At 48.7% G+C, this 71,507-nt stretch overlaps 4 protein-coding genes and 2 long non-coding RNA genes across 9 annotated transcripts in view; all 6 read right to left on the bottom strand.

The window, feature by feature from the left end:
* LOC132451490 (uncharacterized) overlaps positions 1 to 2,499 on the bottom strand; it is a 3,755-nt gene extending 1,256 nt beyond the window's left edge. The window contains exons 1-2 of the long non-coding RNA XR_009524102.1: positions 1,701 to 2,499; positions 1 to 1,547 (exon numbers count right to left, since the gene is read on the bottom strand). The exon at positions 1 to 1,547 is cut by the window's left edge and continues 4 nt beyond it. This is a non-coding gene — a long non-coding RNA (uncharacterized LOC132451490). The remainder of the gene's footprint in view (positions 1,548 to 1,700) is intronic.
* A 7,013-nt stretch (positions 2,500 to 9,512) lies between these two features.
* LOC132451388 (uncharacterized) lies at positions 9,513 to 11,681 on the bottom strand. The gene is made up of 2 exons (XM_060043847.1): positions 11,592 to 11,681; positions 9,513 to 11,501 (listed from the first exon to the last, which is right to left on the bottom strand). The coding sequence occupies exon 2, from the start codon at positions 11,492 to 11,494 to the stop codon at positions 9,638 to 9,640; it is 1,857 nt and encodes a 618-aa protein (XP_059899830.1). The 5' UTR covers positions 11,495 to 11,501; positions 11,592 to 11,681; the 3' UTR covers positions 9,513 to 9,637.
* Positions 11,682 to 27,540: 15,859 nt separating this feature from the next.
* On the bottom strand, positions 27,541 to 46,941 carry LOC132451369 (zinc fingers and homeoboxes protein 1-like). Of its 2 annotated transcripts, none has more exons than XM_060043816.1 (7): positions 46,108 to 46,941; positions 45,307 to 45,638; positions 43,835 to 44,455; positions 43,340 to 43,466; positions 40,074 to 41,192; positions 35,407 to 35,541; positions 27,541 to 28,861 (listed from the first exon to the last, which is right to left on the bottom strand). In XM_060043816.1, exons 2-7 carry the CDS (start codon positions 45,624 to 45,626, stop codon positions 28,025 to 28,027), a joined length of 3,159 nt encoding a protein of 1,052 aa, XP_059899799.1. In that variant the 5' UTR covers positions 45,627 to 45,638; positions 46,108 to 46,941; the 3' UTR covers positions 27,541 to 28,024. The 2 variants fall into 2 exon arrangements, with proteins under 2 accessions (XP_059899799.1, XP_059899800.1); XM_060043817.1 differs by having other exon boundaries at positions 27,541 to 28,858.
* Positions 37,013 to 38,514, bottom strand: LOC132451500 (uncharacterized). Its single transcript, XR_009524113.1, has 2 exons — positions 38,396 to 38,514; positions 37,013 to 38,343 (listed from the first exon to the last, which is right to left on the bottom strand). It is a non-coding gene; the product is annotated as an uncharacterized LOC132451500 (long non-coding RNA).
* A 137-nt stretch (positions 46,942 to 47,078) lies between the features above and the next one.
* LOC132451397 (BOLA class I histocompatibility antigen, alpha chain BL3-6-like) lies at positions 47,079 to 53,227 on the bottom strand. Of its 3 annotated transcripts, XM_060043866.1 has the most exons (9): positions 53,025 to 53,227; positions 50,939 to 51,211; positions 50,324 to 50,608; positions 49,653 to 49,931; positions 49,033 to 49,164; positions 48,812 to 48,859; positions 48,064 to 48,120; positions 47,701 to 47,779; positions 47,079 to 47,664 (listed from the first exon to the last, which is right to left on the bottom strand). In XM_060043866.1, the coding sequence occupies exons 1-9, from the start codon at positions 53,077 to 53,079 to the stop codon at positions 47,589 to 47,591; spliced, it is 1,284 nt and encodes a 427-aa protein (XP_059899849.1). In that variant the 5' UTR covers positions 53,080 to 53,227; the 3' UTR covers positions 47,079 to 47,588. The 3 variants fall into 3 exon arrangements, with proteins under 3 accessions (XP_059899849.1, XP_059899848.1, XP_059899851.1); XM_060043865.1 differs by having other exon boundaries at positions 47,079 to 47,779; positions 53,025 to 53,226; XM_060043868.1 differs by lacking the exon at positions 48,812 to 48,859 and having other exon boundaries at positions 47,079 to 47,779; positions 53,025 to 53,226.
* Positions 53,228 to 66,389: 13,162 nt separating this feature from the next.
* Positions 66,390 to 71,507, bottom strand: part of LOC132451354 (LIM/homeobox protein Lhx9-like) — an 8,129-nt gene continuing 3,011 nt past the window's right edge. Inside the window, exons 5-6 of the mRNA XM_060043734.1 lie at positions 69,357 to 69,574; positions 66,390 to 68,050 (exon numbers count right to left, since the gene is read on the bottom strand). Of these exons, the coding sequence (XP_059899717.1) occupies positions 67,703 to 68,050; positions 69,357 to 69,574 (566 nt within the window). The 3' untranslated portion in view covers positions 66,390 to 67,702. The remainder of the gene's footprint in view (positions 68,051 to 69,356; positions 69,575 to 71,507) is intronic.

The following is a 71,507-nucleotide window of genomic DNA, read 5'->3' as shown; positions in this document are numbered from 1 at the left end:
CCATCAGCTAGCTATCAGCTACCTAGCCATCAGCTAGCTGGGTCTTCCTGGGTCCACATTCAGCGGGTCACCCTGAACACGGGGCTCCACCGGCGGTGGGCGGCCCTTCAGTATTTCATTCATTCATTTGTCGGTCACTCATTCACGGCGTCGGGGTCCAGCGGCGTCTACACCAGCGTGACGAGCTGAGGGTCAACGGGCCAGGGGGCACACCTAGAGCCAGTCTAGATCGAGTCTAACTCAGGTCTAGGTCGGGTCAGAGTGCCGTCTAGATAGGGTCTAACCCAGGTCCAGGTCTGAGAGGGGGTCCAGCGAGAGGCCAGCCTATCAGAAGCGTTGTACAGTATTGATACATGAGCGGCCATGCGCGGCTACAGAGCGGACTACAGCGGTCGGACGCTGCGTCGCGCGGAGCTCCTTTGAGCCGACTGGAGGGAAGCTGTGCTGCTAACCCTCTACAGACGTGGATGGGCCGACACACAACAAAACACACTGAACAGTTACACAGAGGGAGAGCGAGGGGAGAGAGACTACTAGACAGGTTAACAACAGTTCAGGCAGCAGGAATTTGAGATGCATTGAGCTCTGTTTGTCGGAGTGTGTGTGTTTGTTTGTGTGCCATATGTGTGCGTGTGTACCATGCATGCGTGTGTACCATATATGCGTGTGTGTGCATGTGTTGAAGAAGTCCTGTTTTGTTCTGATTCACACAGTGCGTCCTCAAAGGACTGCTGGTCCAAGACGTCTCGACCAGGACTAAGACCAGGTCTAGACCTGGACTAAGACCAGGTCTCGACCAGGACTAAGACCAGGTCTCGACCAGGACTAAGACCAGGTCTCGACCAGGACTAAGACCAGGTCTAGACCTGGACTAAGACCAGGTCTAGACCTGGACTAAGACCAGGTCTAGACCTGAACTAAGACCAGGTCTCGACCAGGACTAAGACCAGGTCTCGACCTGGACTAAGACCAGGTCTCGACCAGGACTAAGACCAGGTCTCGACCAGGACTAAGACCAGGTCTCGACCAGGACTAGGGGCGCTCTTAGACCTTCGTCTTCCTCCTCCACTTCATCTGAAGCTCCTCCTCTTCCTGTGAGGAGGGTCCGGTGCAGACCGGGTCAGAACCCGGTCTGGGAGTCTAGTGGTTCCACAAGGCTGGGGGAGTACAAAATAAACGTGCACGCCCACGCTGTGCACGTGAACACACACTGCTGGCACCGTAGTTTTAGAGACCAAATACTTAGAAGACGCAGACTGGAGAGAGATCTGCTGTGTGTGTGTGTGTGTGTGTGTGTGTGTGTGTGTGTGTGTGTGTGTGTGTGTGTGTGTGTGTGTGTGTGTGTGTGTGTGTGTGTGTGTGTGTGTGTAGTTTACTCCTGTTTACAAAATGTAACAAATTTCTTCATGTAAAATTGTACAAATCTATAACAGATGTTCAACAAAACCAACCGACATCCGTATGTACAGGGGGGCCGGGGGGGGAAGGGGGGGGTCCTGGGGACTGGGGGGTCCTGGGGACTCGCGGGTCCTGGGGACTGGGGGGTCCTGGGGACTGGGGGGTCCTGGGGAATGGGGGGTCCTGGGGACTGGGGGGTCCTGGGGACTAGGGGGTCCTGGGGACTGGGGGGTCCTGGGGACTAGGGGGTCCTGGGGACTGGGGGGTCCTGGGGACTGGGGGGACCTGGGGACTAGGGGGACCTGGTCCGCTGGAGTCCGGACCTTCCACTTCCAGCTTTGGCACTCGGATAAACCGTCCGGCATTCCTTAGCCTGTTTCCACGGCAACCCAGGTCATGCGTGACACCCTTTCCGCCCCTCACCCCCTCACCCCCCCGTCGCCTCACCCCCCAGCTCTGGTGTCTGTGCTGAGGGGGGTCTTAAAGGGGCGGTGATACAGGCATATTAAATGGACGGTGGCTGGGGGGTCTTAAAGTGGTGGAATACGGGGGTCCTTAAAGGGGAGGTTCAGGGGGGTCTTAAAGGGGAGGTGGGAGGGGGGTCTTAAAGGGGAGGTGGGAGGGGGGTCTTAAAGGGGAGGTTCAGGGGGGTCTTAAAGGGGAGGTTCAGGGGGTCTTATAGGGGAGGTGCCTGGGGGGTCTTAAAGGGGAGGTTCAGGGGGGTCTTAAAGGGGAGGTTCAGGGGGGTCTTAAAGGGGAGGTTCAGGGGGTCTTATAGGGGAGGTGCCTGGGGGGTCTTAAAGGGGAGGTTCAGGGGGGTCTTAAAGGGGAGGTTCAGGGGTTTAAGGTGCAGGCATCGTGCTCAGTGGGGGGGGGATAATCCAGGAGGTTGAGGGTTCGAATCCCCGACCGACGCGCTCCGAAAGCGTCCGGCGTCGTCCCGGACAAGCTGATAGGTCTGTTGCTATGGGAACCTCCCCATGCACGGCATTATGGGATGTGACCCACAAGTGGTTTCCTTCGTTATAAAAAAAAAAACCTCATCCTCTTCATCTTCCTCGTCTTCATCTGGTGGGCCTGGCGTTGTCATGGAGACAGCAGTGACCCTGGGAGGGAACACACCAGATATGATCATTAAAACACTGAACACAGACCCGCAGATATACAGAACATAGAACAGACCCGCAGATATACAGAACATAGAACAGACCCGCAGATATACAGAACATAGAACAGACCCGCAGATATACAGAACATAGAACAGACCCGCAGATATACAGAACATAGAACAGACACGCAGATATACAGAACATAGAACAGACACGCAGATATACAGAACATAGAACAGACCCGCAGATATACAGAACATAGAACAGACCCGCAGATATACAGAACATAGAACAGACAAGCAGATATACAGAACATAGAACAGACACGCAGATATACAGAACATAGAACAGACCCGCAGATATACAGAACATAGAACAGACCCGCAGATATACAGAACATAGAACAGACACACGCAGATATACAGAACATAGAACAGACACGCAGATATACAGAACAGACCCGCAGATATACAGAACATAGAACAGACACACAGATATACAGAACATAGAACAGACCCGCAGATATACAGAACATAGAACAGACACACGCAGATATACAGAACATAGAACAGACACGCAGATATACAGAACATAGAACAGACCCGCAGATATACAGAACATAGAACAGACACACGCAGATATACAGAACATAGAACAGACACACACAGATATACAGAACATACATCTGTTTGTTCTACATATATACAGAACATACACCTATGTTTGTAATGCATTACTTTTCCGACCAGACTCTATGTTGATGTAAGGCAGGATTGTCACTCCTTGTCTTTATTGAATCGTTCTGCACACAGAGAGCAGCCTCTCCAGGTAGCATGAGGGGGGAGGGGTTCATCAGACGAGATCCACTACAGGCTGTCTGGAGACGAGAGACGAGCCGTCTGAATGATAACAGCGGCCGGTCTATCGGCAGGACTGCAGACACCGAGTCTGGAGTCTACGGCTGAGTCCTTCAGAGGGGTCTCAATACTAATCACCACTCTGTGTTTATGAGGACACTACTGACTTCCCACTATGTTTACTAGGACATGTTACTGACTTCACCACACTGTTTATAAGGACACTACTGACCTCATCACACTGTGTTTATGAGGACACTGACCTCATCACACTGTGTTTATGAGGACACTGACCTCATCACACCGTGTTTATGAGGACACTGACCTCATCACACTGTGTTTATGAGGACACTGACCTCATCACACCGTGTTTATGAGGACACTGACCTCATCACACCGTGTTTATGAGGACACTGACCTCATCACACCGTGTTTATGAGGACACTGACCTCATCACACTACCTTTATGAGAAATCGACTGACCTAATCACACTGCATTTATAAGGACACTACTGACTTCACTCAGTGTTTATGAGGACACTACTGACTTCACCACTCTGTGTTTATGAGGTCACTACTGACTTCACCACTCTGTGTTTATGAGGACACTACTGACTCCACCACTCTGTGTTTATGAGGTCACTACTGACTTCACCACTCTGTGTTTATGAGGACACTACTGACTCCACCACTCTGTGTTTATGAGGACACTACTGACTTCACCACTCTGTGTTTATGAGGACACTACTGACTTCACCACTCTGTGTTTATGAGGACACTACTGACTCCACCACTCTGTGTTTATGAGGACACTACTGACTCCACCACTCTGTGTTTATGAGGACACTACTGACTCCACCACTCTGTGTTTATGAGGACACTACTGACTCCACCACTCTGTGTTTATGAGGACACTACTGACTTCACCACTCTGTGTTTATGAGGACACTACTGACTCCACCACTCTGTGTTTATGAGGACACTACTGACTTCACCACTCTGTGTTTATGAGGACACTACTGACTCCACCACTCTGTGTTTATGAGGACATCTCCCTTGTTATTTTGTTGGTCGCAGGGAGGAGGGGCGTTGGGCGCTATTTAGAGGCGGATGAAGAGGATGAGGAGACGTCCCTGTCAGAGCACTTCACTAACGAGGAGCTTTGATCTGCCACGCCTCATCACTGTGGGGGGTCCGCACATTATTTAAAGACTTCAGCTTGTTTCTCCTCCACTACTGTTGCTGACAAGACAATCGCACACACGCCACACGCCACACACACACACACACACACACACACACACACACACACACACACACACACACACACACACACGTTTGTGTTTATTTTATCTTTAAAAAGCACTCTCTGGAACTTAATTTAGAGACAGAGACACACCCTAATGGGTCAAGAATGTGGCGGAGGCGTTCTCTTATCAAAATGTTCACCTACAGATTCAGGAGCAGTCAAAAAGCATCAGTTTCATTTTGTCAGAAACGGCGAGTCAATTTCCAACAAATGTTTGTCAGCTTTACCCCACTCCCTCGCTAATACATAGAGATAACAGCTCTTAAAGCGTACCTACAACACCTTTAGTAACACTAGTATATATTCACTCCACCTTAAATAACTGTGGTATGTATACACTACACCTTTAATAACGCTAGTATACAGACTGCACCTTTAATAACACCTCTATTAGGGTTGCCGCGGTATACGGTATCACCGGTGTTACCGGGGTTGAGGCCAACACCGTTTACTCGGTGTTGCTCACCGGGAACACCGTTTTTTTTTTTTTTTTTTTCAGTAATAAAAAACAAATTCAGTAAAAATGAATAATATAATTATAATTAAGAAAATTTAAATGTGTAGAATAGGCCACAGTTCTGCTCTGTGCCGGAGAATTGTCGCGCAGAGAATTGACGCGCTTCCTTACAAGACCGGTAACCATAGCAACACCGGTAAACAAACCCTGCAAAGCCCAATCCCTACGTGAGCTCCCCGCGCTACGGCCATCCGGAGGCGCACAGAGCTTTTGGCCGTGATATTATGATATATAAAATTATATTATACTATAATATATATATAGAACGTTATAAGACGCCGAGAATTGGCGCGCTGCCAGCCGCTGTGAGAGGAGAGTTGAGGGAGAAGATGGCGGTTGACCTATAGTTTCAAAGTTAATACCGTTTATACCGGTAATACCGGTGTTGACACGAGCGTATTACTCGGTGTGAAAATGTCCATACCGTGGCAACGATAGCCTCTATACACAACAGCTCTTACCTACTACACCTTTAATACCACTAGTATATATACTACACCTTTAATAACACCTCTATACACAACAGCTCTTACCTACTACACCTTTAATACCACTAGTATACAGACTGCACCTTTAATAACACTAGTATATATACACTGCAGCTTTAACACCACTAGTATACAGACTGCACCTTTAACACCACTAGTATACAGACTAGGGCTGTCAAAATTGCTCAAAAATGACATTCGAATGTTCGTTTGGAAAAAAATAACGAATTCGAACTATTCGAATATCTGGTTGCCTATTTTACGCAGTTGCCGTCAATATGTCAATAATGCGACAAAACCATGGTTCAAATTAGTGGGATATATATATACGTCTCGTTGAGAGTGCTGGTGGGCGGCGGCTTCCTGCTGGGCATTTCCTTACTTTAAAACGAGGGACATCGCGAACAGACAGAGGCTCATTCACAAAGCAGTTAGGCGCTTGTACCGCGGGATTGTTTTTTCACATTCGAATATTATGAGGGACATCGCGAACAGACAGAGGCTCACTCACAAAGCAGATAGGCGCTTGTGTAACCGAGCGTTGGCACTTAGATATTTATATGACAAGAATGACACAAGCGTGGAATGGAAAATAGTCTCGTTTACTTAGTACATATCAGAAGTCACCCAGTCACAGCGTGAGAGCTGGAATACCTATATCCAAGTACGGAAACCCAGAGGGGATAAAATACATTCGCTCTTCACAATACTAGTCTGTTACACTTGTACCGCGGGAGTGTTTTCGAATTCGAATATTATGAGGGACATCGCAAACAGACAGGCTCATTCACAAAGCAGATAGAGGCGCTTGTACCGCGGGAGTGTTTTTTCACATTCGAATATAAATTTTCACGTTCAAATTCGCGTTTTTGGATACATTTCGAACGAATATTCGAACTTCGAATATTCGTTGACAGCCCTAATACAGACTGCACCTTTAATAACACTAGTATACAGACTGCACCTTTAATAACACTAGTATACAGACTGCACCTTTAATAACACTAGTATATATACACTGCAGCTTTAACACCACTAGTATACAGACTGCACCTTTAACACCACTAGTATACAGACTGCACTAGGGCCCGACCGATTTATCGGCCTGCCGATTTAATCGGCCGATTATAGCCTTTTTGAAAATAATCGGCATCGGCCAAAAAGACGCAGATTACAACCGATTTGTATATATATATTTTTTTTTATAAATGTTATTGCGATTAGTATCCTGCAGATGGCGCTCCTACTCGCCTTGCTAACTAACAACTTTAGCTGGAGTAAAAAAGAGGAGATTGAATTTTACCGTACAACATGAAAGCACGCTCGCTCAGGCAGCTGCGCGCTCACCTCACCAATGTACACAAGACGCGTTGTTTGAGCATGTTGTGCCTGTTTTTCTTTAGGTCCCAGGCCATGTTAATTTGTTATACTGTAGACTCTAACGGTGAGACCATACTGCTCAGCACGCACGTGTTAGTCACTGCTCACGAGCGCAGCACATTGGGAGTTAGTTATTTATTTTACATTTTACATTACACTCATTTTTGACTGTAAATGTATTCTAAAACACTCAAAGGTTCTGCATTCAATTCACATATTCGTCAAAAGTGTTTAAAGTATATTTAAGGTATCAAAAACTACGTTTTATATGTTGTTGTTTTTTTTTTTTTTTAATCGGCCGATTAAATCGTAATCGTAATTTTTCTCTGAAAATAATCGGCATCGGCACTCAAAAATCAATATCGGTCGGGCCCTAGACTGCACCTTTAATAACACTAGTATATATACACTGCAGCTTTAACACCACTAGTATACAGACTGCACCTTTAATACCACTAGTATACAGACTGCACCTTTAATAACACTCGTATACAGACTGCACCTTTAATACCACTAGTATACAGACTGCACCTTTAATACCACTAGTATACAGACTGCACCTTTAATAACACTAGTATACAGACTGCACCTTTAATAACACTAGTATACAGACTGCACCTTTAATAACACTAGTATACAGACTGCACCTTTAATAACACTAGTATACAGACTGCACCTTTAATACCACTAGTATACAGACTGCACCTTTAATAACACTAGTATACAGACTGCACCTTTAATAACACTAGTATACAGACTGCACCTTTAATACCACTAGTATACAGACTGCACCTTTAACACCACTAGTATACAGACTACACCTTTAATACCACTAGTATACAGACTGCACCTTTAACACCACTAGTATACAGACTGCACCTTTAATAACACCAGTATACAGACTGCACCTTTAATAACACTAGTATACAGACTGCATCTTTAATAACACTAGTATATATACACCGCAGCTTTAACACCACTAGTATAGACTGCACCTTTAATACCACTAGTATACAGACTGCACCTTTAACACCACTAGTATACAGACTGCACCTTTAATACTAGTATATATACACTGCAGCTTTAACACCACTAGTATACAGACTGCACCTTTAATACCACTAGTATACAGACTGCACCTTTAATACCACTAGTATACAGACTACACCTTTAATACCACTAGTATACAGACTGCACCTTTAATACCACTAGTATACAGACTACACCTTTAACACCACTAGTATACAGACTGCACCTTTAATACCACTAGTATACAGACTACACCTTTAACACCACTAGTATACAGACTGCACCTTTAATACCACTAGTATACAGACTACACCTTTAATACCACCAGTATACATACTAGTATACAGACTGCACCTTTAATACCACTAGTATACAGACTACACCTTTAATACCACCAGTATACATACTGCACCTTTAATACCACTAGTATACAGACTGCACCTTTAATACCACTAGTATACAGACTACACCTTTAATACCACTAGTATACAGACTGCACCTTTAATACCACTAGTATACAGACTGTACCTTTAATACCACTAGTATACAGACTACACCTTTAATACCACTAGTATACAGACTGCACCTTTAATACCACTAGTATACAGACTACACCTTTAATACCACTAGTATACAGACTACACCTTTAATACCACTAGTATACAGACTGCACCTTTAACACCACCAGTATACATACTGCACCTTTAATACCACCAGTATAGAGACTATATTTATGATCTTACCCAGGGGAGCTTTAACCCTCCAGCTGCTGTTGGTGCTCCAGTCCCCGCGTCAGGCAGCCGTTCTCCACCCAGCTCCCCAGCACCTCCCCTGCTCCTCCACCTCCGGCTCCACCCTTCATCTCCAGAGGACTCTGCTGCATCAATCTGGAGGGTTAGGAGGTCAAAGGTCATCGATCCACCCTCCTGACCCCGACACAGCAACTAGTAACACTAGGTTAGTCTAACCAACGGTTGAAGACTAGTAACACTAGGTTAGTCTAACCTGCTGTTGAAGACTAGTAACACTAGGTTAGTCGAACTGTTAAAGACTAGTAACACTAGCTTAGTCTAACTAACTGTTGAAGACTAATAACACTAGGTAAGTGTAACTGTTAAAGACTAGTAACACTAGGTTAGTCTAACTAACTGTTGAAGACTAATAACACTAGGTAAGTGTAACTGTTAAAGACTAGTAACACTAGGTTAGTCTCAAGACTAAAGACTAGTAACACTAGGTTAGTCTAACTGTTAACTAACGGTTAACTAACTCACCGGCTGCTGAACCAGTCCTGTAGCTCCAGGTGCTGCTGGCTGCTAGAGTAGCTCTCGGCTAACCTGCTAGCGTTAGCCTCCGGCGCGTCGAGGCCGTTGACCGTGGGCCCGCCCTCCCTGTGGTTCTCCAGCAGAAGGCCCCGCCCCCCCTGGTGGCCCCGCCCCCCCGGCGGCCCGGCCCCGCCCCCCCTGTGGAGGGCGGGCCGGCTGTCGCTGAACCAGCGCAGCAGGTCGGCGCGCGGCAGGCCGGTCCGGGCCTCCAGCTGGACCAGGTCCTCAGGGGACGGCCAGCGGCCCGGGGCCCCACCCTCCCTCAGGGGGGTGGGCGGCGGGGGGGCGGGGGTGGGAGGGGCCACGATGGGGGGAGGGGGGGGAGGAGGAGGACTCCTGAGGTGGCCCCCTCCCCCGCCCCTGCCCTTGTGGGTCCCGTTGAGCGGCGGCGGCGGGGCGGCCGTCGGGTGCCTCCGGTCGGGCCCCGGGGGGGGGGGGCGCCCGCCGGGCCCCCATGGAGTTGAGCAGCGCCTGCTCCAGCGTGTCGCGCAGCGCGCGGCGCTCCAGGAACCAGCCGCGCACCTCGTGGCGGGAGAGGCGGGCGGCGGCGGCCAGGGCGTCCACCTCGCCGTGCGACGGCAGCCCCGTGCCGCGCAGGAAGCCCTCCTCCAGCGCCGCCAGCTGCGCCGCCGTCTTCCCCTTCATGCGCTCCAGCAGGGGGAACTGCCCCGGCGGGGGCGGGGGCGGGGCCTTCCCCGGGGGGGGGGCGCCACCCCCGCCGTGGTGCTGGGGGTCCCCCCCCCGGGGCACGCCGTTGGCCTCGCACAGGGGGGTCAGCACCTTGTCGGGCCGGGGGGAGGGGCCCCTGGGCTCGCGGCCCTGCTGCTCCTTGGGCCCCCGGTGGGGGGGGCGGGGGGGCTGGATGATGCTGGGCCGCCGGGCCGCCGGGGGGGGGGGCCGGGGGTCCGGGGCCAGCAGGGCGTGGGTGAGGGGGTGCTTCTCCTGGGGGGAGAGGGGGGGGAGGGGCAGGCGGTAGTTCTTGTAGGGCGGGGCTACGATGGGCGGGGGCGGGGCGGCGAAGCGGCGGGCCAGCGCCGGGGGGAGGAGCACGGGGGGGCGGGCCCCCTGGGGCGGGGCCGGGGGGAGGCCCCCCCCCGGGTGCTTCCTCTTGGGGTCGGAGGCGACGAGGGGCGTCGCCGCGGGCCGCTTCATCTCCGCGGCGACGGGGGGGCGGTCCTTCAGGGGTGGCGGCGGCGGGGGCGGGGCCATCAGCCCCTTGTCCCTGGGGTCCCCGGCGTTGGGGGCCACGGCCATGACGGGGCGCTCCGCCTGCTCCGGGGCCCGGGGCCGCACCAGGGCGTAGCTGGAGCACACGGCCGCGCGGTGGGGGGGGGAGCGGGGGCGGGGCCCGGCGGCGGCGGCGGCGGGGGGCGGGGCCGTGAAGGTGTGGTGGGCGGGCGGCATGGAGCCGTTGAACATCTTCTTGCGGGCCTCCTCCACCTCCTCGGGGGCCCAGGTGATGCCCTGCTTCAGCCGCTGCGTGGTGAACCACGCGCGGATGGCGCCCTCGGGGTGGCGCGAGGCCGCCGTCAGCCAGCTCAGCTCCGCCTGCGTGGGGTACGGGAAGCGGCCGAACGACGCCATCAGGGCGGGGCTGACGTCCAGCGCCGGGTCGTACCGGCTGCTGCTCAGCGGCACCGCCACCTTGGGGACCGCCGCGAAGTTGGGCGGCCTCTGGAGGAGGGGGGCCACGTGGGGCCCCTGGTGGAGGGGGGGCCCCTGGAGGAGGGGGGCCACGTGGGGCCCCTGGTGGAGGGGGGGCCCCTGGAGGAGGGGGGCCACGTGGGGCCCCTGGTGGAGGGGGGGCCCCTGGAGGAGGGGGGCCACGTGGGGCCCCTGGTGGAGGGGGGGCCCCTGGAGGAGGGGGGCCACGTGGGCCCCCTGGTGGAGGGGGGGCCCCTGGAGGAGGGGGGGCCCCTGGTGGAGGGGGGGGCCCCTGGAGGAGGGGGGCCACATGGGGCCCCTGGTGGAGGGGGGGCCCCTGGAGGAGGGGGGCCACGTGGGCCCCCTGGTGGAGGGGGGGCCCCTGGAGGAGGGGGGGCCCCTGGTGGAGGGGGGGCCCCTGGAGGAGGGGGGCCACATGGGGCCCCTGGTGGAGGGGGGGCCCCTGGAGGAGGGGGGACCCCTGGTGGAGGGGGGACCCCTGGTGGAGGGGGGGCCCGTGGGGCTCAGGGTCCACGGCGGGCCCGTTCTCTGCGGGGGCCCGGCCCCTCTGGAGGAGCCCGTTGGGTGGGGGGTGCTGGCGGGCCGGGCCCCCCCCGGGGGGGTGTGCGGCGTGGTAGCGGCCCAGCGGGGTCGGGGTCACCGCGGGATGCTGCGCGGCCACGTGCGCCTCGAACGCCCCCAGGCCGGCCGAGGAGAACGAGCAGTACTTACACACGAAGCCCCGGGCCCGCGGCTCCTGGGGGGGCCTCTTGGGCTCCCCTTCCTCCCCCTCCTCCTCCTCCTCCTCCTCGTCTTCCTCATCATCGTCGTCGTCGTCCATCTCAGCGGCCTCTGGCCCCGCCCCCTCCGGTTCCCGCGGCGACGGCCCGCCCTCCGGACTCTGGTCCGGTGAGCTCAGGGGCCCGCCCACTGGCCCCGCCTCTGCCTGCTCCTCCTCCCTAGGCTCCTCCTCCTCCTCCTCCCCAGGTCCCTCCCCCCCGGGGCGGGACGGGTCCGTCTCCGCGCGGACCATGCAGGGGGTGGACGACTTCCTGCGGCTGGACATGGCGACGAGTCGGGCGGGAGACTGTTGTTGTCGTGGCGACGGCGGCTGAGCAGGGCGCTGGGGTTCAGGGGTCAGGAGGGGTCCGCTGGGGGTCGGAGGTCAGGAGGGGGTCCGCTGGGGGGGGGGGGGGGGGAGGTGGAGACGGACTCTGCTCCGTCAGCTCCCAGCCTCGTCGTCATGGGAACGCATCACATCAGCGGTCCTGAAGCTGGGGAGACAGAGATGAGGTGAGGCTGGAGGTCATAAGGTCACTGGCCTCTGTCCGTCTCTCCGTCTCTCCCCCTCTCCCTCCCTCTCTCTCTCCCTCCCCCCCTCTCTCTCTCCCTCTCTCTCTCTCTCTCTCCCTCCCTCTCTCTCTCTCTCTCTCTCTCTCTCCCCCTCTCTCTCTCTCTCTCTCTCTACTCATCTCTCCCCCCCCTCTCCCCCCCTCTCTCCCTCTCTCTCCCTCTCCCTCTCTCTCTCTCTCTCTCTCTCTCCCTCAACTCATCTCTCTCTCTCTCACCCTCAACTCATCTCTCCCTCCCTGATGTTGAAGACTGCAATGAGTCACTCCCCCTGGTAGGAATACATCTCATTATGGGCGCGCAGCCATCTTTGTTGGTCCAGCGGTGAACCTCGCTGAACTCGGTGGACTCCCAGGATCCCGAGGGGGGCCGCCCATAAGGGGGCGTTCCTCCGTGAAGCGCTGCAGGACAGCGGGGAGGTTTCCCAGCATGCAACACTGCAGGTGGTGCACGAGGCCTCCGGAGCACACCAGCAGCTTAACACTTTGCCAAGAGTATGCTAGGTGTTAGCCAACACTGTGCTAACTCTTAGCAACGGCTACGGCCAGGCTACAGGATGTGGCGGCGTGGACAGCAGCTTAGCAACGGCTACGGCCAGGCTACAGGATGTGGCGGCGTGGACAGCAGCTTAGCAACGGCTACGGCCAGGCTACAGGATGTGGCGGCGTGGACAGCAGCTTAGCAACGGCTACGGCCAGGCTACAGGATGTGGCGGCGTGGACAGCAGCTTAGCAACGGCTACGGCCAAGCTACAGGATGTGACGGCGTGGACAGCAGCTTAGCAACGGCTACGGCCAAGCTACAGGATGTGGCGGCGTGGACAGCAGCTTAGCAACGGCTACGGCCAGGCTACAGGATGTGACGCCGTGGACAGCAGCTTGGCTTCCAGGCGACGTGCAGGGCGGGGCCATTTGGCCCACAAAGAAAATCTCCCGATTTTTTCAAACCAAACCTGAATATCAATTTGAACAGATTTATTTTCTATAAATTACAAATATATATATACCTTTTAAGCATGGATTTCATTTGAAGATTAATAATGATTAACAAAAGCAAAATTTGGTTGCGACAGACTTTAGCCAAACTCTAAACACTGACTTTTTCGAGCGCATGATGCCATGTTGACATTTTAATCTTTAAAAATAATATATATATATATATTTATTTTTTCAATAATCGAATATCTTTCGAATGCAACATTTTTTTCGAATACAAAAAATTGTTCACCATGAATTCGAATTACGAATAAAAATCGACCAATCGCCCAAACGGGGTGAGGAGTTAAGAGCTCAGAGCCACACACACACCTCCCTCCCAGACCTCCACCCAACATAAAAGTGGCTCAGGGAGGAGGAGGAGGTGGAGGAGGAGGAGCAGGAGGAAGAGGAGGAGGAGGAGCAGGAGGAAGAGGAGGAGGTGGAGGAAGAGCAGGAGGTGGAGGAGGAGGAGGATGAAGAAGAGGTGAAGCAGAAGGAGCAGGAGGGTGCGGGTTTCCCTGCGGTTGTCATGGTAACAGAGGAGAGGAGATGACGCGTGCCCTTGTGTTGCCACGCTGCGGCTTAGTAACCACGGCAACCAGGGAGGAGGAAGGAATGACTGGTTCTAAAGGCTGTGGTTCTAGAGGGTTCGGTTCTATAGTTGTGGTTCTGTAGGTTCTATAGGGTCTGGCTCTATATGTTCTATAGGGTGTGGTTCTATATGTTCTATAGGGTGCGGTTCTATATGTTCTATAGTTGCGGTTCTGTAGGTTCTATAGGAAGTGGTTCTATATGTTCTATAGGGTGTGGTTCTATATGTTCTATAGAATAGAATAGAATAGAAAGCTTTATTGTCATTGTACAAGTACAACGAAATGCAATGAGCAGCTCCATACATGCATACATGTAATCGAATATAAATATATAATAATAATAATTACAAAAGCAATGTATAATATAAATAAATAAATAAATAAATACAAATTTAAAATACAGTAAAAAAAAACAACTTAAATACACAGTAAAGACTACCAACAGACTACTCTGCAGTAGACTACCAACAGACTACTCTGCAGTAGACTACCAACAGACTACTCTGCAGTAGACTACCAACAGACTACTCTGCAGTAGACTACCAACAGACTACTCTGCAGTAGACTACCAACAGACTACTCTGCAGTAGACTACCAACAGACTACTCTGCAGTAGACTACCAACAGACTCCTCACTCGACCAATCATCGTGTTTCCGTCCCCAGCTCACATACCCTATAGCTCAGCTATAGGGTGTGGTTCTATATGTTCCATAGTGTGTGGTTCTATATGTTCTATAGGGTGTGGTTCTATATGTTCTATAGGGTGTGGTTCTATATGTTCTATAGGGTGTGCTTCTATATGTTCAATAGGGTGTGGTTCTATATGTTCTATAGGGCGTGGTTCTATATGTTCTATAGGGTGTGGTTCTGTAGGTTCTATAGGGTTAGGTTCTATAGGTTCTATAGGTGTGGTTCTATAGGGTGTGGTTCTATACGTTCCATAGTGTGTGGTTCTATATGTTCTATAGGGTGTGGTTCTATATGTTCTATACGGTGTGGTTCTATATGTTCTATAGGTGTGGTTCTATAGGGTGTGGTTCTGTAGGTTCTATAGGTGTGGTTCTATAGGGTGTGGTTCTATAGGTTCTATAGTTGCGGTTCTGTAGGTTCTATAACGTTTGGTTTTATAGGGTGTGGTTGTGTAGGTTCTATAGGGTGTGGTTCTATAGGTTATACAGGTGGGGTTCTATGGGGTAGCTACGTCTACGTCTTCTACGTCCCATCCAGGTGAATCTGTCTGTTACCATGGCAATATTAAGGAATGTTCCACATGAAATATTATTCAGAGAGAGAATCGAGGAGGAATTGCGACACTCTTAATTGTCTCTCCCCACACGCACGCACACACACACACACACACACACACACACACACACACACACACACACACACACACACACACACACACACACACACACACACACACACACACACACACACACACACACACACACACACACACACACACACAATTAAAATTTGACTGAATATTATTGGAGGTAAGGAGAGAGGAAGAGGAAAGGAGGAGGGGAAGAGAGGAGAATTAATTTGAATCTCATCTCGAACACCCGATAAAACCTCATCAGTTCTGCTCAGACACACACACACACACACACACACACACACACACTTACATGACTAATCATTTAACTGTCTGTCTCCCGGCCAGCCTGTCTGTCTGTCAGCCTGCCCGTCTGTCTGTCTGTCAGCCTGCCTGTCTGTCTGGTTCTAATATAAATCATGTTTTCCTGGTTTACTAATTTCTGGGAAAAGAAGAGAAGTCGCTTTCAAGGAAACACTCCTGGGCTGCCAGCCATGTTTCCACTCTGCTCTCCTCCTCCTCCTCCTCTCCTCCCTTCTCTCCTCTCCTCACTTCTCTCTTCTCTCCCTGTCCTCTCCTCTATCCTCACTCCTCCTCTCCTCCTCTCTCCTCTCTCCTCTCTCCTCTCCCTCTCCTCCTCCTCCTCCTCCTCTCTCCTCCCTTCTCTCCTCTCCTCTCCTCACTTCAGTCCCTATCCTCTCCTCTATCCTCACTCCTCCTCCTCCTCTCGCTCCACAGACGTATAGAGGGGTCAGAGGAGGGGTCACCCACAACACCATCAACATCCTGTGGTCAACCGTTACCATAACAACAGGACCCCGGGGCCGGACCATCAGGTGTGTGTGCCGCTCTGCACTCAGACCAAGATGGCCGCCGGGTGGAGGACCCAGGGGTCCAGAGGGGAGGGACTTCCTGCTTCTACAGGACTGCAAGGCCCTCTATGATTGGAGACAACACAGGACTGGAGAGACAACTGGATCCCAGCTCTTGGCCACGCCCCACTCTTCAACACACACACAATCCTTCCATCTCTCCCCGTCTCTTTCGCAGTGGTGGGTTTTGGTTTCCATGGCAACTGTCCAAGGCCCATGGTGTCTGGACCGTCATTGAACACTCACATGCCGAGAGAGAGAGAGAGAGAGAGAGAGAGAGAGAGAGAGAGAGAGAGAGAGAGAGAGAGAGAGAGAGAGAGAAGAGAGAGAGAGAGAGAGAGAGAGAGAGAGGAGAGAGAGAGAGAGAGAGAGAGAGAGAGAGAGAGAGAGAGAGGAGAGAGAGAGAGAGAGAGAGGTGTGTGACCTACTACCCCTCTGACCTAAACCCCCCCGCCCCCCCCCCCCCCCCCCCCCCCCCCCCCCCCCTCCAAGGTCTTCAAGATGAGAGAGAGGAGAGGAGGACAGAGCAGCAGGCTCAGCGACAGCTTGTCCCAGAGAGAGAGAGAGAGAGATGTTCCAAACAGGAGAATAAAGGACACACCACAACAGCCATTCATACACAAACAAACCCTCACAAGAACAATAACCGAGAAGTAAACAAATAAATAAGACCGGCGGCAACCAGTGACACGCAGAACGGACACTTCTCATTGGCTGTTACCATGGTGACTGTTGTGAACACACACACACACACACACACACACACACCCCTTTCTCTGCCGTGACATCATTGGCGGGTGGCTCTCTTTCACATCATCCAATCACACAGGGGCTACCCTTGCCTTATCGCCATGACAACCACGAGTGTTCATCATGCCAACTCATATTTAATCATAATAATAATAACAGCATATTAATAGGCACTAAAAGGTCTGATTCTTACTGAACCGTGATTTTAATTTCTCCTGGAATCTCTGAACAGTTTGTACAAAGACATAAGCCCTGGTCACATGACAGGAACAGGGCCCACTTGTGATGTCACTAGGGGCCAGATTAACACCCGGCCTCCTGGTTTCTGTTGCCCTGTCTGTCATCTCCTCCTCCTCTTCCTCTTCCTCCACCTCCTCTTCCTCCTGCTCCTCTTCCTCCTCCTCCCCCTCTTCTTCCTCCTCCTCCTCTTCCTCCTGCGGGGTTGAGGGCTCCACTGAGGAGGACGAAGGTGAGGAAGGGTTCCCTTCGCTATGACAGGAAGCTATGGGCTCTGAGGCCAGGGGGTCAGAGGTCACGGGAGGTCACGCCACTTACTGTACGTCCCTGGAGGGGCTCCACTGACGCCTGCTCCACCAATCACAGCCCTCTCCTGTGAGGAACTCGCCCCAATGCACTCTGGGTAACGGACTGGACCTGAAAGCAGGAAGGAAAGGAAGTGATGTCATCAGATCTCTGTCCAACCACGACCTCATCACTGAGCAGACAGACGGCCCCTCAGAGCAGACAGACAGACGGCCCTACAGACAGACAGACTGCCCTCCAGACAGACAGACGGCCCCTCAGAGCAGACAGACAGATGGCCCTACAGACAGACAGATGGCCCTCCAGAGCAGACAGACAGACGGCCCCTCAGAGCAGACAGACAGATGGCCCTACAGACAGACAGATGGCCCTACAGACAGACAGACGGCCCTACAGACAGACAGACGGCCCCTCAGAGCAGACAGACAGACGGCCCTCCAGCCAGACAGACGGCCCTACAGAGCAGACAGACAGACGGCCCTCCAGAGCAGACAGACAGACGGCCCTACAGACAGACAGACGGCCCTCCAGAGCAGACAGACAGACGGCCCCTCAGAGCACACAGACAGACGGCCCCCAAGAGCAGACAGACAGACGGCCCTACAGACAGACAGACGGCCCTCCAGAGCAGACAGACAGACGGCCCCTAAGAGCAGACAGACAGACGGCCCTCCAGAGCAGACAGACAGACATGTCCTCCAGAGCAGACAGACAGACAGCCCCCCAGAGCAGACAGACAGACATGTCCCCCCCCCCTGACGGTTCTTTAACCGCTCCACTGCTCAGCTCTGGGAGGACTGCTGCTCTGCCATCCTCAGGTTGCCAGGATAACATACAGGGGGTGAGGGGTTACCACGGTAACTTACACACCTCCTCCTGCAGGTGATGATTGGGTGAAACGTTGGCTGTTTTGCATATAATAATAATAATAATAATAATGATAATAATTAAATGGATTTTATACGCCTTTCAGGATACTCAAGGTGGCTTCAGAAGAGTGTGAGGCGAGGGCGTGAGTTAGAGGAGAAGAGGCGTGCTTTCTGCCTCCCTCCTCCCTGTGTGTCTGTCTGCCTCCTCACTGTCTGTCTGTCTCCCACCTCACTGTCTGTCTGTCTCCCTCCTCACTGTCTGTCTGTCTCCCTCCTCCCTGTCTGTCTGTCTCCCTCCTCACTGTCTCCCTCCTCACTGTCTGTCTGTCTCCCTCCTCACTGTCTGCCTCCTCACTGTGTGTCTGTCTCCCTCCTCACTGTCTGTCTGTCTCCCACCTCACTGTCTGTCTGTCTGTCTCCCTCCTCACTGTGTGTCTGTCTCCCTCCTCACTGTCTGTCTGTCTCCCTCCTCACTGTCTGTCTGTCTCCCACCTCACTGTCTGTCTGTCTCCCTCCTCACTGTCTCCCTCCTCACTCGTCTCCCTCCTCACTGTCTGTCTCCCTCCTCACTCGTCTCCCTCCTCACTGTCTGTCTCCCTCCTCACTGCGTCTCCCTCCTCACTGTCTGTCTCCCTCCTCACTGTCTGTCTCCCTCCTCACTGTCTGTCTGTCAGTACCACCAGTCTGCTACTGGTTCTACCGGGGCTGCCCAGTACAACCAGTCTTCTGCAGGGAGTATCCCAGTACAGCCTGCTCCCGGTTCTCCTGGGAGATGGGGGTCAGAGTACAGCTGTATCCTCTAATTACTAAACAAAATTCTAACGAGAATCCGGAAGCTTCAAACCCATTGGCTAGTGAGGTTGATCTCGTAAGGCCTGGCCCAATCACATCTCAGTACGAGGCACTAATACAGTAACACTGCTGTGTATCTGTGCACACTTGCACGTGTTCCAGTTTGTGTTGGTATGCGTGTGTGTGTGTGTTGTACTGGTTTCTCCACATGACTTGCACATTGTGCTGGTTCCTGGTTGGCAGAGCGGAGCTCCCCTGGGCTCAGCTGGCAAGGAGCCCCGCACGGCCTGCCAAGCACTGCAGCTACACGGCGCTAGCCTAGCTAGCCGCATGGCCTGCCAGACTCACAGCACTGCAGCTACACAGCTCTAGGCTAGCTAGCCGCAGGGCCTGCCAGACTCACAGCACTGCAGCTACACAACGCTAGGCTAGCTGCAGCTACACGGCCTGCCAGACTAATAGCACTGCAGCTACACAGTGCTAGGCTAGCTGCAGATACACGGCCTGCCAAGCACTGCAGCTACACGGCGCTAGGCTAGCTAGCCACACGGCCTGCCAAGCACTGCAGCTACACAGCACTAGGCTAGCTAACCGCACAGCCTTCTAGGCTCTAGGTACTGCAGCTACACAGCGCTAGACTAGCTGCAGCTACACGGCCTGCCAGACTAATAGCACTGCAGCTACATGGCGCTAGGCTAGCTAGCCGCACGGCCTGCCAGACTCACAGCACTGCAGCTACACAGCGCTAGGCTAGCTAGCTGAAGCTACACGGCCTGCCAGACTAATAGTACTGCAGCTACATGGCGCTAGGCTAGCTAGCCGCACGGCCTGCCGGACTCACAGCATTGCAGCTACATGGCGCTAGGCTAGCTAGCAGAACTGCAGCCCTAGGCTTATTTTTGCCTCTTTTGATAGCATTCCGTAAGTATCTCCTGCTAGCCTCTCCTGCTAGCCTTATGTTAGCCTCTCCGGCTAGCCTTATGTTAGCCTCTCCGGCTAGCATTCCGTTAGCCTCTCCTGCTAGCCTTATGTTAGCCTCTCCGGCTAGCCTTATGTTAGCCTCTCCGGCTAGCCTTATGTTAGCCTCTCCGGCTAGCCTTATGTTAGCCTCTCTGGCTAGCATTCCGTTAGCATCGCCGGCTAGCCTCATGTTAGCCTCTCCGGCTAGCCTTAAGTTAGCCTCTCCAGCTAGCATTCCGTTAGTATCTCCGGCTAGCCTTAACTTAGGGGTTCGGGTTAGACCAACCCCCGCCCTTGTTGGACCAACCCCACCCCCCCCCCCCACCTGGAGGACAAGCTTGGGCCCGTCCACACCAAGCCCCGCCTACTTCTGTTGATGCATATCCAAGATGCATCATGGGATATCGTGAGGACATGAGCATGAGTCGTACGCTTATCAAACTAAATGGTGTCTTAATAGTGTACTGCACAGGAAAAAAAGTGGACTAGAGAGTGAACTATCTTTTTAACTGTTCATATGAAAACCTGGCAAGTCATTATAATGCACAACTCAAGCATCCCAGCTCCGCACAGGAAATACATAGAAGCGATGAGCAGGAGCAGTGATGTATGGATCATAACATCACTGCTCAGAACCTTTAAATACCAATACTTGAAATATAGCCTTTGAAAAAGATGAATAACTGTGTGTGTGTGTGTGTGTGTGTGTGTGTGTGTGTGTGTGTGTGTGTGTGTGTGTGTGTGTGTAACGTCCGTATCACAGGATTAGCAGCCTTGACGAGACAGCGATACAATAATAGCATCACATCAGACACAAGTCGGTCAACTGAATATAAAAATGTGATTCCATGCTGAGAAGGAGATGGCGCTTTGATTTGACACACTTTGGTCCCAGTCCCGGTCGGATAAGCCGGGAAGATCTGTGCTCCTCGCTGCGGACTTTCCCAAACCACTCGGAACCAAACTTGGGTTTTATGAACCAGGGTTTGTACAGAAGCATGTCTTTCAGTACGAAGAGGGACAGCTTCCAGGAATCGCAACAGAGTCAGCCAAAAAGTTGAATGAGATGCAGATTCCAACCAGATTAAAATAAAAGTTGATGTTTTTGTGAGACAAGCAGATTCACTGGCGCAATGCGTCCGGTTCCACATCTGGGAACACGCCAACACACACCGTTCCCTGAACCGGCAGGGGAAAGCCCATGAACCGGCTCTGGACAACCCCTGTACCGGCTGGGAAAAACTCATGAACCGGCTCTGAACAGACCCTGTAGCGGCTGGGGACAGACCCTGGACCAGCTAGGGACAGCTCCTGTAGCGGCTGTAGACAGCCCCTGTAGCGGTAGAAAGCGCCCCGGCAGCCGCGCTGCTGTACCGCCGCAGCCCCGCATTGCTGAGCGGCGTCACCTCAAACGACCCGGGCCGCCAGACAAGCCGCTACCTCGGATGAACCGCTGCTCGAGCACTCCCTATCCCCGTACCCACACCGGCTCATCTAGCCCCGACCCACCGAGTAGAGACACTGCAAAAAATACTCCCGACACTGCGGAAAATACTGCGTGTATTGCCCTCGCCTTGCCGGGAGGCTGGCGGGCAAAACCAGCCCTCCACCCCGCCGACAGAGCCCCGTCAGGCGGGCAGACACGGCGAGGGCGGCCGGGGGGAGAGCTAATGATGTTTTAGCATCTCTCGGTAGCTTAGCCATTAGCGGTTAGCCTCGGTGGCAGGTCCATGCATTATGTTGCGTATACATTTATTATGTTGCTTATACATTTATTATGTTGCTTATACATGTACCATTTTGCTCATACGTGTATTATGCTGCTCCTACATGTATCATGTGCAGACCTCCCTGCGAAAAGTTGGATGCGAAAAAAAAAAACATAACTCATCTGACAACTATCCCCGAATACCCCCTGACCCCCGGACCAGGGCAGCCCCGGGCGGCCAGGGGTCCGCGGTACCCGGGTTAACCAACGATACCCGGGTTAGTCCACGGTACCCGGGTTAACCCACGGTACCCGGGCTACCCCACGGTACCCGGGCTACCCCACGTTATCCCGGGTTATCCAGGGTATCGGGGGGTATGTGCTGGTGGGACGGCGGTCTGCATGCATCGCATCACTAATAAACTTCAGTTCAGCGGTGAGTTGGAGGATATGTCCCCGGTTGAAGAGGACATCTCCCCGGGTGAAGTAGCGCCGAGTTCCCCGCGGGTCTTACCTTGTGAGCGGCGTGTCTGCGGCGGCTCTGCGGCTAGACGGCTCCTACTCCCGGGCCAGGGTCGGTGCGGTGCGGTGCGGCGGGTACAGTACGGATCCTGGCATTGCCGACCTAAAGACAACCGGAGGAGAACCACCTCCTCTCGCTCATAGGGGGGGGGGGCGACGACGAGGAACACATGATCTTTTACGTCAGCATATATTTGCATAGGATGCCAGTTTTCTCCCCCGTTTAGATGACGCGAAATGTACAGAAAAGTTGGACGGCGGCGGCGGGGCGCGAAGGCGCGCGGCGGGGCGGCGGAGGCGCGCGGCGGGGCGGCGGAGGCGCGCTGCGGGGCGGAGGAGGCGCGCTGCGGGACGGCGGAGGCGCGCTGCGGGACGGCGGAGGCGCGCTGCGGGCGTGATGTCCTCCAGAATCCCGCTTGGCTCTCAGCGTAGTGCACACATGACCGGGGGCCCTAAACATCACCGGGGACCCCAACATGATGCGTGGACCTCATCAGGTCCGAATAAAGACAGTCGGGGAATTAGAGATCTCCAATCTCCGCCTTATCCCGATGCATTCAAACAGGATGCCTGCACTCTAATATATATATATATACACACATATATATATATATATATATATATATATATATATATATATATATATATATATATATATATAAATAACACAGCCTTGAGGACCTCTAAACCTATTGATACAAATGGTAATATATTCCGAAGATACTTGTAATAAATACTTCGTGTGTTATTGATACGTGACGCGCGGGTCCTCCACACACCTGTTAGATCCGTGAACCCCTCAGTCAGAGACCCCCGGCCCGACCAGACCCGCCCAGGTCAGAGACCCCCGACACGACCCCTTCCAGGTCTGTGACCCCCCGCAAGGGTCCTCACGAGCAGCATGAGGAGGAGGAGGAAAGAGAGAGAGAGAGAGAGAGAGAGAGAGAGAGAGAGAGAGAGAGAGAGAGAGAGAGAGAGAGAGAGAGAGAGAGAGAGAGAGAGAGAGAGAGAGAGACGGGGCGCACCGCCATGCTGCCGGATGCGGGAACCGAGCGCCCCCTTCTGGGGGTCGCAGGCATCACGTCCGGCCTCGAGTGAATAACACGATGAATAACTGTGCTCTAATTTACTATACTTTAATCTATATCGATCCCTTATTAGCGGTTCTCTCAGGCAAATAGTTTGAGTTTCGTATGTTTTCTTGTCAAAGCACTTGTGACTTGGAACCAAGGAACACAGTGAAGTGAGGACACGTGCGGCTTCCAAAACCTTGTAAAAAGTATACACAGCATACATTGACGTATACACACACACAATACTAAATACAAGATAGGCTACGATGATTTGCAGCCTGAAACGAAACTCTGGGCGTACGATGGGCGTGACCCCTCTACCGTAACAACCAATCACAGTACAGACATCCATTACCATCCAATCAGTGAGTGATGGCGAGGTACCGCCCAGACCCTTGGTTTCTGCACCAGACCCGAGCCCTCCACCCCCTGGGACATGAACGCAGGGCACGTCGGGACCGGCTCGACGGGTTCACCCTCAAGACCCACACCATAGCTGGGCTAGACAGTACAGAGACAGGTCATTAAGGAGCAGGTAGGGGTTAGACAGTACAGAGACATGTCATTAAGGAGCAGGTAGGGGTTAGACAGTACAGAATCAGGTCATTAAGGAGCAGGTAGGGGGTAGACAGTACAGAGACGGGTCATTAAGGAGCAGGTAGGGGTTAGACAGTACAGAGACGGGTCATTAAGGAGCAGGTGGGGGTTAGACAGTACAGACGGGTCATTAAGGAGCAGGTGGGGGTTAGACATTACAGAGACGGGTCATTAAGGAGCAGGTAGGGGGTAGACAGTACAGAGACGGGTCATTAAGGAGCAGGTAGGGGTTAGACAGTACAGAGACGGGTCATTAAGGAGCAGGTAGGGGATAGACAGTACAGAGACGGGTCATTAAGGAGCAGGTAGGGGTTAGACAGTACAGAGACGGGTCATTAAGGAGCAGGTGGGGGTTAGACAGTACAGACGGGTCATTAAGGAGCAGGTGGGGGTTAGACAGTACAGAGACAGGTCATTAAGGAGCAGGTAGGGGTTAGACAGTACAGAGACAGGTCATTAAGGAGCAGGTAGGGGTTAGACAGTACAGAGACAGATCATTAAGGAGCAGGTAGGGGTTAGACAGTACAGAGAGGTCATTAAGGAGCAGGTAGGGGTTAGACAGTACAGAGACGGGTCATTAAGGAGCAGGTAGGGGTTAGACAGTACAGACAGGTCATTAAGGAGCAGGTAGGGGTTAGACAGTACAGAGACAGGTCATTAAGGAGCAGGTAGGGGTTAGACAGTACAGAGACGGGTCATTAAGGAGCAGGTAGGGGGTAGACAGTACAGAGACGGGTCATTAAGGAGCAGGTAGGGGTTAGACAGTACAGAGACGGGTCATTAAGGAGCAGGTGGGGGTTAGACAGTACAGACAGGTCATTAAGGAGCAGGTAGGGGTTAGACAGTACAGATACAGGTCATTAAGGAGCAGGTAGGGGTTAGACAGTACAGAGACGGGTCATTAAGGAGCAGGTAGGGGATAGACAGTACAGAGACGGGTCATTAAGGAGCAGGTAGGGGTTAGACAGTAGAGTCGGGTCATTAAGGAGCAGGTAGGGGTTAGACAGTAGAGACAGTTCATTAAGGAGCAGGTAGGGGTTAGACAGTACAGAGACAGGTCATTAAGGAGCAGGTAGGGGTTAGACAGTACAGAGACAGGTCATTAAGGAGCAGGTAGGGGTTAGACAGTACAGAGACAGGTCATTAAGGAGCAGGTAGGGGTTAGACAGTACAGAGACGGGTCATTAAGGAGCAGGTAGGGGTTAGACAGTACAGATACAGGTCATTAAGGAGCAGGTAGGGGTTAGACAGTACAGCAGGTCATTAAGGAGCAGGTAGGGGTTAGACAGTAGAGACAGTTCATTAAGGAGCAGGTAGGGGTTAGACAGTACAGAGACAGGTCATTAAGGAGCAGGTAGGGGTTAGACAGTACAGAGACAGGTCATTAAGGAGCAGGTAGGGGTTAGACAGTACAGAGACAGGTCATTAAGGAGCAGGTAGGGGTTAGACAGTACAGAGACAGGTCATTAAGGAGCAGGTAGGGGTTAGACAGTACAGAGACAGGTCATTAAGGAGCAGGTAGGGGTTAGACAGTACAGAGACAGGTCATTAAGGAGCAGGTAGGGGTTAGACAGTAGACATTAACACTGGACAATCAGACAGCCGGTAACACCAGAGGGAAACTTGGTTTAAAAATCTTTATTCCTTCACTTAGACAAAACAAAAGAAATAAATCGATAAAGAGTCCAACCGTAATAAATAAGTTGAAGGTTTGGCTCCTGAGCAGAGGCCCAGAGGCTCAGAGGCCCTGAGGCTCAGAGGCCCAGAGGCTCAGAGGCCCTGAGGCTCAGAGGCCCTGAGGCTCAGCGGCCCTGAGGCTCAGCGGCCCTGAGGCTCAGAGGCCCTGAGGCTCAGAGGCCCTGAGGCTCAGCGGCCCTGAGGCTCAGCGGCCCTGAGGCTCAGCGGCCCTGAGGCTCAGCGGCCCTGAGGCTCAGCGGCCCTGAGGCTCAGAGGCTCAGCGGCCCTGAGCTCCTTGGCACCGACGTTTGAAGTGAAGCGCAGGTGGAGGTCCGCCCTGAGGCCCCGGCCCGGGTCCCCCCTCAGACCGGTCAGAGTCCTGGACCCTGGGGCCCCGGGTCCTGGTCCCTGAAGCCCTTGGTCCTGGAGCCCTCCGACTCGGTATAAAGGTCTAACCAGCTCTGGGCGGCGGGGGGGAGGAGTCTGACCCTGAATACGACGGCGCTGCTTCACCCAACCTCCGACACATGGGTCTGTACTTCCTGTGAGGGCGGGGCTTTTCCCCGAAGACCGTGCTGGGCCCCTCCCCCCCTCCCACAGCTCTGTGGTCGTCGGGGGCGACTGGTGGGGCAGGGGTCAGCACCCTCGGGGTCCGGAACCAGGGTCCGGCCCCCCGAGCCTGGCCGGCCCTTTATTTGGCAGGTGTGGGACAGCCTGGTGTTGCGGATGAGAGCATAATTGAGCAACAGTCCATCGTGGCTACGTGTCCACATGGGGCTGGTGTGGTGTGGAGGGGAGGGGAGGGGAGGCCCCCCCCCCCCCAGGACCCCCCCCAGGACCGGGTAGAGGAACCCCGGTTCCTCCACAAGGGATTTACAAACCACTCAAACATAGAAAAGTAAAAACACACACAAGGCCGTTTAGTTTAAAAGTCTCAAGTAGACAAAACCAGGTCAAGGTCAAAGGTCAGAGGTCAGAGGAGGAGCCTGGACCACCGGAGGGATACATACACATAGTTATATACATTTATATATATACACAATAATTACATACGTACACATACACACATATGTATACACACGTGTATATACACAAATGTATACATATAAGTTAACATATGTATACATATATACACACATTATTATATATGATATATATATATAGATATAAATATAGATATATCTGATATAGTATCGTCTAATGTATATCAGACTAACCTATATGATATAGACTAACCTATATGATACAGTATGGTCTAATGTATATCAGACTAACCTATATGATATAGACTAACCTATATGATACAGTATGGTCTAATGTATATCAGACTAACCTATATGATATAGACTAACCTATATGATACAGTATGGTCTAATGTATATCAGACTAACCTATATGATATAGACTAACCTATATGATACAGTATGGTCTAATGTATATCAGACTAACCTATATGATATAGACTAACCTATATGATACAGTATGGTCTAATGTATATCAGACTAACCTATATGATATAGACTAACCTATATGATACAGTATGGTCTAATGTATATCAGACTAACCTATATGATATAGACTAACCTATATGATACAGTATGGTCTAATGTATATCAGACTAACCTATATGATATAGACTAACCTATATGATACAGTATGGTCTAATGTATATCAGACTAACCTATATGATATAGACTAACCTATATGATACAGTATGGTCTAATGTATATCAGACTAACCTATATGATATAGACTAACCTATATGATACAGTACGGTCTAATGTATATCAGACTAACCTATATGATATAGACTAACCTATATGATACAGTACGGTCTAATGAATATGATTTATTAGACCGTCTTCCCTTGAGAGCATGTTTTCCTCAGTTCTTTGTATAAACTTAAAACCCCTGATTTTGGCAGTTAACACGTAGCCAGAAAAAGCTGCAGTGACTTCCTGTTGTGAAGCGCAGTGACTTCCTGTTGTGAAGCGCAGTGACTTCCTGTTGTGAAGCGCAGTGACTTCCTGTTGTGAAGCGCAGTGACTTCCTGTTGAGAAGCGCAGTGACTTCCTGTTGAGAAGCGCAGTGACTTCCTGTTGGGAAGCGCAGTGACTTCCTGTTGAGAAGCGCAGTGACTTCCTGTTGAGAAGTGCAGTGACTTCCTGTTGAGAAGCGCAGTGACTTCCTGTTGAGAAGCGCAGTGACTTCCTGTTGGGAAGCGCAGTGACTTCCTGTTGAGAAGCGCAGTGACTTCCTGTGGGGGTTCCCCTGACACCTTTTTCCCCTGAATGTTTGTAATCCAAAAATGCTGTAACTTTAACCCCCCCCGCCCCCCCCCCCCCCCACACCATCATCATCATCACGTCTCCTCCTGCTTCTCCGGAGGCTGTGATTGGCTGACTGCTTCAGAATCTCCCGCCCCCTTCTCTTCCTCTATTGGTTCTGCCGCTCCTTTCTCTTCTTCTATTGGTTCTTCCGCTCCTTTCTCTTCTTCTATTGGTTCTTCTATTGGTTCTTCCGCTCCTTTCTCTTCTTCCATTGGTTCTGCTGCTCCTTTCTCTCCTTCTATTGGTTCTGCCGCTCCTTTCTCTTCTTCCATTGGTTCTGCAGCTCCTTTCTCTTCTTCCATTGGTTCTGCTGCTCCTTTCTCTCCTTCTATTGGTTCTGCTGCTCCTTTCTCTCCTTCTATTGGTTCTGCTGCTCCTTTCTCTCCTATTGGTTCTGCTGCTCCTTTCTCTCCTATTGGTTCTGCTGCTCCTTTATCTTCTCCCATTGGTGCTGCTGCATCCTGCTCCTCCTCCACCTGCTCTTCCCCCCGTTGCGCCTCCTTTTCCTCCACCTTCTCCCCCCGTCCCTCCTCCTCCTCCTGCTGCTGCTGCTGCTCTTCCATTCCCTCCTCCTCCTCCCCCCGGCCCCCTTCCTGCTCCTCCTCCTCCTCTCCCTCCTCCTCCTCCTCGTCCTCCTCCTCCTCCTCTCCCTGGGCTCCCGGCTCCATGTCCTGGTCCTTGCCCTGGGGCTGTGTCTCGGGGGCGGGGCTGCAGGGCGCGAGGCCCTGCTCGGCGCGGCGCCCGGCCTCAGCGAACCAGTCGCGGACCGCCTGGTAGCCCAGCGCCGAGCGGCTGGCCAGCTCGTCCAGCTGCTGCTCCTCCAGGCCGCCGTACAGCAGGTAGTGGTCCCGCAGCACCGCCTCGCCCTGCTGCACACACACACACACGGAGTCACGCACACACACACACACGGAGTCACGGAGTCACACACACACACACGGAGTCACACACACACACACACACACACACACACACACACACACACACACACACACACACACACACACACACACACACACACACACACACACACACACACACACACACACACACACACACACACACACACACACACACACACACACACACACACGTCATTATTATGGTGACGGGGTTGTTGCCATGGTGATGCTGATGTTAATGTAGTGATGATGTAATCATAGTGATGTTAGTATAGTGATGTTACTATAGTGATATTGTAACTATAGTGATGGTGATTCAACCATACTGATAGTGTTACTATAGTGATAGTGGCCCTCATTTATCAAACAAACGTAGAAATGAGCGCAAATCTGAACGCATGATTCATCTTACGATAGGACCCACGTGAGATTCACGAAACTTTCGTATCACACCAATCCCAGCGTACGAAGGATCTTGGTGTTGATAAATACGGCGGCTGAGATCGATCGTAATTAACGTAACACGCCCATATAAAAGCACGTCTTCAGAAGTCACGCCCCTAACTTTTACGACATGGAGAAACGTCCAACGGTAAAAAAAAAAAAAAGAGGAATTTTTCCGAGACCGAAATGGAGACGCTCGTGTCACTGGTGGATGCGAACCATGATGCGAACCGTCTGGTTTTGTTTGGTAGCCTAAAAGCTGGCATTAAAGGCAAGCAAAAGAATGCTACATGGAAGGAAATAACTGTTGCAGTGAATAGTGTTTCCAATGTTCATCGGACTACGGAAGAGGTTTGTTAATTAAATTAATTAAATAATAAATTGAATGTAAAATTTCTGTTATCCAGCTTAAAACATTTCACATATATGCTATTGTTTGCATTGCGTTAAAGTTATTTTATTCCGAATAAGGTGAAGAAAAAATTGTCCGACATGAAGCTCAGCACCAAAACACGTGTTGCGGCTATGAAGCGGGCCAAGCAAGAAATGGGAGGAGGCCGGTGCAGTGCGACTGCAGCGTAACTCACGAGGAGATGACTCTGACCATGTAGTGCGCCCTAATGTAGACGATGCCCAACGTTGCTATTTTGGATATTAAAAGAATCGTGCGTGCCCCCAGGCCATCGGCCTACCATGTTCAGGATTGACATTCTGGCATCGCAAATAATCTGAACATTAACTGAATGGTAGCTTTTGCGGTTGATGTACGCGTAATCATTAAGAGATGGTGGCTTCATACGCACATGGGTATACCAATCAACCGCACCAATCACATTTGGAAACCTAGCAATAGCATAAAAATCCTGTTTGATTCCAGTTTGCTGATCGTTATTATATGGGAATTTAATATAACGTTCGGAGAGGGATATTATAGCTGCCAAAACTGCTAGCATGGTTCGGCTAATACTTGGCTGGGAAATACCAGACCTGTCCCCGATCTCCCGCTGAAAGGTCCCGGTGGCCAAAAACCCCAAGGTAGAGCACACCTGCACTGGCACAGGTATATTGCGTTTGATCGCCTAGTTTTTCGCCTTAACTGTGGCTCCAAAGCATTGCATAGCTCCATCAGGAGATGCCTTGGGAGACGAAAACGACTCAAGAGCCATTCATCGCTCCCCATAAAAAAATCGCCACGGTCTCGAAAAACTCTCTCTCGTCTTAGACGTGCTTTGAGGTCCTCTAACAGAGCCAGATCTGCCATCGCTGAGGCTCGACCACCTATTTGGCAAAGCTCCTGTTCATATAGACAGCTGAATAAACATTTCACCTGTCACATTCTAATTATTTTCATAGCAATACTGTTTTTAATTAGGCCTGACTTGATTGTAATTGTTTGAACGGCTGGGCTAATTCCAATTTATTTAGTAATTAATACAGATGTTGAACATGGGCTACTTGTGCTGCACTATTCATCAGTGAATTACCCGTATGTTGCGCCAAAAAAAATTGCGTACACGAGCTCAGACCTGACGTGAGATTTCATCGCAGCCTGCGCTCACGTTCAAATTGATAAATGCTAAGCTCAACGTTGAAATGAGCGTACGTCCATTTTACGCACGTTTTCTGTCGTACGCTCGTTTGATAAATGAGGGCCAGTGTAACTATAGTGATGGTGGTGTTACCATACTGACAGTGTAACTATAGTGATAGTGTAACTATAGTGATGGTGGTGTTACCATACTGACAGTGTAACTATAGTGATGGTGGTGTTACCATACTGATAGTGTAACTATAGTGATAGTGTAACTATAGTGATGGTGGTGTTACCATACTGATAGTGTAACTATAGTGATAGTGTAACTATAGTGATAGTGTAACTATAGTGATGGTGGTGTTACCATACTGACAGTGTAACTATAGTGATAGTGTAACTATAGTGATGGTGGTGTTACCATACTGATAGTGTAACTATAGTGATGGTGGTGTTACCATACTGATAGTGTAACTATAGTGATGGTGGTGTTACCATACTGACAGTGTAACTATAGTGATAGTGTAACGATAGTGATGGTGGTGTAACCATACTGACAGTGTAACTATAGTGATGGTGGTGTTACCATACTGATAGTGTAACTATAGTGATAGTGTAACTATAGTGATGGTGGTGTTACCATACTGATAGTGTAACTATAGTGATAGTGTAACTATAGTGATGGTGGTGTTACCATACTGACAGTGTAACTATAGTGATAGTGTAACTATAGTGATGGTGGTGTAACCATACTGAGAGTTTAACTATAGTGATAGTGTAACGATAGTGATGGTGGTGTTACCATACTGACAGTGTAACTATAGTGATAGTGTAACTATAGTGATGGTGGTGTAACCATACTGATAGTGTAACTATAGTGATAGTGTAACTATAGTGATGGTGGTGTTACCATACTGACAGTGTAACTATAGTGATAGTGTAACGATAGTGATGGTGGTGTTACCATACTGATAGTGTAACTATAGTGATGGTGGTGTTACCATACTGAGAGTTTAACTATAGTGATAGTGTAACGATAGTGATGTTACCATACTGACAGTGTAACTATAGTGATAGTGTAACTATAGTGATGGTGGTGTTACCATAGTGATGGTGGTGTTACCATACTGATAGTGTAACTATAGTGATAGTGTAACTATAGTGATGGTGGTGTTACCATACTGATTGTGTAACTATAGTGATAGTGTAACGATAGTGATGGTGGTGTAACCATACTGATAGTGTAACTATAGTGATAGTGTAACTATAGTGATGGTGGTGTTACCATACTGATAGTGTAACTATAGTGATAGTGTAACTATAGTGATGGTGGTGTTACCATACTGATAGTGTAACTATAGTGATAGTGTAACTATAGTGATGGTGGTGTTACCATACTGATAGTGTAACTATAGTGATGGTGTAACTATAGTGATGGTGGTGTTACCATACTGATAGTGTAACTATAGTGATAGTGTAACTATAGTGATGGTGGTGTTACCATACTGACAGTGTAACTATAGTGATGGTGTAACTATAGTGATGGTGGTGTTACCATACTGATAGTGTAACTATAGTGATAGTGTAACTATAGTGATGGTGGTGTTACCATACTGATAGTGTAACTATAGTGATGGTGTAACTATAGTGATGGTGGTGTTACCATACTGACAGTGTAACTATAGTGATAGTGTAACTATAGTGATGGTGGTGTTACCATACTGATAGTGTAACTATAGTGATAGTGTAACGATAGTGATGGTGGTGTAACCATACTGATAGTGTAACTATAGTGATAGTGTAACTATAGTGATGGTGGTGTTACCATACTGATAGTGTAACTATAGTGATAGTGTAACTATAGTGATGGTGGTGTTACCATACTGACAGTGTAACTATAGTGATAGTGTAACTATAGTGATGGTGGTGTTACCATACTGATAGTGTAACTATAGTGATAGTGTAACTATAGTGATGGTGGTGTAACCATACTGATAGTGTAACTATAGTGATAGTGTAACTATAGTGATGGTGGTGTTACCATACTGATTGTGTAACTATAGTGATGGTGGTGTTACCATACTGATAGTGTAACTATAGTGATAGTGTAACTATAGTGATGGTGGTGTTACCATACTGACAGTGTAACTATAGTGATGGTGTAACTATAGTGATGGTGGTGTTACCATACTGATAGTGTAACTATAGTGATAGTGTAACTATAGTGATGGTGGTGTTACCATACTGATAGTGTAACTATAGTGATGGTGTAACTATAGTGATGGTGGTGTTACCATACTGATAGTGTAACTATAGTGATAGTGTAACTATAGTGATGGTGGTGTTACCATACTGATAGTGTAACTATAGTGATAGTGTAACTATAGTGATGGTGGTGTAACCATACTGACAGTGTAACTATAGTGATGGTGGTGTTACCATACTGACAGTGTAACTATAGTGATAGTGTAACTATAGTGATGGTGGTGTTACCATACTGATAGTGTAACTATAGTGATAGTGTAACTATAGTGATGGTGGTGTAACCATACTGATAGTGTAACTATAGTGATGGTGGTGTTACCATACTGATAGTGTAACTATAGTGATGGTGGTGTTACCATACTGACAGTGTAACTATAGTGATAGTGTAACTATAGTGATGGTGGTGTTACCATACTGACAGTGTAACTATAGTGATAGTGTAACTATAGTGATGGTGGTGTTACCATACTGATAGTGTAACTATAGTGATAGTGTAACTATAGTGATGGTGGTGTTACCATACTGACAGTGTAACTATAGTGATAGTGTAACTATAGTGATGGTGGTGTTACCATACTGACAGTGTAACTATAGTGATAGTGTAACTATAGTGATGGTGGTGTTACCATACTGATTGTGTAACTATAGTGATAGTGTAACTATAGTGATGGTGGTGTTACCATACTGATTGTGTAACTATAGTGATGGTGTAACTATAGTGATGGTGGTGTTACCATACTGATTGTGTAACTATAGTGATGGTGGTGTTACCATACTGATTGTGTAACTATAGAGATAGACCTACTATTGTGGTGATTTAACCATGGTGATAGTGATGATACTAGTGAAAGTGTTACAATAGTGATGATGTTACCGTAGTAATTGTGGTGTTACCATAGTAATAGTGTTACTATAGTGATGGTGTTACTGTAGTGATGGTGATCTTACTCTAGTGATGGTGTAACCATAGTGATGGTGTTATTACTATATTGATACTAGGGCTGTAACGATACACCAACTCACGATTTGGTTTGTATCACGATTTTTGACCAACGGTCCGATACATCCCACGATTCTTTTTAAATTTACAAAGCATTTTAATTAAACAACACTCATATAACAATCAACTTAAGGTAACATTTAATAACAAATAATTTGTAACATTGAACAGAAAATAAAGTAGGCCTATAGCAAAATGAATAAACGAATAACCAAAGATTGCAGCTGGAGGATGCTTGCAGGCAGGCAAAAACCCTCAACTAGTTTTGTGGTTTAGGCTTACGTATTTGAAAACATTAATGTCAAATAAATAATAGTAATTCTAATAGTTTGGCAGCACTATCCCGCGTTCTCGCTAGAAAAAACGCTGCCGGTCAAAGTGACCTGCATAGGTTTAGTTTTTCGTCAAATATCCTATTAGCGCTTCTTATTAGGCTATGTTGCATAAATAATGACATAATCAGGCTGTATAGAATGCAACATGTTTAATAGCCTAACTTTGAAATACATGGGGAAAAAACATGAACGACTGATTCGCAATAACGAGGCATAGTGTTACGAGTAGCGTATGTGTGTGTGTGTGAGTGACGTCAGCGAGTGAGTGGACGAGCGAGGAGAGCGAGCGGTAGTGTGTGTGTCTAGTGAAGAAACAAACGAGTCCGGTAGAATAAAGTACCCATCCTGTCAATAATCGGTGGCCGCTTCATTCCGACCTATAAGCAGACCAACTGCCGTTCAAAGCACAAGACACTAGAGACAGGGATCACACAGGCAATTTTTTGCTCGCTTGGCCCACTCTGGATAAATGTCGTTTATATCGCATATGAGGACTTCGACGGCTGTGGAGAAATGCAATCCTCCGTAGCCACGGAGAGCTGTGATCACAGAGAGGGCATCTCGTCACATATTTACGGCATCGATAGGAGGGGGCGCTGTCAGCAGACTATTATTTAGACAAATTATTAGCAATTTTTCAATCCGACAATTTGACCGGAGAGTTAGAAAGGGCGTATCGCGCTTCTGCCTTCTCACACCGCGAGACAGGTTCGTGGCTTTGAGTGTCACGATTACGGTTTTGATACGCATATCGTTAAAGCCCTAATTGATACTATAGTGATGGTGTTACTATAGTGATTGTGATGTAACTATATTGTTGGTGCAACCAAAGTAAAGATGTTACTATAGTGATGGTGTTATTACTATTGCGATTGTTTTACTATAGTGAGGGTATAACTGAAGTGATGGTTGCCATGGTGATGGTGGCGGTCCAGACCTTGACGGGGGCGGGCCTGGGCTGGGGCGAGCGTCTGCAGGGGTAGGGGCGGCGGGTTCTACGGGACCAACCCCGGAACCGCTTCCGAGACTTCTTCTGGGTCTTCACTGGACCCCCATTCAGAGCCTCCTCCACCTTCAACACGTTAAAGGACATGACTTAGAGCTCTATGATATACACACGTTAGAGCTCTGTGATGTACACACGTTAGAGCTCTATGATATACACACGTTAGAGTTAGAGCTCTATGATGTACACACGTTGGAGCTCTATGATGTACACACGTTGGAGCTCTATGATGTACACATGTTGGAGCTCTATGATGTACACATGTTGGAGCTCTATGATGTACACACGTTAGAGCTCTATGATGTACACACGTTAGAGCTCTATGATATACACACGTTAGAGCTCTATGATGTACACATGTTAGAGCTCTATGATATACACATGTTAGAGCTCTATGATATACACATGTTAGAGCTCTATGATGTACACACGTTAGAGCTCTATGATATACACATGTTAGAGCTCTATGATGTACACATGTTAGAGCTCTATGATATACACACGTTAGAGCTCTATGATGTACACACGTTAGAGCTCTATGATATACACGTGTTAGAGCTCTATGATATACACGTGTTAGAGCTCTATGATATACACGTGTTAGAGCTCTATGATATACACGTGTTAGAGCTCTATGATATACACATGTTAGAGCTCTATGATATACACATGTTAGAGCTCTATGATGTACACACGTTAGAGCTCTATGATATACACATGTTAGAGCTCTATGATATACACATGTTAGAGCTCTATGATGTACACACGTTAGAGCTCTATGATATACACATGTTAGAGCTCTATGATGTACACATGTTAGAGCTCTATGATATACACACGTTAGAGCTCTATGATGTACACACGTTAGAGCTCTATGATGTACACACGTTAGAGCTCTATGATGTACACACGTGTTAGAGCTCTATGATATACACGTGTTAGAGCTCTATGATATACACGTGTTAGAGCTCTATGATATACACGTGGTAGAGCTCTATGATATACACGTGGTAGAGCTCTATGATATACACATGTTAGAGCTCTATGATATACACATGTTAGAGCTCTATGATATACACATGTTAGAGCTCTATGATATACACATGTTAGAGCTCTATGATATACACATGTTAGAGCTCTATGATGTACACATGTTAGAGCTCTATGATATACACACGTTAGAGCTCTATGATATACACATGTTAGAGCTCTATGATATACACACGTTAGAGCTCTATGATATACACATGTTAGAGCTCTATGATATACACACGTTAGAGCTCTATCAGGGGTTGACACTAACGGTTGCCCGCTTGCCCAGGGCAAGTAAGAAAAATGTTTGGGCAAGTTGAGATTTATTCTGGTTGCCCGAACGGGCAAGTGGATTTTGGGTGGATGTTAATATAAAAGCTATTTATTCAAATGTTTTTAGAAACTGCAGAACAACCTTTTGTTCCTCAAAACCACACAAAATATAAGTATTTGCAATTGATCAGCGCACTGATCTTCTCACGGGTCTTCTCTTCTCACGGAAAGCGAGTTAACAGACACGCATCGCTTCAGTGCGAATATAGCCCCGCCTTCTGTCACTCACTCGCAGTGCGGTCTCTGGCAGTGCTACAGGTTAGCCAACACAGCTAGCATCTCAAGTGCAGCACCTCCGCGAACGGTTTAGGTAGAAGTTAAATGGAGTAGTGATGGAGGAGTGCAGTTTGGAAGTACTTTGGATTGAGGCAAATTATCAAGGAAGTCAAGAACACGGTTTTCGGTTTCATAACTGTGCACATGCACAGAGCAATAGCGATCTTTTTCACGAAATTGGACCCTCACAAACTACTGTATATATTACATGAAAGCTGAGCCTCCACTTATTCCAACAGTCCAAACCATATCATTCTGTGACAAAAACTCGCAAATAACAACTTAAGAAGAAACGTCCCCTTTTCTTGTAATAACCAAAAATGAAGTATTACCTTTGTGATTTTTGTCCACAAAGTTGATTCTGATCGAATAAAACCACCATCAACAGATTATCCAGTATCTGGGCCAAATTTTGCAACTTAACATGGTGTTTTCAATCAATGAATAAGAGAAGGATTCTTAGGAAATAGGTAAATTGCCTTCAATCAGAAAACATATTATTCAGCGCAATCTAGTGGCCATATATTTATTTGCGAGTGTTTTGCTTGGTGCATTCGATTGCCCTGAACTTTAAATAGAGGTGTCAAGTGTCTAAATTGTAAGATATCTACCTTTATTTGTGTCTCATAGTAAGACAGCGCTCCCAACTGATAACGACCAACTGATACTGATAATTATTTCAGGTGGAAATGTTATCTTCCACTTATGCTGTGTTCCATGGCTTTATTCACTTTAACAAAGTATTATCCCCATTGAATATTTCACTTGCACAACAATCTTTCTTTTGGCCCAAAGATGACATTATCGCCCTTGCAGTTGTGGAGATATAATCTATTTACTATGGGTATGTTCTTTCCTGAAAAAACTTTTCCCCTGATATAAAAAATGGTATAGAATATCGATCTTTTTCCAGGAATAGTGTTGAAGTTAGAAAATCCAGTATCGTGACTGACAACCCTACTAGAAACGCGATTGTGATTATTCAGTTAGAGCTACAAGAAACTTGAAAGTTAAAAAGACATATCTTTGCTACTACCTCTGACATTTAGTTATGTACATTTGCATAAAATCATGCAGGTCTACATATAACTTGGCGATAGCTTTAATAGGTTGGAACGGTGGACTGAAATCACTTCATGGCACGATGTGACCGCTCGATAAATAAGTAAACAAAGAGAAGTTTGTTATTTTTTAAACACAACATGTGTGGAAGCTAACATGATTTTTCTGAGCCCCCCCAAAACCAGGCCGGGTGCCTGGCAAAAAGAGGCCCGTTCACGATTCTGATTATAATTTGGGCAAGTGAACATTACATTCGGGCAAGTTGAACCTGACCTGTACTTGCCCGATGGGCAAGTGCTTTTGAAACCTTAGTGTCAACCCCTGTCTATGATATACACGTGTTAGAGCTCTATGATATACACGTGTTAGAGCTCTATGATATACACGTGTTAGAGCTCTATGATATACACCAGAGTTCCCGTTGTCCGGTAATTACCGGTCTTTGACCGGAAAAAAATGAGGAGGACCGAAAATTCTAAATGTCTCCGGTCAGAATGACCGATTGGAAACAAGGCCCCGTCCACACGGAGCCGAAACGGGCGAAAACGATCCGGTTTCGTTTTATGCGGAATATTGAAGGCGCTGGTTCTCCACAGAAAAAAGTGGAGTGCATCAACCCTGCACCGCTGCGCGCATACAGCATGCGCGATGTATACAAACATTCAGTCACGAGGAGATTCAACCTTTTAAATTGAGCAGGAATACTTTTGAATGTGTTCATTTGAATTGTGTTTAAATATGCTACATTAGTAATTTGTTTAGCCAATTCATGTAAAACAATGAGGGTTTTGATTGTAGCGTAGCCTGTGTGATAAAATAAATAAGTTGTTACATTTCGTGCACTCACTCAAATTGATCGCTATAGACTACCGTAGGTTTATGAACCAAACGGCGGCAAGCTAGCGAAAGCCAGCGGCAAGCTTTGCGGAGTACCGGTATTTAACAACCATGGCGAATCAAAATATGATCACACACTTCTTCTTTATATAGCCTGCCTATCAATTTTTTTAAGTGCAATAAACACGGACAATATCCGACCGATTTTTTTCCAATTTGACCGGTAAAATGAAACCTTCCCGGTCACATGACCGGCACCAATTTCTTCTAGCGGAAACACTGATATACACGTGTTAGAGCTCTATGATATACACGTGTTAGAGCTCTATGATGTACACATGTTAGAGCTCTATGATGTACACATGTTAGAGCTCTATGATATACACATGTTAGAGCTCTATGATATACACATGTTAGAGCTCTATGATATACACATGTTAGAGCTCTATGATATACACATGTTAGAGCTCTATGATATACACATGTTAGAGCTCTATGATGTACACATGTTAGAGCTCTATGATATACACATGTTAGAGCTCTATGATGTACACATGTTAGAGCTCTATGATATACACATGTTAGAGCTCTATGATGTACACATGTTAGAGCTCTATGATATACACACGTTAGAGCTCTATGATATACACATGTTAGAGCTCTATGATGTACACATGTTAGAGCTCTATGATGTACACATGTTAGAGCTCGATGATATACACATGTTAGAGCTCGATGATATACACATGTTAGAGCTCTATGATGTACACATGTTAGAGCTCTATGAAATGCAGGTGTGTATCTAGCCTGCTCCAGGTGTATCTAGCCTGCTCCAGGTGTATCTAGCCTGCTCCAGGTGTATCTAGCCTGCTCCAGGTGTATCTAGCCTGCTCCAGGTGTATCTAGCCTGCTCCAGGTGTATCTAGCCTGCTCCAGGTGTATCTAGCCTGCTCCAGGTGTATCTAGCCTGCTCCAGGTGTATCTAGCCTGCTCCAGGTGTATCTAGCCTGCTCCAGGTGTATCTAGCCTGCTCCAGGTGTATCGGTGTAGTGCGTTACCTTTCCGCTCTGGTACAGGTAGAACCACTTGAGGTTGCTGTTCTTCCAGGCGTAGCGCGTGTCTCCGAACCAGTTGACGATGTAGCTCCGCGGCAGGCCGCTCTCCGTCGCCATGGCGTCGTAGTCCTCCGTGGTCGGCCACTGCGAGCGCACGAACGCCGTCTTCAGGATGTGCAGCTGCTCCGGGGTCTTCTTCAGCACCTTCCGGGCGGAGGGGGGCGTGGCCCGGCCGGAGGAGGAGGCGGCCCCGGGCGGGGGCCCCTCGGGGTCGGCGTCAGGCTCCAGGGCCTTGCGGCGCTCCGTGAACCAGGCGTCCACCTCGCGCCGCGTCAGCTTGGTGTGCGCCCGCAGGCGGCTCAGCTCCTCGTCCGACGGCGTGCGCGAGGTCAGGAAGCTGGCCTCCAGCGCCAGCCGCTGCTCCGCCGTCTTCTCCTTGAAGCGCTGCGGCGTGAAGTCGGGGAAGGCGTGGCGGAACTTGACGCGCGGGTCGCTGGCCGCCGGGCCGGAGGCGGGCGAGCCGTCGCTGGCGTCGTCGCTGGAGTCGATGACGATGGTCACCGCGGGGACGCCGCCAGCCGCCGCTGCCGCCGGCGCGTCCGCTCGGGCGCCGCCGCCCGCCCCGCCCTCGCCGGGCGCGGGCTCCCCGGGGGGGCCGTCGGGGGGCGGGGCCTCGCCCGGCACCGCCCCCTGGTGCTCCTTGGCGTTGCGCTGGTTGTAGCGCGTGTCGCTGAACCACTTCTTGATGGCGCGCTTGGTGAGGCCCGTGACGCGCATCAGCCGCGCGATCTCTGCCTCCGTGGCGAACTGCCGGCGGCCGTAGCTGGCCTTCAGCTCCGCCAGCTGCTCCTTGGATTTCTTGGGCTTGGCCCCCAGGGGGTCGGCCCCGGGGCCCGGCGGGGAGGCCTGCCTCTTGGGCTCGGCGGGGGCGTCGGCGGCCGGGGGCTGCTGGGCCACGGCGAGGGTGATGGGGGCCTGGGTGAGCAGCAGCCCGGGGGGCCCCACCAGCTGGCAGGTCTGGAACAGCGACTGCAGCCCATTGGCCGCCGGGATCACCGTGATGGTCTGGTGCCCCGCCCCCTGCACCGTGCCGTTGAACTTCTTCCTCCGCGCCTCCTCCACCTGACGAGGAGCAGGGGGTCAGCACCGCCTCTAACCAGCGCTCTGACCAGTGCTCTAACTAGTGCTCTAACTAGTGCTCTAACTAGTGCACTAACGAGGGCTCTAACCAGTGGTCTAACTAGCGGTCTAACGAGGGCTCTAACCAGTGCTCTAACCAGTGCACTAACTAGCGCTCTAACGAGGGCTCTAACTAGTGCTCTAACAAGCGCTCTAACAAGCGCTCTAACCAGTGGTGTAACCAGTGCTCTAACCAGTGGTCGAACTAGTGCTCTAACGAGGGCTCTAACCAGCGCTCTAACCAGTGGTCTAACCAGTGGTCTAACTAGCGGTCTAACGAGGGCTCTAACCAGTGCTCTAACCAGTGGTCTAACTAGCGGTCTAACGAGGGCTCTAACGAGGGCTCTAACCAGTGCTCTAACGAGGGCTCTAACAAGTGGTCTAACCAGTGTTCTAACTAGTGGTCTAACTAGTAGGGATGGGTCAGAATATTCGATTAATAGAATATTCGTGCCCGAGGGTCAAAGTCGATTTTATTTAACATTTGGACCGTTAACGTTTTTTCCAATGCAAATAATCAAGAATTAACGGACGGAACCAATGCTGGACACCTCGAAGGGCATCATCCCGCCTGTAGCACGACCACGTGCCGTAGAATATAAATGAAGACCATTCATTCATAGGGGGATTATTGGTTTATCAACACGCCGGATGTGCGCACGGAATTATCGTCATAAGGAAATTTGTTTGACCGGTTTCCATGGTTATCTCTGTCTGGTTAATTTGCAGTTGCGGTGTTCATTAGCAATGTTGTTAGCTTACTGTAACATTAAACTGTAATCAGAAAACGCGGTTATATGCTATAGACCCTTTAGTATCCGTGGTATAAAGGCTGGGACGAATTTCAAATTATAAATACGTACTCTTTATGTTTAAAGTATAGACCGTCGCGATTCAGCCTTTATGCCACAGATAGTGTCGGGTCTATAGCATATAACCGTATTTATTTGAGCGCTGAACAGACAGTTTGACTGGAACTACTTAGCAGGTAGTTGTTGTTTTGCGTTTAAGATTCAGTGATTTCTTGCCGATGATCCATGGCTGCCTTTGTGAATGTCGGCACACATCGAATAAAAGATTATTCGTTCATACCACCCACCGATTATTCGACCATGAAAAATTTGAGTTATTCACATCCCTACTAACTAGTGGTCTAACTAGTGCTCTGACCAGCGGGCGGGGCTCACCTCCTTAGGGGTCCTGGTCTAACTAGTGGTCTAACTAGTGCCCTAACCAGCGGGGTGGGGGCTGGGGCTCACCTCCTCAGGGTCCTGGTCTAACTAGTGGTTTAACCAGTGCTCTAACTAGTAGTCTAACCAGTGGTCTAACCAGTGCTCTCAGTCGTGGTCTAACCAGTGCTCTAACCAGTGGTCTAACCAGTGGTCTAACCAGCGGTCTAACCAGTGGACTAACCAGCGGTCTAACCAGCGGGGGGCTCACCTCCTCGGGGGTCCTGGTCTAACCAGTGCTCTAACCAGCGGTCTAACCAGCGGTCTAACCAGTGCTCTAACCAGCAGTCTAACCAGCGGGGGGCTCACCTCCTCGGGGGTCCTGGTCTAACCAGCGGTCTAACCAGTGGACTAACCAGCAGTCTAACCAGCGGTCTAACCAGTGCTCTAACCAGCGGTCTAACCAGCGGGGGGCTCACCTCCTCGGGGGTCCTGGTCTAACAAGTGGACTAACCATCGCTCTAACCAGCGGGGGGCTCACCTCCTCGGGGGTCCTGGTCTAACCAGCGGTCTAACCAGTGCTCTAACCAGCGGTCTAACCAGCGGGGGGCTCACCTCCTCGGGGGTCCTGGTCTAACCAGCGGTCTAACCAGCGGGGGGCTCACCTCCTCGGGGGTCCTGGTCTAACCAGCGGTCTAACCAGCGGTCTAACCAGTGGACTAACCAGTGCTCTAACCAGCGGTCTAACCAGCGGTCTAACCAGTGGACTAACCAGTGCTCTAACCAGCGGTCTAACCAGCGGTCTAACCAGTGGACTAACCAGCGGTCTAACCAGCGGGGGGCTCACCTCCTCGGGGGTCCTGGTCTAACCAGTGGACTAACCAGTGGACTAACCAGTGCTCTAACCAGCGGGGGGCTCACCTCCTCGGGGGTCCAGCTCACTCCGTGCTTGAGGCGCTGGGCGGAGAACCAGACCTTGATCTGCTCCTCGCTGAACCGGGTCTGGGAGGACAGGCCCACGATCTCACACACACTGGGGTAGGGGAACCTGAAACACACACACACACACACACACACGGCCATCAACACACACACACACACACACACGACCAGGCGTGTGGTGTGTAGTAGTCATAGCCTAGCCGTGGTAGCCTAGCCTACCTGTGTAGCCTAGCCGCGGTAGCCTGGCCTACCTGTGTAGCCTAGCCACGGTAGCCTAGCCGCGATAGCCTGGCCGCGGTAGCCTGGCCGCGGTAGCCTGGCCGCGGTAGCCTGGCCGCGGTAGCCTGGCCGCGGTAGCCTGGCCGCGGTAGTCTAGCCGCGGTAGCCTGGCCGCGGTAGCCTGGCCGCGGTAGCCTGGCCGCGGTAGCCTAGCGGAGGTAGCCTGGCGGCGGTAGCCTAGCGGCGGTAGCTCACCTGTTGTAGGCGCTGAGCAGCAGCACGTTGTTGTCCATGCTGGCGTTGTAGGTGGGGATGCTGCTGAGGGGGATGAGCAGCTGGCTGTGCCCCCCGCCGCCGCCGCCGCCCTGCTGGCTCTGCAGGGCGGACAGCACCTGGGCCAGGGTCCCCGGGGGCAGCACCCCGCCCCCCACGCCCGCCTTGATCTGCAGCACGCCGCCGAGCCCGTGCTGCAGCTGCAGGGGCGTGGCCGTCACCAGGCGGGGCGGCGGCGGGGGCGGAGGGGGGGCCGGGGAGAGGCGCGGGGGCTCCATGTTCTCCCTGTCCTCCTCCTCCTCCTCCTCCTCTTCCTCCTCCTCCTCGTCGCTCTCCACCTTGATGACGTCGTCGGCCGGCCGGGCGGCCAGGAACTTCTTGGGCGTGTGGCGGCGGCGGTGCGCCCGCATGATGGGCGTCTTGCTGAGGGCGATGCTGCCGCGGCACGCCCCGTGCCCCTCCGGCCCCTCCCCCTCCGGCCCCGCCCCCAGCCCCCCGGCGCTCTGCTGGAACACGGTGTGGTTGTGGCGGCGCAGCATGCTCCTCCTGAAGCGCTCCTCCCCGGGGTGCTGCCGCACGTTGTGCTCCAGGAGGGCGTCGTACCTGGAGGGGGGAGGGGGGGGCAGAGTCAGCACCTGGAGACAGCCTAGCCCAAAATTAGACCCAGCTCTGACCCAGCTCTGACCCAGCTCTGACCCAGCTCTGACCCAGCTCTGACCCAGCTCTGACCCAGCTCTGACCCAGCTCAGACCCAGCTCTGACCCAGCTCTGACCCAGCTCTGACCCAGCTCAGACCCAGGAAACACAGTTTAGCCCCAGCTTGGCCCCACCTAGCCCCCGCCTATCACCAGCCTAACTCTCTGGGCAGCCCAACCCTCTAGCTGTTCCGATACCAGTATCAGAATGTCCTCGTGTATCAACGGGTACGCGTGTCTATGCTCCGATCCGAAACCGATACTAGCTCCTACTACACAGAGGTCACCAAACACTACGGTGTCATGCTGTTCGTTAACGGTCCGAGGTGGGAAGTCGGAATTTGAAACGCTTCATCTCCGACCTACGTGCGATCGAGCTACCAAGTCGGAAAAACATGAATGCTCTCGCTTAACTACAAGAATACAAATGTCTTATTATAATTATACATTATAAAAGGTAAACGATCTAGTTCTGAAAATGCGTTCTTCGTAAGAGAACCCTTCAATAAGAACTACTGCTGCAAGTAGTCACGATGCCAGTCGGCCGATACTCAGGTTCAGGGATGGGGAGTGTTGTGGGACAGAGCGTACCTCTTGGTGTGGAAGGACTGAGTGTCGTGGGACAGAGCGTACCTCTTGGTGTGGAAGGACTGAGTGTCGTGGGACAGAGCGTACCTCTTGGTGTTCAAGGACTGAGTGTCGTGGGACAGAGCGTACCTCTTGGTGTTCAAGGACTGAGTGTCGAGGGACAGAGCGTACCTCTTGGTGTGGAAGTCACAGTCCAGGCAGACGTAGGAGGCGTTCAGCACGACCTGGGGGTGCTGCTGGTCCACGTGCTGGGTGAACTGCTTCACCTCCGACGTCCGGAAGGGGCAGTACTTGCACTCGAACCCGCCCTCCGCCGGGTCCAGGTCGGGCTCCATCACCTCGCCGCCCCCCAGCTCCTCCTCCAGCTCCTCCTCCTCCTCCTCTCCCCCAAGCTCCTCCTCCTCCCCCTGCATCTCCTGGTCAGAGTCCTCTGCCACCACCTCCTGCGGAGCGCGCATGCAGGGCGTGGTCGACTTCCTCCTGCTCGCCATGGTGGTAACGGTCTGTGGGAGGAGCCACCGGGTGGTTAAAATGTAATCCATACCATAATAATAGTATATGCTACACGTGAACCTGCTGAGGTGGCGCGTTTGATTGGTTCGCTATCTCAAACGTCAATAAAGTAAACCTACTTTGAAACTAACTGATAAAAAAAATCATTTTTTTTACGGCAAACATTCGCTTTTATCGAGGACGGTCAAATTAAGAAGAATAAAGTTAAAAGGTAAAGACGCATGCAACGTTATTACCATAGCAACACTGGTTCCTAAGCAACGCTGACTGCTAAAAGCATTTCTGGGACCGGTCTTGAACCCCCTCTTGGACCCACTAGTCCCCCACAACAGTCCCCACTAACATTCCCCACACTAACCGTCCCAATAACAGTCCCCACACTAACGGTCCCCCACCAACAGTGCCCACCACCCCGGACACCTAACTTCAATCCGGCTGGTGGTGAACAGCTAACGGTACCTTCCGTGGACGTGTCTCCCTGCGGGCTCAGAGCTCCTCTGCCGCTCCCCTCAGCCACCAGAGGACCGCGGAGCTCCCTCGCTGCTCAGACGGCGGTCCCTCCGGGCAACTCGCAGCAGGTCTGCGGCGGGCTAGCCACGGTAGCCGTGTAGCATCCCGCTGCTGCTGATGCGCAGTCTTCCGCCTTCAGCGCGTCCCCGCACGGCGAGGCCGGGCGTCGGCCCGCGCGAACTACCGGGAAACGCGCGTCGCCTGGCCGCCGGCTCCCCGCTCAGCGACTCCTCAGCCCGGCAACTCGTGTTCAGTGGGTCGGGGAAGCGGATAGAGAGCAGAGCTGCAGGGCCAGACGAGCAGCGACCATGGCCGTTTTACCCACGGAGTTAGTAAACTACGCCAAGCGACTTCCGGTTGACTCTATGTTCTCTTCAGAATAAGAGTACCAACGCATTCTTATTTACCAAATACCATATTTTTTATTATTAGTCTCTAATCCAAGATTTTCACTTAATTCCATTGTCTATGATATTATTACAACTAGAGTACTTTACCATTCGAACTTATAAAGTCAAGTTGAAAAACAATCGAGAATGTCGTTGGAATCCAAAAGGAATACAGGGACAACGCCGCCTCTGGCCGACCATGGCTACTGCACTAGGTCAGCGCCGCCTCTGGCCGACCCTGAGTACTGCAACGGGACAGCGCCGCCTCTGGGAGTCTCTCTCGGGGCCAGGAGACCAACCTATGGTTAAATACATCATCCAGCTAGCATCACATTGCTATCCAAGTTGCAATAACCTTCACTGTTCAACAAAACCACAGAACTTTGGTTATTTTATAATTTATTTTGCTAATCTTGTTAACTCTAATCAATTATGTAATTACATTTAACTAAAAATTATAAAATGTAACATAGCTTATTTGTGCTTTCAAATAATAACTCCATGGTTTGAATAAAAAGACCACCCACACCATTATTGATTTTTATGTTTATTAAAATCCAGAGTAAACATTTCTATCAAATCAAGAATTTCAACATATTCTTAAACCAAGCAAAGAGAAATATTGTTAATAATAAATGATTAGTATCCCTTTAAATTCGATTACCTTTATTAATAAAAATGACAAAATTTGGCCCCAACCTGCAAGCTGAATACGTTTCATGTGGACACAAACCCTTCCTATTACTGACTAGCTTAAAAATGTCCAAACATCATCATCATCATCTAAATTCCCCAGCTTAAGCAAGAGCCTCAAAGTCAGCCAACGATCCATAGCTAGCGAGCTACCCCAGCTCGTGTGTCTGGTCCAGACACACGAGCTATACATTCAGCACAAAGCGTCTCATCTTATAATACGATTTATCTGCTGTCGTCCGTAAAGCAAGAGACAGATGTTCTCTAGAAGCGTAGAAAACCAAGCAATCAGGAGTGGAAGTCTTGAATGTAGCAAGACGCCCCAGGAGGTGGTGGTCGGGACTCAGATCACACTGGGAGCATCTCCTGACTGGAGTGGGAACCATCGCTGACACCAGAGCTGGAACCATCGATGGAACCAGAGTGGGAACCATCGCGGGAACCATCGACGGAACCAGAGCTGGAACCATCGATGGAACCAGAGCCGGACCCAGAGCCGATACCAGAGCCGATACCAGAGCTGGCTTCAGAGCCGGGACCTGTGAGATACAACAGTGAAAGGTCAATGGATCTCGTGTACATGTATGATGAAGAAAACTGTTTCTCACGAATGCTCTGCTTAAAATAGAAAGAAAAAAAAGAGAAGGAAAACGGACAACAACCAAGCAAGGCAATACATACATTACAAATATTACAAATATTAAGCTTCATAGAGTATTCCTAGATAGTAAACTGAGATGGTGGGTGTACCTTTCACACAACAGTACAGTACGATGTAATATGTTATCGTGACGTAGATTGGTAGTAAATTGGCTAGGTGTACCTTTGAGGGGCTCCTTCTCTTCTCCATTGTTTCCTGGAAGCTCCCGCACGGTTTCAACTACAATACAAAATACAGTGTAGTGCGTTACAATGCTGATGTTAAACTATCCGTAATACCAGGTTATTAACGTTAAACTAGCCGTAATACCAGGTTATTAACGTTCAACTGTTCGGAAAACCAGGTTATTAACGCTAAACTACCCATAATACCAGGTTATTAACATTAAACTATCCATTATATCAGTGTATTAACGTGCTGGAGTCCGACCTGTGAGATACAACAGTTAATAATCCATGGATCTCCTGTACACATATGACAGTAATACCAATTACCAAGAACAGCAAAGCAATACGAACACTACAAATATTACAAATATACATCAATCCAAACAACATGAAATAAAGTATCCAATTAGCATCTAGAAATATGAAATAAGCTTGAAGTGAAGGATGCTGGTTAAAGTTCATAATAGTCAACAGTCAGAATAGTCAGGTCATGAACAGTCAGAACACCAGGTCATGGACATTGGTAGTATTTGTAGCATTAGTTAGGGTAGTAATGATGTTATTTGTAGCATTAGTTAGGGTAGTAATGATGTTATTTGTAGTATTAGTTAGGGTAGTAATAATATTTTTTGTAGTGATAGTTAAATGCTACCGTACCGAGGTCCTGGTCAACACAACAAATGATGAGTACTTCATAAAGCTGAGTGTTCATAGAGGGTAGTAAACTGAGATGGAAGGTGTACCTGTGAGTAGGGTCTGGTGTTCCATCTGCACGGGCTGGATCGGGACAACTACAATACAAAGTACAGTACAGTGTGTTAGAATGTTGATGTTAAACAATCTGTCTAATAATGTTAAACCATCCGTAACATCACTGTATTAATGTAAAACCATCCATTATATTAGTGTATTCATTAAACAATCCAATATATTAGTGTATTAACGTTAAACTATATTATTTTACCTTTTTCCGCTGGTTTCCTCCTTTTGAGGATAATCACCACACCAGTGATAATGAGTCCCACCACCACCAGTAGACCAACAGCAGCCCCGACAATGGGTCCAACGGAGGTTGCCACAGCTTCCACGTGGTGATCTAAACACGATCCAACAGAGTCAACATCAGCCGTTGATACGTCCATAGGACTCATGCTACATCTCGTATCCTACTCATCAGGCAGCGCCAGTAGAATAATGATACTTCTTATTTAGTCCTCCATGCACACTGACTGACCCCACAGGTCTGGACGCTGCCCCACCTGCTCAGCGGCTGAAGAGGAAACCCCAGACTCTGTAAGACTCTTACCCCACAAGACTCTTACCCCACAAGACTCTTACCCCACAAGACTCTTACAAGACTCTTACCCCACAAGACTCTCACCCCACAAGACTCTTACCCCACAAGACTCTTACCCCACAAGACTCTTACAAGACTCTTACCCCACAAGACTCTTACCCCACAAGACTCTTACCCCACAAGACTCTTACCCCACAAGACTCTTACCCAACAAGACTCTTACCCCACAAGACTCTTACCCCACAAGACTCTTACCCCACAAGACTCTTACCCCACAAGACTCTTACCCCACTCTTTGACCACATGGATGTTGCTCGCAGGGTGGTTGACTTCACAGGTGTACTTGGCCGTGTCACCCCCAGGAATCAACACCCACATCTTGATCTGGTGGGTCCCGTCCCCGTTAGGGCGGATCCCCGTGGACTGCAGACCATCCAAGCGGTCCACCAAATGGCCGTCCCTCCTGATGTTCATAGTGATCTCCTTGGGATGGAAGCCTGTGGCCAGGCAGCTGAGCTTCAGGTTGTTCTTGAATGGACAGGCGGACATGTAAACTTTTGGTGGTGCTGTGGAAAGACAGACAATTATCATTTGGATCCAGGCTGCCAGGTTTTGGGTTCCCCATGGTCCGATTGGTGTTTAACTGACGTAATGGTCCAAAGACCTAAGGTCCATGGTCCTAAAGGCTGCTGCAGGCTGCAATATATTGACAACCCGTGTGTAAATAGGTTGCCCGATTTTATCGGTCGATGTTGGCCTTTATCGGTATCGGCGAAAGTTTTTGCCGATATGAAAACTTTAGAAATGTAAATATATCTATATTTTGAATATCGGCTGATATCTGTTATTGTTTTCTCCCTTATATCGGTATCGGCATCGGCCCCTAAGTTCCAGTATGGATCGTGCTCTGGTGCTCTGTGATGTCAGATTACAGCTGAGAGGACGGTTCCACACTTACAGGCCTTAATAATGGCCTCCTTCCTGTATTTGAGGAAGGTGTCCAGCCACTGGACACACTCGTTGTGAAGGTAGCCGTCGGTGTAGTCGTTGAGCTGCTGGATGCCGTCCCACTTCTGCTTGGTCGGCAGGGCTTCGAACATGGGGGCGACCCACTGCTTGTTAACGCTGTCGAAGGACAGGAAGTCGTCTCCGTCATAGCTGTACTGGTCAATCCCACTGAGCTTCCTCTTAGGGCCTTCAGTGTTTACCTCACATCCATGTCTCCACTGGAGAACGTGGTTATCTGAGAGAGAGAGAGAGAGAGAGAGAGAGAGAGAGAGAGAGAGAGAGAGAGAGAGAGAGAGAGAGAGAGAGAGAGAGAGAGAGAGAGAGAGAGAGAGAGAGAGAGAGAGAGAGAGAGAGAGGCTGTTAGACAGCCAGCCAACCAGACAGAGAGCCAGACAGACAGGCAGACAGACAGACAGAGAGACAGACAGACAGACAGACAGGCAGACAGACAGACAGAGAGACAGACAGACAGACAGACAGACAGACAGACAGACAGACAGACAGACAAACAGGCAGACAGAAAGGCAGGCAGACAGACAGACAGACAGACAGACAGACAGAGCACCTGTGTCATTCTTCCTCAGGCGGTCGGTGAGGATCTTGAGGTTGACCTTGAACCACTGCTGTTTGGTCTGCCGGGAGCTGGTGCCCTTGTCCCAGTATTCCTTGTCCAGACGCTCCTTCATCCAGTCCTCCCTGGGCACCTTCACCTGGGTGTCGCTGTCAAAGTAGTCGATGGGCCGGCCGTCCAGCAGGCCGATGGCTGAGAACTCGTGGATGCCGGGCAGGCCGACGGGCCGTGTGAAGGCCGTGTAGATGTAGGTCAGCGAGTGGACTTCTGGAAGGAGCAGGGTTCAACAGCACTGAAGGGATCAGACGAGTCACTGACCCCCCGCGGGCCTCAGTGTCCCCGGCACTCTGCCTCGCTTTCTCTTTCATTTGATATTTTGCATTCTTAAGCATATCGTGATATTTAAGGATTTTGTGTAAATCCCCAACACGATAATAAAATGTTATCATATCTCACAGCCTCTTACTGACACAGCCTCTTACTGACACAGCCTCTTACTGACACAGCCTCTAACTGACACAGCCTTTAATGACTGACACAGCCTCTTACTGACACAGCCTCTTACTGACACAGCCTCTTACTGACACAGCCTCTCACTGACACAGCCTCTTACTGACACAGCCTCTAACTGACACAGCCTCTAACTGACACAGCCTCTAACTGACACAGCCTCTAACTGACACAGCCTCTTACTGACACAGCCTCTAACTGACACAGCCTCTTACTGACACAGCCTCTTCCTGACTGACACAGCCTCTAACTGACACAGCCTCTTACTGACACAGCCTCTTACTGACACAGCCTCTTACTGACACAGCCTCTAACTGACACAGCCGCTAACTGACACAGCCTCTTACTGACACAGCCTCTAACTGACACAGCCTCTAACTGACACAGCCTCTTACTGACACAGCCTCTTACTGACACAGCCTCTTACTGACACAGCCTCTAACTGACACAGCCTCTAACTGACACAGCCTCTTACTGACACAGCCGCTAACTGACACAGCCTCTAACTGACACAGCCTCTAATTACTGACACAGCCTCTTACTGACACAGCCTCTAACTGACACAGCCTCTAACTGACACAGCCTCTAATGACGACACCACCCGCTGGGAGGGCCCAGGTGATGGACTTTGTTGTTGTCGAGATACCTCAGTCCTACCAACACAAAGCGTGTTGTGAATGGTATGCAGGCCTACTGTGATACCATCATTAACCACGGCCCCGCCCTCACTGAGGGAATATGACAACGATGTCTCCACGCACACACATAACACACACTGATCTTCAGAGTCAACGGGTTGAGGTGGTTTACCACACACACACACACACACACACACACACACACACACACACACACACACACACACACACACACACACACACACACACACACACACACACACACACACACACACACACACACACACCTATATGGGGAATATATTTGATATGACGTAAACTATTGGAAACATAAGGCTAGGTAATAACAATAATGATAATAATAATAATGAGGATACGTGTATTGGTATTAGTATAACTAGTTTCTGGTCTATTCTAAGGGTATTGGTATAACTAGTTACTGATCTATTCTAATGGTATTGGTATAACTATTCACTGGTCTATTCTGGCATCGTGATAACTAGTTGTTGGTAAATTCTGATGGTATTGGTATAAACTAGTTACTGGTCTATTCTAATGGTATTGGCATAACTAGTTATCGGTCTATTCTAATGGTATTGGTATAAACTAGTTACTGGTCTCTATTCTAATTGTATCGTGATAACTAGTTGCCTGTAAACAAATTCACGTCAACGTTGATCTGCGGTTTTTCTAGATAAAAAGCACTTGGACCTTTACAAATTTCAGAACGTCGTTTTGAATAGTTTTATGAGCTGCGAGTGGTAAAATATGAATATATATATTTAGATAAAAAATATATAATATGAGTTGTTGTAACTGCGTCATTGTACCTTACTTCCCTAATCTCGTCTGACCTATCAGAGCCCGCCGTGCGAGTTTTTCTTTACTTTCGCTTTCGCGGATTAGTCGGAATAAAACCCTACTTTTTTTACCTGCGTTCACGGTCCAAACTCCGCAGAGCAGAACCAGCGTCGAGAAGGAAGACATTCTGATGATTTCAACCGATTTATAAGGTTCTCTCGGGTATCGGAGTCCGGTGTTACCGCCGCTGCTCGTCCGCGCGCTCAGCGCTGTGTTTACGCTGCCGTGGCTCTCTCCAACTGTGTGAACAACACCCGTCTCCCCTCGCGCGAACATGAAACCGTACCATTTCCGTACTGCCGTGTGACTGCCCTCGCGCAGCAGACACACGCCAATGTAGCTGCGTATATGCCTGTATGTCATGTATATAGATTTTAAATAAATATAAATAAATAAATATGTAGTAGCTAAATAACTAAGTAGACTAATGATTATTTGATGCTTATGATTAAATAATGAATAACTTTATGGGCCGAATTATTATTCATTTATAATCTCCAATGAAATCGAGTCTTGATACACCTCCAGCAGACGCGTAAAAATGTTATTGTGTTAACTTCGAGACACTTTATCGTCTCCCCCTCAGCTTTCGTGAAGTGTCCCACGTTGTCCCACACCAACTGCTGCTGCCTACGTTAGTAAGGAAAGCTGCGTTGTCCTTGACGTGCTTGACTAGTGCTGGAGGAGTCTTTACACGTCGCTTATGTCTTTGGCTTCACGTCTGGATATCTCAGGTCGACAGATCCGAGATCCATCCGGCTGGATGGATTGGAAAAACGTTGACCATAAAGTTCATTTGCTTTATAATAAAACTCAAATCCATTCCAAAGACCATTTATAACCTGCTGAACTGTTAAGAGAACAACTCTGTAGAGTTGGTTGGGCTATTAATGGACTGCAGCCGCATTATAAATGACTAACAAATATTCACAAAGTTAGTATGTGGTTTGTCAACTCAAACTCACTTAACTCAAGGTTTGACAGAGACTGTTAGGTGAGTTTACACAAGAACGCATTTATTTTTCTTGTGAAGCCACCGGAGAATTGTGCGTGTGTACGCAGACGCGTTGATCCGCTCCGGTCGAATCAGCTTCCACTGTGGAGGGAACGCTGGAATGAGTCATTTTGTCACGTTTTTCGATCACAGTTAAATCCTTATTCATTGAGGAGATGCAGATTAGTACATTTACATTTGTAAGGTTATATATAAGGTTTTATTTTTTACAATGATCGTTTTAGACATGGATGATCCACTCATAGTTGCTGCGTTGCATATATATATATATATATATATATATATATATATATATATATATATATATATATATATATATATATATATATATATATATATATATATATATATATATATATATATATATATATAATATAGGCTATATATATGCAACGCAGCAACTATGAGTGGATCATCCATGTCTAAAACGATCATTGTAAAATATAAAACCTTATATATAACCTTACAAATGTAAATGTGCTAATCTGCATCTCCTCAATGAGATTGCAGATCAGTGCTTTTAGACATGATTCCATGCGCATGCTTTTTTGACTGTTGTTTTTAACAAGCATTGATTTCATACATCTACAAGTAAGTCATTTATTTGCTATGCAAATGAATAGAATAAATCCAAGTCATACAAATGCTTAAAATAATACCTTAAATGGTATTGGTATTAAAATGTATTTAATCAGTCCTTCAAAATTCTTACCGCAGTCCTACCAACACAAAGCGTGTTGTGAATGGTATGCAGGCCTACTGTGATACCATCATTAACCCCGCCCTCACTGAGGAAATATGACAACGACGTCTCCACGCACACACGTAACACACACTGATCTTCAGAGTCAACAGGTTGAGGTGGTTTACAACACACACACACACACACACACACACACACACACACACACACACACACACACACACACACACACACACACACACACACACACACACAGCTATAGGGGGAATCGATTTTATATGACGTCAACTATTGGAAACATAAGGCTAGATGATAATAATAATAATAATAATAATAATAATTAATGGAAACACAGCAAGAGGCTGTGTCTCTTTAATCACAAATTAAACATGTATTGATATTGGTATGACTAGTTACTGGTCTATTCTAAGGGAATTGGTATAAATTAGTTATTGTTCTATTCTAATGGTATTGGTATAACTAGTTATGGTCGACTCTACCCTAATGGTATTTGCATAACTAGTTATTGGTCTATTCTAACTGGTATAACTAGTTACTGGTCTATTCTAATGGTATTGGTATAACTAGTTACTGCTCTATTCTAATGGTATAACTAGTAACTGGTCCATTCTAATGGTATTGTGATAACTAGTTGCCTGTAAACAAATACACGCAGTTTTTCTAGATAAAAAGCACTAGGACCTTTCCATTTCCCAACAAATTTCAGAAAGTCGTTTTTAATAAAGGTTTATGAGCTGCGAGTGGTAAAATATGAAACTTTATATATTATAATATAATATGAGTTATTGTAACTGCGTCATTGTTCCTTACTTCCTGCATCTCGTCTGACCAATCAGAGCCCAAAGTGCTTGTTGCCAGGCAGACAAACGTTAACACATACACACAAAGTATGAAATAACCCGTTTTTTAATCTCTATCTGTAAATAAAGACAGATCTGTAGCCAAATAAAGAAAAAATAAATACTTCTGCTTTCGCGGATTAGTCGAAATAAAACCAAACTCCGCAGAGCAGAACCAGCGTCGACACGGACCACATTCTGATGATTTCAACCAGTTCTCTCGGGTATTGGAGTCCGGTTTCAGCAGTGGTATTGCTGCTGCTCGTCCGCTCTGCGCTCTGCTCCGACTTGGCCGGATTGGGCTCGAGCTGTAAATGAAATCGACCCTTACACCCTTTATTGATACGACCTACAGCGACACGTATCAACGTTAAGGTGTTGACCTCCAGTCACTTTATCGTCTCCCCCTCAGCTTTGGTGAGGGGTCCCACGTTGTCCCACACAACACACACCTGCTGCTCCCTACGTTAGTAAGGAGAGCTGCGTTGTCCTTGACGTGTGAGTGCTGGAGGAGTCTTTACACGTCGCTTATGTCTTTGGCTTCACGTCTGGATGTCTCAGGTCGATGGATTGGAAACACGTTGACCATAAAGTACATTTGCTTCATAATGAAACTCAGATCCATTCCAAAGTCCATTTATGACCTGCTTAACTGATAAGAGATCAACTCTGTAGAGTTGAGCTATAAATGAACTTCAGCCGCATTATAAACGACTAACCCTCACAGTCTCAGACAAACTTTAAGTTAAATCACTTTGAATAAACAAACCACGCACAGAACTGTTTGAATTCTCTCTTCATTTATAACTGTGTGAACATTTAACACAATTTCAAACATTGTCTTATTTATTTGAATAGTTTAAGTTAACAATTCTGAACTCAAATGATGGCACTGCCATCACTAAGAGCGAGCAAAGGTCACATCAGCGTCTCAACTCTTCTCTGTCATAACATAAGCGACAGTAACGAGCATGTTCGTCACGGCGCAGGCTTTCTTGGTTCACAGGAGAAGGCGGGGCTGCGCACAGAGTCTCTGACATCTTTAGAATAATTTGTATTAATGATGCATTAATGATTTCACGTTTGAGTGTAGACTACAAACGCGATTAACTGGTCAGGGATGTTCGTTACTGTCTAGACACGGTCCAATAAATAGTGAACTTCATCACAGCCTCACCGAATCGCCTACAGTGCTTAATGCAAACAATCGCAACAAAAAACGTCTGCAGAAGTTCTCAGACACCCGCTGGTCTCAGCAGGTCTCATGTCTACAGTAGCCTATGTCTTCTGTCATTGATCAATATGAAGACATTTTAACCACGGTGGTTGAATTAAAATCATAGGGAGACAGGAAGTGCACCTCGAAAGGAACCTCCCACACAAGCAATGGAATAATTTGATTTTATTATATGCCTTGTGACGTGGCGTTTGATCGGTACATTTCGGCTGTGCATGTGTTTTTGGAATTTTAAATTGCTGCACTAAATTATGTTGTTGTTGACTTCTAACATGTCTCTATCATTGCTGTTTAAATCTTGCAGTAGTCTATGAGTAATATATCAGCGGTAACCACAGTTTTTGGTTGCAACATTGCACCAGCTGGGCATTCCGTGGCATTGGATGTGTTTTATTAAAACGCATCCAACACATGGAATGTCCGCTTGTGACGCTGTCCCACCAAACCTACGTAATCTGCGTTCGAAACATTACGTCATCGCTCGACGCGATTGTCCGCTGCCAGGCAGGTTTAAAAAAACATTTGCGCTCATGTTGCCAAAGACAAAATAACAAAATACAGATAACTCTTTTTTACTTTACTTTTTATTTATATTTATATACTTGTGACGCTCAATGAATGAGCGCGAATGTTCATGAACCTTCCTACGTCATCGTTCGACGCGATCGTCCGTTGCCAGGCAACATTCGACGCAATCGTCTGTTGCCGGGCAGGTTTGGAATTTTCGATCGCAGATTACGTAGGCGATACAATTTTCGCCACCGGTACAATTTTGGTGTGACAACGCCACTGAGGCTATAGTAGGCTAACGATGCTCTTAGCATCCCACGAATGCTTTCGAGGCAAACGGTGTGAAAACTGTACGATGCTCGTACGACGCACGTCACGATCCACTTAGGCTAACGATGCTTTCGGGAAACGGGGCCCTGGGGTATTCAACAAAAATTCAAATAGGTCCAGTTAGAGAAAATGTCCTCAAGCAAAGGCCCGGAACATCATAATGTCTAACTTGCGTTATGATACAGTGTGATATATATTGAAGTAGCCTAGTAGTTATATTAACGTCTGAATGTCATCAACAATTAAAAAACATTTAGACAATATTAATTGTCGCTTTTATAAAATTATACAGATAATACTGAAGATATGTATTATTTAAGGAGGTTCAATTGACTCAACTGAAACTAATCTCTTCAAGGAAAAGAAGGGCTGCATTTAAAATCAAAATGGTGAAAATAAATATAAGAATAATCTTAAAATAAAGACAAAATATATACTTCATTTTTGAAAATAAAATAAAGTATAGCAGCAGCTTGAGTTTCCCCTTTTTCTTTGTGAATGTTTTAACAGTCTCAACCAATTTCAAAAACAGATATCTCAACACATCTTAACAATTGAACTGTTTTAGCTTCTCTTTCTTCTTTCTTTTTTATCCAATTCACCCACTTTCTGTTGTTCAGTGAGAGAACTGAGCTCTAGCTTGTCCTGCCAGGAGTTTAAATCTAGGCTGGAATGATGTCAGGGCCATTCTCATGCACATGTGCAGGTGCTCATTGGTGAGCCTGGATCGATATTTACTTTTAATGCTGTTCATTGCAGAGAACGCTGCCTTGCAGCTGTATGTGGAGCCAAACATGGTCAATGTGTACAGGGCTACTTTCCTCAGACCTGGGAAAGCTGTCTCGGAGACCATTAAGAGCCAGAAAGTGGCGGGGTCAGTTATTCCAAACTGCTCTTTCAGCGCCACATCTGCTTGGAGATCAATCAGTTGCATCTGGAGAAGCCCAGCATTTGCCCATTTGAAGGGCTGTGTGACTTCCTTTGAGAACCCACTGACATCTGTGATCAGAAATGGGTTCTGAATGAACAAGGTGCGCTGCTGTCCAACTCGGAAGCTGTCGAAAACTTTGGGAGAAGTTTACAATCAGTTTATCGACAAAGTCACCAAAAGAAGACCCATCTCTCTGTCCCTGAACCTGTTCCTGCACTGCTGGGAAGTGAGCACAGTCTCCCGGCAGGTCTTCCTTGAACACCTCAAGTTTCCTCTGAAAGGAGCGGACAGCTGTCATCAGTTCACAAATTGTATTGTCCTTGCCCTTTAGCTTCAAATTAAGTTCATTAAGGTGTGAAGTGATATCAACCAAAAAGGCCAAATTATCCATCCTTTTCTCATCTTTTAAAAATAGAGTAAACTCTGTTGCCTTCTGACTTGTCAGCTCTTCTAAGAAAGCTGCTGCTTCCCTTCTGACGGACCAAAAGCGCTCCAACACTCTGCCTTTGCTGAGCCATCTCACGTTGTTGTGCAGCAACAGATCATCAGTGTTTGCATCAACTTCTCTGAGGAATACCCTGAGCATACGATGCTGATAGGAAGAGGATGCCCTGGGGAAATGTAACATCTTCATCACTGTGTTCATCACTTCAGCATGCTCATCTGACAGGGTGGAGCACAGGACAGATTGGTGTATTAAACAGTGGTAAGAGATGAGCTCAGGGTTGTCCTCTTTCATCCTTGCCACATCGTCCTATCATGGCAGGGGCTCCATCTTATTGAAACCACTTGTTTTGGCTCTATTCCTCGCTTTTTTTTTCCTCTTAAGGGGAGTTACACCTAAGTGACCTAACACATCTTCACATAACTTTATTTTCTTGGTTGAAGAACCTTACATGAATTAACAGCTGAGCATTGTCAGACACATCAGTGGACTCATCTACAGTTAAGCCTACACATGGTACCTTATGAATGGCTTCATCCAGCTGGGCTAGCACATCCTGGGTTAACATTGCACTTTTCTTTGTGGCTGATGATGCTGACATGGGTATTTGCTTTATTTTGTCACAAAGCAATTCTTTCTGTTTCCCCTCAAGTATCCCCCCCAAAATCCAATTGACTCTGAAGGAACATTAATTAGCACGTTGTTGGGCAGTGAATGAATGGTTCAGGGTCCGGTTGGATTGTTCATATTGGGCTCCGAGACTGCTTATTTTATGTGAACGCAGTTCAGACTTGAGCGGGTATGTTTGATGAAAAACGTTGTGCTTTGTCTCAAAGCGGCGTTTCACGTTGGCACTTTTTATGAGTGCCACTGTGAAACGCATGAGTCGGTCCATTCTGGTTTGAAAGCTATGTTTTCGCTGTCAACTTTTCTCTTCTTAGAGAGCGCCATGTGTAGGCCTAGTTCTTTTTCTGTCTCCGGCTCACTCTGTCTGTCTCTTTTCTGTCTCGCTGTATTTCTCACTGTTCTCCCGCTGTATTAGTTTACTCACTCTTCTCCCGGTGTCTTTCTCACTCTTCTCCCGGACTGTCTTTCTCACTCTTCTCCCGGTCTTTCTCACTCTTCTCCCGCTGTCTTTCTCACTCTTCTCCCGCTGTCTTTCTCACTCTTCTCCCGCTGTCTTTCTCACTCTTCTCCCGGTGTCTCTCACTCTTCTCCCGCTGTCTTACTGACTCTCCTCCAGCTGTATTACTGACTCTTCTCCCGCTGACTTTCTCACTCTTCTCCCACTGTATTACTCACTCTTCTCCCGCTGTATTTCTCACTCTTCTCCCGCTGTCTTTCTCACTCTTCTCCCGCTGTCTTTCTCACTGTTCTCCGGCTGTCTTATCTGCATTCTCCCGCTGTATTGCTCACTCTTACCTGACCTCTTTCTCTGTAATTGTTGCCAGTCTCTTCTGAAAGTCATCTCCCGCATGATCGCTCAATATCTCACTGTCTGTGAGACAGGCAGCCAGCGCCGGGAATGCACAGATCCGATTGGCTGAGTACCATCACGTGGGGATGGCTTAACTCGAATGCAATTGGTCAGTAGATATCCTGACTCGCTAAACCGGTACCGTAAAGTCTAGAAACGCTGCGCCGGTCAAAATAGAAGCGCCCGGTCAAAAAATACTTGAATAATTTGTTGACCATAGGTCCGGCCGGGTCCGTATAGGCCGGGGGATTATTTGTTTATCAACACGGCGGATGCGCGCGCAGAAAGATGGCGATAAGAAAATTTGTTTGACCGGTTGCCATGGTTATCTCCATGTGGTTAATTTGCAGTTGCGTCAATTAGCGATTTTGTCAGCTTACTGTTACATTCAACTGTAATCAGACAAAGCAGTTGTATGCTATGGACCCTAGAGTATCTATGGTATAAAGGCTGGGACGAATTTCGAATTATAAATACGTACACTCTATGTTGAAAGTGTAGACCGTCGCCATTCCCATTCAAATGAATGATGTGTTGATTATTCTTCAAAACGAGAGCTGGTGAATTGTGAAAAATGCATTCAACTGTAATCAGACAACACGGTTATATGGTATAGGCCCTAGACTCCCAGAGTATCTGTGCTATAAAGGCTGGGACGAATTATAAATAGGCACAATCCTTAACGTTAGCTCTCTGGCTCATAGCTCAGCGGACTAGAAAAGCTCCCAAGTCGTAGCTACGGTCCGTCCTATTTATGTGAACAACTTTATATTTGGATTGTAATACGCATGAAATTTTAAGAAAAAGCATAATTATTAAAGTATTTGAATTGTTTTATTATGTTGGCAAGCAAGAAGTACAATAAATTGGATAATCAGTCTTATTAAAACGGACATGATTGCGGCTCTTGTCGCTCTCGTCTCTTTCTGCCAACGACATGCGCGTAGAGCGGGGAGTGACGTAGAGTGACTAAGCCCTCTAGAGGACGGCGTCTGGGTCCGGACGCGGCCCGCGGTCCGCCTGTTGGTGCCCCCCGCCCCGCCGTGTACACTGAACACCATGCATACACACGTTGACACAAACTACAATATATTACAAAACTATTAACAATATAAACACGGTAACAATAATGATGACAAAGGCTGAAAGATTTAAGAAGCGCGCCAAACTTTCAGGGCGGTAGTCGTCGATTGCAATGGTTTATGGACAGAGTAGTTCCTTCACTCTGTCATAATTGTGAACAGTCTTGTATCTTTGTCTTTTTCTGAGTTTTAATACGGTTTTTTGATCCGAATAAAAGGTTTTATGTTGATGAGTGATTTGTGTGATAATTGGCTTGGTTCCAGGCTTGAAACTCTTTATAAAACGATTTTTTGAAAAGTCAACGGTGAAAATGAACGGGACAATGACTTCCGGAAACGAAGCCGTTCAAAAAGGGGGCGGTCCCTATTACGCAGGATTACCAACCATTGGCTCTACAGAGAGGAGGGAGGCGGGGCCTATGGGAGGCAGTGACCAGCCATTGGCTTTACAGAGAGGAGGGAGGCGGGGCCTATGGGAGGCAGTGACCAGCCATTGGCTCTACAGAGAGGAGGGAGGCGGGGCCTATGGGAGGCAGTGACCAGCCATTGGCTGTACAGAGATGAACTCCTCAGTTCCGTGCGTCCCACCGCTGTCACCCAGAGCTCCAACGTTTGATGGGCATCCAGTATCTTCCCGACTTCAAAGAAAAGGCGCTGAGACTGCGTGATGTTGAGATGTTCTTTTATTGAGAGCCCACCCGAGCAGCGCTGCCATACCCCCCCCCCCCCCCCCCCCCCCCCCCCCCGAGCACAGCGAGGACGGTAAAACGCGTGGACGGCGTGTGGAGCTCCGCCTCCGGGCTCCGGCCGCTGGTGGCGACCAGAGTGATCCCTGGGCGCCCCCCCCCCACGCACTCTGGTCAGGTTTCGGGGGCGCGTACACCACCTCTCATCTCCGTCAGCGGTCCCGGCTCCGTCAGCGGGCACACGGGCCGACCGCGGCGGTGACACCTCGGCGTTCCCCCCCCCCGTCCCCCGTCACCCCCCCCCCCCCCTTCTGTGTCCTCCACCCTGGCGTCCTCCCTCACACCTCCTCCTCCTCCTCCTCCGGCTGCCCCTCGCTCCCCCCGCGGCCGAAGCGGAAGCCGAAGCCCCCCTTCTCCCGGCTGAAGGCCTGCAGGCCCCCCGCCATGGACAGCAGCGCCTCCTTCCTCCCCCCCGCCTCTCCCCCCTCCTCCCCCCGCTCCTGGAGCAGGTGCAGGCGCTCCGGGGAGCGGTGGTCCGCGGGCCGGTGGTCCGCGGGCCGGCCCCTCTGCACCTCCTCCTCCTCCTCCTCGGCCCCCTCCAGGGTCCCCAGGCCCCAGGGGCCGGGCCATCGGGGGCCCCCGGCCTCCTCAGGCCCCGGGGCCAGGAGCCGGAGCAGAGCCCGCTCCAGGGCGGGGCTGCCGGGCGCGGGCAGCAGGGCGGTGTGCAGGTGGGGCGGGGCCGCGGTCAGCAGGAGCAGGGAGAGCAGGAGGGTACACTGGGGGCTCCACCGACACCACATCTGGGGAGAGACGCGTTACACCCTCACACACACACTGCTGCTGGCTCACACACACACACACACACACACTGCTGCTGGCTCACACACACACACACACACACACTGCTGCTGGCTCACACACACACACACACACTGCTGCTGGCTCACACACACACACACACACACACACACACACACACACACACACACACACACACACACACACACACACACACACACACACACACACACACACACACACACACACACACACACTGCTGCTGCTGGCTCACACACACACACACACACACACACACACACACACACACTGCTGCTGGCTCACACACACACACACACACACACACACACTGCTGGCTCACACACACACACACACACACACACACACACTGCTGCTGGCACACACACACACACACACACACTGCTGCTGCTGGCTCACACACACACACACACACACACACACACACACACACACACACACACACTGCTGCTGCTGGCTCACACACACACACACACACACACTGCTGCTGGCACACACACACACACACACACACACTCTGCTGCTGGCACACACACACACACACACACACACACACACACACACACACACACACACACACACACACACACACACACACACACACACACACACACACACACACTCTGCTGCTGGCACACACACACAGATCTACTGGCGCTAACACTCAGATCTACTGGCTCAGACACACTAACAACAAACAATAAATGATAACACAAAAGTACGTTTTTTACAGATTTTACGAGGCCAAAAAGTTTAATGTTAGTAATTTGGTTCTTTAGTAGCATCACGCACGGTCTTAGTTATACTGGTCTTAATTTAACTGTTCTTTACTGTACACTGGTTTCTACATGTCTCTACTCTAAACTGGTTTCTACCTGTCTTTAGAAGCGTTGTCCTCCTCTCCTGGTCTCTGTAAGCATTGTCAACTGGTTCCCTCTTGGTCTTTACTGTATACTGGTCTCTCCTGGTCTCTTAAAGAGGGTGTCGGAAGCATTGTCTACTGTTCTCCTCTGCTAACTGGTCACTATTGGTCTCTGATGGTATCTCCTGATCTCTAGAAGCATCGTCTACTGGTCTCTTCTGATAACTGGTCTCTACTGAATACTGGTCTATACCTAGCAGGGTTGTCTACTGGTATCGATTGGTTTGAAATGGTGTCTTACCTTAGGTTAGAGGCGCAGCTTGTCTACTGGTCTCTACTGAACACCGGTCTCTACTGGATACTGGTCTCTACTGGATACTGGTCTCTACTGGATACTGGTGTCTACTGGTCTGCAGCCGCTCTGACCTGTTAAATACCTCCAGGGAGGGTCTCCTCACCGCTGGACCACGGCCTGGCCTGATTGGTCCGTCAGTCACTGACGTCACATCCACCTCCTCCTCTACATTCTTAAAGCTAAGAGACTTCAGACAATTAGCTGGAGAGGTCATCAGAGAGAGAGAGAGAGGCGGAGAGAGAGAGAGAAGAAGAGAGAGGGAGAGAGAGAGGCGGAGAGAGAGGCGGAGAGAGAGAGAGAGAGAGGCGGAGAGAGAGAGAGAGAGAGAGGCGGAGAGAGAGAGAGAGAGAGAGGCGGAGAGAGAGAGAGAAGAAGAGAGAGGGAGAGAGAGAGGCGGAGAGAGAGGCGGAGAGAGAGAGAAAGAAGAAGAAGAAGAAGAAGAAGAAGAAGAAGAAGAAGAAGAAGAAGAAGAAGAAGAAGAAGAAGAAGAAGGAGAGAGAGAGATAGAGAGAGAGAGAGAGAGAGAGAGAGAGAGAGAGAGAGAGAGAGAGAGAGAGAGACTCTTACCAAGGGGACCGAGATGTTCTGGGGAGAATGTCGTGAGACGAATCTTATCAATGGAAGCTGAAGCTTGCAGGTGAATTGAGGACATTAGGGATTGAACCCAGAACGTCCTGGAGGTGAACCCTGAGGCAGCACACTGTAGCATGGTGAGGTGGTGGTGGAGGAGGTGGTGGTAGTAGTGGTGGTGGTGGCAAGTACATCCAGAAGGGGGGTTTGTGGGGTTAGCTTTCTGTTAACCGCTTCCATTGACTTGAGGGTAACTGTAGGCTAGCTCCTCCTCCAGCGAGGGGGACATGCTTTTAAATACATTCCAAGGTTTCTAATGCGTTCCGAATATCGCTTACTCAGAACGAGTGCAACAGATAATTTGGCAACATGTTCAGCGCTGTGATAATTAGGCTTCCTATGTTAATTAAATGATCAGCTGCTCCTGGCTGGTAGTCTACACAGAGGGTAACCTGTCAGAACACTGAAGAATTATCTGGACCTGTACTGTACCTGTCCAGATGTTACCCAGGTAACGACTGTTCACCAGGTAACAGCTGTTCACTAGGTAGCACCTGTCTACTAGGTAACACCTGTTCACCAGCTGTCTACTAGGTAACACCTGTCCACGGCACTAGGTAACACCTGTCCACGGCACTAGGTAACACCTGTCTACTAGGTAACACCTGTTCAGTAGGTAGCACCTGTCTACTAGGTAACACCTGTCTACTAGGTAACACCTGTCCACTAGGTAACACCTGTCTACTAGGTAACACCTGTCTACTAGGTAACACCTGTCCACTAGGTAACACCTGTCCACGGCACTAGGTAACACCTGTCTACTAGGTAACACCTGTTCACCAGGTAACACCTGTCTACTAGGTAACACCTGTCCGCTAGCTGTCTACTAGGTAACACCTGTTCACCAGGTAACACCTGTCTACTAGGTAACACCTGTCCGCTAGCTGTCTACTAGGTAACACCTGTCTACTAGGTAACACCTGTCTACTAGGTAACACCTGTTCACCAGCTGTCTACCAGGTAACACCTGTCCACTAGGTAACACCTGTTCACCAGGTAACACCTGTCTACTAGGTAACACCTGTTCACCAGGTAACACCTGTCCGCTAGCTGTCTACTAGGTAACACCTGTTCACCAGGTAACACCTGTCCGCTAGCTGTCTACTAGGTAACACCTGTTCACCAGGTTACACCTGTCCGCTAGCTGTCTACTAGGTAACACCTGTTCACCAGGTAACACCTGTCCGCTAGCTGTCTACTAGGTAACACCTGTTCACCAGGTAACACCTGTCCGCTAGCTGTCTACTAGGTAACACCTGTTCACCAGGTAACACCTGTCCACCACCTGTCCACTAGGTAACACCTGTTCACCAGGTAACACCTCTCCACCACCTGTCCACTAGGTAACAGCTGTCCACCAGCTGTCTACCAGGTAACACTTTTCGACCAAATAAGAATTGTCCTCAGTGAGAGAATCAAAGTGTCAGTTGAAACGTGGGAGGACATGTGCCGGAGTGAGTGAAGGCCACCAACACATCAACAGGGATTTATTTATTCACACTTCACTCTACTGTAGGCTAAGGAGTCACTTCTAGGGCACATGTGTTTTCTATTGGTCATAAAACTCACTCAACAGAGCAGAAACAAACTATTCATGTACTGACATTACGAATCATGTTTATGTACTGATATTACTAATCATGTATATGTACTGATATTACTTGGTAATAATGCACATTTTGCTAGAATTCTAAATCTATAATCTCAGCAAGAAACATCAGGTTTACAGTATACATCATCTTGCAAACTACCAACCTGTTAATCTCTTCACAGCATCAAAACTACTACTACTGCTACAACTACTTGCAACATTACGTGATCTTCTATCTTCTCTTTTAAAATTTGTGGAAGTATTTAGCCTAACATAACTAAAATATTTAGCCTGACAGAACTTAAGTATTTAGCCAAATCGAACTTAAGTATTTAGCCAAATCGAACTTGAGTATTTAGCCTAACAAAACCTAAGTATTTAGCCTGACAGAACATAGATATTTAGCCTGAAAGAACTTAAGTATTTAGCCTAACATAAGTTTAGAATTTAGCCTAACATAACTTAAGTACTTAGCCTATCAGAACATAAGTATTAAGCCTAACATAACAAAAATATTTAGCCTGAAAGAACTTCAGTAATTATCCTAACAGAACTTAAGCATGCCTGACGGAACCTCAGTATTTGTCCCATCAGAAGGGATTCCACCAGAGAGGAGCTAGCCTAGGGCCCCCGGTTCCAGATGGGCAGCAGAGCCCATGGATCCTCTCAGAGCGCTTCTCCTTAGACGTGGAGGTCCTCATTTAGAGGGGAAATAGGAAGGTTATGTCTGTGTTGTGTTCACACAGACCTCTACACACGCACGCACGCACGCACACACACCTCCAAATACACACACCTCCACACACACACACACACACACACACACACACACACACACACACACAACTCCACACAAATCAAACTTGTGATGAACCAGAGAATCACCACTGAACCCTGAGTCCCAGAGGGTGGTCGAAGCGGGTGGAGTCAGGGGTGAGTCCTCCACCCTGAGTCACAGCGGGTGGAGTAGGGGTGAGGCCTCCACCCTGAGTCACAGCGGGTGGAGTCAGGGGTGAGGCCTCCACCCTGAGTCATAGAGGGTGCAGTCAGGGTGTGAGGCCTCCACCCTGAGTCACAGAGGGTGGAGTCAGGGTGTGAGGCCTCCACCCGGGGGTCACAGCGGGTGGAGTCAGGGTGTGAGGCCTCCACCCGGGGGTCACAGCGGCTGGAGTCAGGGGTGAGGCCTCCACCCATGAGTCTAACTGTAGAAGTGTCTCAAGGTGTCATCACATAATCCCTCTCTCCCCATTGGTTCGTCTCCTTCCTGGAAGCGCCCAAGAGGCGAGCTCCACCCCGGTGCACCCTGAGAGTTGTAGTCCAGGAGGAAGGAGTGGTTGGAACCCCCTGATTGGTCAGCGGGGGGTGGGACGTCAAGCGGGTTGGTTAGCAGGGAGAGCTGTGATTGGTCGATGGTGCTGGTGGAGTAGAGGGGGGAGCGGGAGAGGGAGGGGGGGCTGGTTGCCACGGTTTCGGCCCTGGAGGCGGTTGGAGAGTCGTCAACGGAGACGGAGCGCCTCATCTTGGCTCGGGCGTTCTGGAACCACACCTGAACACGCACACACACACACACGCACACGCACAAACACACAACCACACACACACACAGTAACACAGACGCACACGCACACACACACACACACACACACACACACAGACACAGACACAGACACACACACACACACACACACACACAGATATACACACACACAGTAACACAGAGGCACACACACACACACACACACACACACACAGACAGACAGACAGACACACACACAAACACACACACACACACACACACACACACACACACTATGTAAAATACTTTGAGGGATTTACAAAGCGTGATCCAAATGATTGAATTATGAATGAATTATGAACGGTTATCCAATCTACTCCATTGGATGACGTGGTGTCACCATGGCAACCTGCAGAGTGTTTAAAGCAGCTCATTAAGGCTCTCAGCCAATCAGGAGGAGGCTTGGCTGGGGCCCCTGGAGACCGTCTCCACCCTCCAGTCATGTGGGTCAATGTCCTGCTCCACGCTCCACCCTCTCATGAGTCAGAAGTACGAACACTAGGTCGTATCGCTCTCTTTGTTTGGATAAGAGGGAGAGGACAAGGACAGTGGGACCAATCACAGGTCAGAGGTGATCCTTGAGCCGTGATTGGGCCAATGGCCTCCTGCGACCACAGCTGTAGCGTGGGAGCTAAACCCTCCTCCTACCTGTAGTCCTTAAGGGGAGGAGCCTGCAGTCTACCTGTAGGACCTTAAGGGAAGGAGCCTGTACCCACTAAGGAGAGGAGCCCATTGCCCCTAAGGGGAGGAGTCTGTAGCCCCTAAGGGGAGGAGCCTGTAGCCCCTAAGGGGAGGAGCCTGTAGCCCCTAAGGGAAGGAGCCTGTAGCCCCTAAGAGGAGCCTGTAGCCCCTAAGGGGAGGAGCCTGTAGCCCCTAAGGGGAGGAGTCTGTAACCCTAATGGGAGGAGCCTGTACCCGGAGGACCCTCTTGGGCAGGCCTGTCTTGTGGGCCGTAAGGGGAGGAGCCTGTGGTCCTAAGGGGAGGAGCCTGCGTTCCTAAGGGGAGGAGCCTGCTGTCCTAAGGGGAGGAGCCTGCTGTCCTAAGGGGAGGAGCCTGTACCCCCTAAGGGGAGGAGCCTGTGGTCCTTACGGGAGGAGCCTGTAGCCCCTAAGGGGAGGAGCCTGTGGTCCTAAGGGGAGGAGCCTGTAGCACCTAAGGGGAGGAGCCTATACCTGGAGGACCCTCTTGAGCAGGCCTGTTTTGTGGCCCCTAAGGGGAGGAGCCTGTAGCCCCTAAGGGGAGGAGCCTGTAGCCCCTAAGGGGAGGAGCCTGTACCTGGAGGACCCTCTTGGGCAGGCCTGTCTTGTGGGCCAGACAGGTCCAGTCCTTCCCGTCCGGGTTGTGCTTCTGGGCGAAGTAGGACTCCAGCGCTCGGAGCTGCTCGCTGCGGAAGCACGTCCTGATTCGCTTGTTCTGCCGGCGGACACGCCCCCCGGCCGCCGACTCCCCCCTGTCATCCAATCGCGACTCTGGGCTGCTGGCAGACTCCTCCTCTTTTTAGAGGAGGTGAAAGAAGGAAAAATTACTAGGTTTTAAAATCCCTCGTCTCTCAACTTATTCAACATATTGTTCTACTTTATTCAACGTATTATTCTACTTTATTCAACGTACCGTTCTACTTTATTCAACGTATTGTTCTACTTTATTCAACGTACTGTTCTACTTTATTCAACGTATTGTTCTACTTTATTCAACGTACTGTTCTACTTTATTCAACGTACTGTTCTACTTTATTCAACGTACTGTTCTACTTTATTCAACGTACTGTTCTACTTTATTCAACGTACTGTTCTACTTTATTCAACGTATTGTTCTACTTTAATCAACGTACTGTCCTACTTTATTCAACGTATTGTTCTACTTCATTCAACGTATTGTTCTACTTTATTCAACGTACTGTTCTACTTTATTCAACGTATTGTTCTACTTTATTCAACGTATTGTTCTACTTTATTCAACGTACTGTTCTACTTTATTCAACGTATTGTTCTACTTTATTCAACGTATTGTTCTACTTTATTCAACGTACTGTTCTACTTTATTCAACGTATTGTTCTACTTTATTCAACGTATTGTTCTACTTTATTCAACGTACTGTTCTACTTTATTCAACGTACCGTTCTAATTTATTCAACGTATTGTTCTACTTTATTCAACGTATTGTTCTACTTTAATCAACGTATTGTTCTACTTTATTCAACGTATTGTTCTACTTTATTCAACGTATTGTTCTACTTTATTCAACGTACTGTTCTACTTTATTCAACGTACTGTTCTACTTTATTCAACGTATTGTTCTACTTTAATCAACGTATTGTTCTACTTTATTCAACGTATTGTTCTACTTTATTCAACGTATTGTTCTACTTTATTCAACGTATTGTTCTACTTTATTCAACGTACTGTTCTACTTTATTCAACGTATTGTTCTACTTTATTCAACGTATTGTTCTACTTTATTCAACGTACTGTTCTACTTTATTCAACGTACCGTTCTAATTTATTCAACGTATTGTTCTACTTTATTCAACGTATTGTTCTACTTTAATCAACGTATTGTTCTACTTTATTCAACGTATTGTTCTACTTTATTCAACGTATTGTTCTACTTTATTCAACGTACTGTTCTACTTTATTCAACGTACTGTTCTACTTTATTCAACGTACTGTTCTACTTTATTCAACATATTGTTCTACTTTATTCAACGTATTGTTCTACTTTATTCAACGTATTGTTCTACTTTATTCAACGTATTGTTCTACTTTATTCAACGTATTGTTCTACTTTATTCAACGTACTGTTCTACTTTATTCAACGTATTGTTCTACTTTATTCAACGTACTGTTCTACTTTATTCAACGTACTGTTCTACTTTATTCAACGTACTGTTCTACTTTATTCAACGTACCGTTCTACTTTATTCAACGTACCGTTCTACTTTATTCAACATATTGTTCTACTTTATTCAACGTATTGTTCTACTTTATTCAACGTATTGTCCTACTTTATTCAACGTATTGTTCTACTTTATTCAACGTACCGTTCTACTTTATTTTTTCAACGTACCGTTCTACTTTATTTTTTCAACGTACTGTTCTACTTTATTCGACGTACTGTTCTACTTTATTCAACGTACTGTTCTACTTTATTGCCAACGTATTGTTCTACTTTATTCAACGTACCGTTCTACTTTATTCAACGTATTGTTCTACTTTATTCAACGTACCGTTCTACTTTATTCAACGTATTGTTCTACTTTATTCAACGTACTGTTCTACTTTATTCAACGTAATGTTCTACTCTATTCAACATATTGTTCTACTTCATTCAACGTACTGTTCTACTTTATTCAACGTACTGTTCTACTTTATTCAACATATTGTTCTACTTTATTCAACGTATTGTTCTACTTTATTCAACGTATT

The sequence above is a fragment of the Gadus macrocephalus genome, chromosome 22 (genome assembly GCF_031168955.1).
Source record: "Gadus macrocephalus chromosome 22, ASM3116895v1".
NCBI classification, from domain to species: Eukaryota; Metazoa; Chordata; class Actinopteri; order Gadiformes; family Gadidae; genus Gadus; species Gadus macrocephalus.
This window is presented reverse-complemented; position numbering and strand designations above follow the sequence as displayed.

Excerpts from the sequence above, each read along its gene's own strand:
- LOC132451397 (XM_060043865.1), bottom strand. The coding sequence starts at position 53,079 with ATGTCTTCCTTCTCGACGCTGGTTCTGCTCTGCGGAGTTTGGACCGTG. Across the intron at positions 50,609-50,938 it reads CCTGAGGAAGAATGACACAG|ATAACCACGTTCTCCAGTGG; the intron begins GTGCTCTGTCTG and ends TCTCTCTCTCAG. Across the intron at positions 48,860-49,032 it reads GAGGAAACCAGCGGAAAAAG|TTGTCCCGATCCAGCCCGTG; the intron begins GTAAAATAATAT and ends TTTGTATTGTAG.
- LOC132451388 (XM_060043847.1), bottom strand. The coding sequence starts at position 11,494 with ATGTGGCCCCCCTCCTCCAGGGGCCCCCCCTCCACCAGGGGCCCCCCC.
- LOC132451369 (XM_060043816.1), bottom strand. The coding sequence starts at position 45,626 with ATGGCGAGCAGGAGGAAGTCGACCACGCCCTGCATGCGCGCTCCGCAG. Across the intron at positions 44,456-45,306 it reads TGTGACTTCCACACCAAGAG|GTACGACGCCCTCCTGGAGC; the intron begins GTACGCTCTGTC and ends TCCCCCCTCCAG. Across the intron at positions 35,542-40,073 it reads ACCTGTACCAGAGCGGAAAG|GTGGAGGAGGCTCTGAATGG; the intron begins GTAACGCACTAC and ends AACGTGTTGAAG.